This window comes from Cannabis sativa, chromosome 7, assembly GCF_029168945.1.
Source record: "Cannabis sativa cultivar Pink pepper isolate KNU-18-1 chromosome 7, ASM2916894v1, whole genome shotgun sequence".
NCBI lineage: Eukaryota > Viridiplantae > Streptophyta > Magnoliopsida > Rosales > Cannabaceae > Cannabis > Cannabis sativa.
In genome coordinates, this window is record NC_083607.1 from 19872044 (window position 1) to 19944132 (window position 72089).

The window sequence follows — 72089 nt, forward strand, 5'->3', positions numbered from 1 at the left end:
AAATAATGAAAATATCAGTTTAAAATGCCTACAAAAGTGGCCGGCCATGGCTTGATGGATTTGGGCCTTGCTTTTTGTAATTTTGCAATTTTAACACTTTTGTATCTGATTTTCTCAAAATTGCCAATTTTCTAATTCAACCATTTAAATGCCAATTCTAACTATTTAATAACTATAAATAATTATTAAATAATATTATCATTTATCATATTTATTAATTGAACCATACAAAGTGTCATAATTAACAAATATGCCCCTAATAACTCTTTCTTTACAATTTCGCCCTTACTTAGTGAAAATTTCACAAATAGACATAGTCTAATTTATGAATTATAATTGATTAATCAAAACCAATTACATGAGTCTTACAAACAATATTATCTCAACTAGTGCGGGGACCATGGGTCGATATAACCGAGCTTCCAATAAGTAGATCAAGAATTTAGCACTAAAATTCACTAACTTATTAATTCTTCGTTGAATCCACGCATAGAACTAAGAATTGCACTCTCAGTGTATAGAATGCTCTATATGTTCCACCATATAGACGCATCATTAGTTATCCATTGTTATAATCCTAATGTGATCAATGATCCTCTATATGAATGATATACACTGTAAAGGGATTAGATTACCGTAACACCCTACTATGTATTTTATCCTTAAAACACTTGACCCCGTATAAATGATATTTCAGCTTATGCGAAATGAGTACTCCACCATTTATGTTCGTTTGGTCTAGCTCGAAGGAGATCATCCTTTGCTTACTATTCCCCAGATAGAAGCTATAGATTCCATGTTTATGCTAGCGCTCCCGCTCAATTGCACTACCGTGTTTCCAAAATGTACTTACCACCCTGACCTAAAAGTAGGCTTAACTAACAAATCAAAGAACACGAATAGCCTTTCAAGATTGAGCCTAATCATAACAGGATTAAGAACATTTGATCTAGGATCAACTAGGCGATATTGACTTGAATAGATTTTACGGTAAGTTTAATTAAATCTCAGTCAAAGTTCAATATCGGTCCCTTCCGATGCATACTCCGTGCATCCAACCTAAGCTTTACTTTAACCAATGTTCTAGAAAGAACATAGCATTTCTCCAAATGCAAGTAAACTCTTGTTGTAGATTATCATATCAGTAAAACCCTGTGTCTGATAAATCTAGGAAACTTTATTCACATAGTCATGTTTACTTTCCAATGTGATGACAACACAGTAAATAGGATCAAGTATGTGAAAAGGGTTTAAGATGAATTTATAAATCAAATAGACAAGCAATTGATAAAGTGAACCAAAACATACACAAATGAATGAAAAATACTTCTGTTTCTTTATTGATGTTGAATAAAATAGATTACATTGAAATGGAGTTTTATTTAGGGCATAAAATCTAACAAACTCCCACTTGCACTAATATAAAACTAATTAGTACATATCAATTAATCGTAAATTCTGACGGTGCTTTTCAAAGGCTGTCACGGCCAGGACTTTGGTAAATGGATCAGCTAGGTTGTCCTCTGTGTCAACTTTCTCAACTAGTACATCCCCTCTTGCCACGTATTCTCTGATAATGTGATACTTCCTTTCAATGTGTTTGCTTCTCTTGTGGCTTTGAGGTTCTTTACTGTTTGGTATTGCTCCATTGTTATCACAAAGTAAGACCAGAGGCTTCTCCATTCCAGGAACGACACCTATACTGGTGAAGAACTTTCTGTTGGGTTTTATGCCCTAAATAAAACTCTTTACAATCTGATTAGTTATCAATATAAGAAATTTGAAGTGATTGATGTTTGCATGAATTTTACATGCTAATGGTTTAATATGTTTAATATGTTTATTACATTCATACACACAAAATCAGTTAAATCCAGATCATATGTTTATTCACAATTACAGTATCGTCAACACAGTGGAATGTGATTGTGATCATATGAATCAAAAGTTTTGGTCCCTGTTTCATCAGTGTTATTGGATTTACACTAATGTGATAATCAGCGATGATGTGTACTTACACTTGGAGTAAGTGTTATGTTCTTTCCAGGACATTAGTAAAGTATACTAGTTTCGAATGTATGGAGTATACATTGGACTGGACCGATATTGCAACTAAGTTAAGATATTAAAAACTTACCGTTATACATATCTTTCCAAGTCAATATCAGTAGTTGATCTTAAGATTAAAAGAATCTAAATCCTGATATGCTTGGGCTCAACTCAGGAGTGCTATTCATGTTCTTTGATTTATTAGTTAAGCCTACTTTTGGGTCAGGGTGATACGTATATTTTGGGAACATGATAGTATGATTGAGTGGGAATGCTGAACATAAATATGGAATCTATAGCTTCTACTGGTGTATAGAAGTCAAGTGATGATTCCCTTCGAGCTTAGCAAATAGAAGTAAATGGATGAGCTCTTGTTTAACTGACTAATTATTAGATCACTAAACACCATTTACAGGTAGCTAAGTGTTTTAAGGGGCAAAATACATTGAGGGGTGAGAACGGTAAAGAAATCCCATCTCGATGTAAATCATCTATATAGAGGATCTTTAAATCACAATAAGATTATAACAATGGTTAAATGAGATAGTATATTGGTATCGTGAAACATACAATATGCTCTATATAAGTCTGAGAGTGCAATTCTAAGTTCTAAGAGTGGATTCAACGAAGAATTAATAAGTAGGAATTTACTTGGTAAATTTGGTTCACTTATTGGAAGCTCAGCATATAGATCCATGGTCCCCATTCTAGTTGAGAACATTCTGCTTGTAAGACTCATTAATTGATTCGTGATTGATCAATTATAATTCTAAAGTTAGACTATGTCTAATTTTATGAATTTTCACTAAGCAGGGGTGAAATTGTAAGGAAAAGAGTTTTCTAGGTTTATTTATTTATTAATGGACTTTTTATGTCTAATTAATAATTAAATTAAATGACAATATTATTTAATAATCTATTTTAGTTATTAAATAATTAGTTTTGGCATTTAAAAGGTTAGAATTGGAAAATTGGCATTTTTGAGAAAATAGAGATAAAATTTGATAAAATTTGATAAAATTGCAAAATTAAGTGAGGCCCATTAACACCATATGGCCGGCCACTTAAAAGGCTTTTTCAAATTAATATTTTCATTATTTTAATGCCAAATAAATCCTAACCTAAACCTAGTAGTTGCCTATAAATAGAAAGTGATGGCTCACTCTCAACACATGCTTTTCATTAGCTTTCCGACAAAATTTTCTCTCTTCAGAAAAACTGAGCCTTCCCTCACTTTCTAACCTTGGCCGAAATACCTCTCTCTCTTTTCCCTTCATCTTTTCCGTGACCCTAGTGAAAGAGTAAGTGCCCACACACAGTAAGCAGTAACTCAATCATAGATTGGAAGACTGTGAAGGATCAAAGCTTGAAGAAGAAGGAGATTCGGGCTCAGATCTTGATTATACTCTGCTACAGAAAGGAATCAAGGGTTAGAGATCTGAGTGGAAGGAGACATTTATTCCGCTGCATCAATGTAAGGTTTTCTTAACTTTATATGTGTTTATTTTATCGTTTTAGAAAGTTCATATTTAGGATGTTTAAACAACATACTTGTGAGTAGATCTAAGATCCTGGTAAAATAATTCCCAACAACTGGCCTCAGAGCCATGGTATTGATTTACTTACATGAAATTTGGACTTTAAGACGATTGTTTGTATGTTCTTTGGATGGTATCATGCTGTATTGAGTGTTATTTGATGATTGATTGATGTTTGTGACATTTTCGTGAAAAATAATTGTGATTTCGTTTCTGGAAAAAATTAAGCAAGTTAGCCTTTTACAGAACTTAATTTGGATTTTATTTGAATTAGTTATGATTTTTTGAAGATTTGGAAAAATCGGGGTTGTGCTGATATTTTCCTGCGATCGCAAATCTGTCCGTACAGTTTCGAATTTTTTCGTTTTTCTTCGATTTTTCATGCTTTTTCATGTAATTAACTTCCAATTTTTTGTATGGTTTTGTATATATACTATTACTATTCCTAATTCAATTCTAATTATCATTTTGAATTAATTTAATTTTTTTTTAATTTAATTCAAGATATTAGTGTAATTTGAATTTGAATAGAATTAGTATTTATCTTTTTGCTTAAAAATCTATCTTATTTTAAAATTTGATTATATTTTTTTTAAATTTAAGGTCAGATTTTATAAGATATTTATAATATCTTTTAAGATATTTTAAAATATCTTATCTTTTAAGATATTTTTTTTAATAATATCTTATCTTTTAAGACTTTTTTTAAAATCAAATCTTTTTAGATATTTTGACCTTATTTAAATTTAAATAAGATATTTATAATCATGTAATTTTAAATAGATATAAGATATTTTACTAACTTTTAAATTTTCTTATTTTATTTATTCAAATTAAATTTAAAATCTGAAAAGATATTTCTTTTATCTTTTCTATTTTTTATTTAATTTTTTATTTTTAAAATAACATTTAATATTTAAAAGTAGTTAGTAAATTTTTGAAATGATATTTAGGTTGGTTGAAACCTAATTTTTCAAAATAGTAGGTTTAATTTTAAATATTTTTTTTTTAATAAATTCGAAATTTAAATTTATTTATTTTTATTTTATTTTCGAAATTAATTAATTTTTTTTTAAAATTTTATTTTTTTTCGAAATTAATTAATTTTTTTTATTATTATTTAATTATTTATTTTTCGAAATTATTTATTTAAAATTAAATAAATCCTACTTCCAACTATCCAGCTAACCTTGTTGCAGGAGTATGTGTTTTTAGCTTGTGTGTAAGTTTTAAAAACCTATTATTACTTGATTGCAAATAGCCATGGTTACTTTTTGCCAGATCTAATGATCTGATGGCTCCCTTGGTCAAGTTAATAATTTGTAACAGGTAAATTTTACAATCTTCTTTCATCTGTGTATGACCTAGCAACATGATAGGATCCATCCAAAGTGTGCCTGTGTGAGCCTATATGTTTATTTTATTATATAGATGCATATAGGTTGTTGCTAAATAAAATTTCACACCATGATAGATTTTATTTAGGTCCATTTAGTTATTGGACCTATTCAATTAATAACAGTTATTCATTTTAAGGTTAAATTCCTCTCTTTTGGGCCTTGTGTGAGAGTTGGGAGCCATAGAAGTGGGTACGACATACTGAACCCAGCACCCCCTCACATGAACTACCCCAATTGTGAAGGCCCATTTGCCTGATTTGAATAACTGTACTAGGTTAATTACATTAGTTTGACCTAATAAAATTGAATTAGCAACATAATTAACTCTTAAAATATATGAAATTTATTTTCATTTTAATATTTTAAAGTTAATTTTAAGAAAAACACTTTTAGTTTAGATATTTTTTCTAGACAAACTATTTGTATTTTTCTTGTATTTAATTAAATATAGAATTTTAACTAACTAAGATTCTTTCTGGAGCTTATTTAATTAAATATTCCTATTTAAGTTATAAATTAGTTGTATCAACTGATTTTTCTTATCTAACTTAAATTTGAATATTTTATTTAAATTTTAAATCAAGTTGAGGAATCTTAGGCATTAGTTATTAAAGATTCTTAAGATATTTTTTAAGTTAATATCTTTTCAAATATTAACTTAAAATGGTATATTTTAGATATTTTTTGGTTAATAGCTTTTCAAATATTAACTTTAAAAAGATATCTTCAAATTAAGTGGTTACAACTTAATTTGTGATATTTAATTAAATCTAGATTTGAAATTATTTAAGTTTTAGATTTTTTCTATATAACTTAAATTAGATATTTTTCAAATTTTGAAAAGATACTTAGTCAAATAAGATATTTTCTAGATAGTAATTTCTAGACTACTTATTATTTCTAATATTTATATAGGAAAATCATGCTTTGTGAAATTAATTATTTAAATAATTAATTTTGGTACAATTTTATTAAGTATATTTTTCCTAGTATTAAATAGAAATTAATAATTAAGCCTTCTCTACACTTAATTATTATTTCTTGAATTTAATACATTTAATTAACTTGAAGAATCTAAATATCGAAGTTGATTTTCATCATGATACATAAATATTTATTGATTTTTCATGACACTTAATTAAATAGAAAATTATTTTTAGGTTGAAATTTAATTTTTCAACTTAAATTTAAATAATTTTCAATATATATATTATTTCTTTATTTTATTAGTCAATTTCGAAATTTGCATTTAATTTATGCAATATTTTCGATTTTTTTTTTAAAAAAATAGATTGAGTTGTAAATTAATTATTTATTTTAATTAATTCTTGGACCAACTACAATCAATGATTTTTTAATTTAATTGATTAATTTAAAATAAATGAATTTAAAATATATATATTATTAGAAATTGAATTAACTAGTCAAAGAATATCTAGATAGGTGATATTTTTGCTTGAAGTATTTCTTTTCTATTTTTTATTATTTTTCGAAAATTGTATATTTTATATACTTTAAATTTTCGAACCCAATAAATATATTCTCAAAGGAAATTTTTAAGTTGCTAATTATTTATTTAATTCAACTTAAATTAATTTCCTTAATATTTATATTTAAGATTATTACTAAGATGGAAATAATTAATTTTATTTCAATCACCATCTAAGTATAATTTTATAAATATTATATTAAATTCTTATTTTGAATTTTAATTCTTAAATAGAATTTAATGAGATTTATTTATTAGAATAATAAAGAAAATACATTTTAAACAATGAGCTTTATTATTATTAAGATATTCGATCTCCATTGTGGGTTTTACACCGCGTTTGTTTTAGTGAGTAATCCTCCCTAATGGAGGAACGTTCATTAGCAATTTCGCACCGTTTAATCTCGCATGATAAGTGGTTTGTAAGTGTTTTATATGGTATAGATCACCCTAATGGTGGCGACCATATTTGACTTGCAAATTGCGAAACAATGGTAGAAGCTCATGAGATAGAATAGCCTTGACTCTCGCCTAAACGGGACAACGCTGGATTCTGATCTTGATCGAATAAAAGGTTGCTAGAATGTTTAACATTTTAGATGAGCTGACAACTCTATTCAATGGATGGTAGCTTTGACTCTCGCCTAAACGGGACACTGATATCAGTTTGTTGAAAACCTTGGAAATTATTTAGGATTGAATTTTTAAGTATTTTCTCATATCATTCCTACTTGCTATGTGCTTATAATTTCTGAATTGATTTTGTGTGTTAAACCATTATTTAATTTCTATTTGTTGATTTCTATTATTTTGTAGTATCCTGTTTTGTCAAAATGAATCCCATGTTATCACTGTTGACTGAAAATAAGCTGAATGGATCTAACTTTAATAAATGGAATGAGACATTAATATTGCTCTCATAGGAGAAAGTGCCTTGTTTGTTTTAACTGAGCCGTCACCTGAAGTGCCTGGGGATAATGCATCCAAAGCTGTGAAAGAAAAGTATGAGCGTTGGCAGAAAGCAAATGACAAAGCTCTATACTTTATGCTTTCTAGCATGGTTGACACCCTCAAAACTTGGTTTTCTAAAACTGAGAAGGTTGCTGAAGTTATGACGAAGTTAAATGAGCTATTCGGTAAGGCATCGCTTCAGTCACGCTTTGACGCGACTAAGAAGTACATTAACGCACGGATGGAACCTCATCAAAACGTGCGTGACCATGTTCTCCTCATGTCCAGTTATTTCCAAGAAGCCCAGGATCATGGTGCTGAAATGGACAGTGCTACTCAAGTTATTCTTATCTTGAATAGCCTGACTTCAGCATTTCTACCATACACATCAAATTATGTCATGAATAAGAAGGAAATTGACTTTCATGAATTAGTCAATGACCTTCAAACTTATGAAAATTTGATTGGAGGACCCAAGAAGAAAGGGAGTAAACCTCACAATCCTGGGAATGGTAATCGGACGATGAAACCTGAAGCAAATGTTGCCTCTGCTTCAAAGCCCAAATCGAAGAAGAAGTGGAAGAACACCAAGAAGCGAACAAAAGCCATGAAAAAGGCTGCTCCTTCTGGTGATGCTACACTTAAAGGAAAGTGTTTCTACTGCAATGAGAAAGGTCATTGGAAACCCCAGTGTCCTAAACTTCTTGCAAAGAAACAAGGTATTTCCATCTATAAACTTTAAGAGTTTTAGTGAATTATTATCCAATTGGATTGATAATTCTGGACTAAACTTTTTTTATTTGTTTTCTTCTTCTGATAGGCCAAGCTACTTGAACTCAATTGAGTTGGATCAGAAAGCAGGACCAAGGGTGAAATCGTCCAGATGAAGATGAAGCTCTTCAATTTTTGAATTAATTGTTTTAGTTCAAAGACAATTTGGATTTCAAATTTTAGTTAGGGATATTTGTCCCTGTTCCTCTCATATTGTTGCAATACATTTTTTTTTAATTAAGTTTATAATTTTGGAAATTCACTATTGTAATTTATGAGACTGAGCTTCATTTAATTTTATCTTCATCAATTATTACCACATTATATTTGTATGTTTGTATGTGTAAGTGTTTTTATTATTGATGCAAATTCTATAATATTTACAACTCTTCATCGAGTTATATTAAATAAACACTAGAAATTATTTCTATGTTTACCAATAATTGTTAATTCTCATACAATTATTAAGAATTTGTTTAATAAAAGGATCTTATGATCTGATAGGGGTGGAGAAAAGTTAAGAAAACTATGCAGTTCAACGATCTTTTATATCCAATGAACTCTGGATAGTATTCAACTCCACATAAACTCTATCACACTAAGAGAATCATGATCTTTACAACCTTTAGGGGTGGATCATAATCTCTATATACTTAGGGGTGGAGGTTATCCATAGTACCCTATATGTATATTCTTAGGGGTGGAGTCCATTCCACAATTCCCTATGTAACACATATCTTGTTTAAACATGGAAGTAATATAATGAGTCAGCTATTGTCAATATAAATTCTTGATCTTGATTGTATGTTCCATTTCGATTTTACTGTTGTAAGTAAAAGTTTGATACCTTTGAAAGTTCTTTGTTAAAGTTTCACACTACCTTAATTGAGTGGGAGAATTTTAAAGTTCTATACCCATCTTCATTAGGTTGATAATTGTGATAGGTACTTAAGAACACTACTGAAAAGCAAATCTAACCATTCACATGGATAGGTATAGCTTATCAGAATTATGAGAATAAGATAAAGAACTCTAGTTCAGTCCATTCGAATGACTTGAACCAAGAATTCTTAATCCTCATAAAATTTGATGGTATCTTAATTTTGATTACTTTATCTCTGGCATGTATTTTTCACTTCAAATACTAGTCTGCTATGTTGATGACTTAGTCTTAACTTAAAGTTTCAGACTAACACAAAAGTCACAACTAGGTAACTCTCTAAACAATCAGAGGTTAAAAGTATTATTTAACCAGACATCTGCTATTGAGTGGGAGCTATCTGAGATATAATCAAATAGGGAACATTAGAAGATATTCAAGAAGGATTTATGTAAGTGATCTATATGTCAGATATTAAGGAACTGTGTATCCGTTATCTTTGTATCTCACCATCTAATTTCGAAATTCTATAAGATGGTGCTTACTTTGGGGGTGGAGGAATTATTGAATAATAATTCAAGCTCTACCAGAGAAGAATTGTAACTTGGTCTATTCGAAAATACCAGAAAGTTATATCACTGAAGAAAAGTCTACACTGTATTATCTCAATTACATATTTTAAAATATGAGAGATATGTCCTCTGTTAATTCAGATGTACTTTTAAAACAGTAAAGATTTCAGTATCCCTTGATAAGTAAAGCATAAAGTAAAGGATGTTTCATAAGTGTATTTATGAACTAGTTTCCAGAAGTTTGGGTGGATTCAAATTTACTACACTTGATCTGAAGATCAAGACATCAGATTGACCTATTTGCGCAGTTTGTTTTATATTAGTGCAAGTGGGAGTTTGTTGGGTTTTATGCCTTAAATAAAACTCTTTACAATCTGATTAGTTATCAATATAAGAAATTTGAAGTGATTGATGTTTGCATGAATTTTACATGCTAATGGTTTAATATGTTTAATATGTTTATTACATTCATACACACAAAATCAGTTAAATCCAGATCATATGTTTATTCACAATTACAGTATCGTCAACACAGTGGAATGTGATTGTGATCATATGAATCAAAAGTTTTGGTCCCTATTTCATCAGTGTTATTGGATTTACACTAATGTGATAATCAGCGATGATGTGTACTTACACTTGGAGTAAGTGTTATGTTCTTTCCAGGACATTAGTAAAGTATACTAGTTTCGAATGTATGGAGTATACATTGGACTGGACCGATATTGCAACTAAGTTAAGATATTACAAACTTACCGTTATACATATCTTTCCAAGTCAATATCAGTAGCTGATCTTAAGATTAAAAGAATCTAAATCCTGATATGCTTGGGCTCAACTCAGGAGTGCTATTCATGTTCTTTGATTTATTAGTTAAGCCTACTTTTGGGTCAGGGTGATACGTATATTTTGGGAACATGATAGTATGATTGAGTGGGAGTGCTGAACATAAATATGGAATCTATAGCTTCTACTGGTGTATAGAAGTCAAGTGATGATTCCCTTCGAGCTTAGCAAATAGAAGTAAATGGATGAGCTCCACTAAACACCATTTACAGGTAGCTAAGTGTTTTAAGGGGCAAAATACATTGAGGGGTGAGAACGGTAAAGAAATCCCATCTCGATGTAAATCATCTATATAGAGGATCTTTAAATCACAATAAGATTATAACAATGGTTAAATGAGATAGTATATTGGTATCGTGAAACATACAATATGATCTATATAAGTCTGAGAGTGCAATTCTAAGTTCTAAGAGTGGATTCAACGAAGAATTAATAAGTAGGAATTTACTTGGTAAATTTGGTTCGCTTATTGGAAGCTCAGCATATAGATCCATGGTCCCCATTCTAGTTGAGAACATTCTGCTTGTAAGACTCATTAATTGATTCGTGATTGATCAATTATAATTCTAAAGTTAGACTATGTCTAATTTTATGAATTTTCACTAAGCAGGGGTGAAATTGTAAGGAAAAGAGTTTTCTAGGTTTATTTATTTATTAATGGACTTTTTATGTCTAATTAATAATTAAATTAAATGACAATATTATTTAATAATCTATTTTAGTTATTATATAATTAGTTTTGGCATTTAAAAGGTTAGAATTGGAAAATTGACATTTTTGAGAAAATAGAGATAAAATTTGATAAAATTGCAAAATTAAGTGAGGCCCATTAACACCATATGGCCGGCCACTTAAAAGGCTTTTTCAAATTAATATTTTCATTATTTTAATGCCAAATAAATCCTAACCTAAACCTAGTAGTTGCCTATAAATAGAAAGTGATGGCTCACTCTCAACACATGCTTTTCATTAGCTTTCTGACAGAATTTTCTCTCTTCAGAAAAACTGAGCCTTCCCTCACTTTCTAACCTTGGCCGAAATACCTCTCTCTCTTTTCCCTTCATCTTTTTCGTGACCCTAGTGAAAGAGTAAGTGCCCACACACAGCAAGCAGTAACTCAATCATAGATTGGAAGACTGTGAAGGATCAAAGCTTGAAGAAGAAGGAGATTCGGGCTCAGATCTTGATTATACTCTGCTAGAAAGGAATCAAGGGTTAGAGATCTGAGTGGAAGGAGACATTTATTCCGCTGCATCAATGTAAGGTTTTCTTAACTTTATATGTGTTTATTTTATCGTTTTAGAAAGTTCATATTTAGGATGTTTAAACAACATACTTGTGAGTAGATCTAAGATCCTGGTAAAATAATTCCCAACACTTTCTTAGCCAGACAAGTTCTTTAGCAGCTTCGGCTACAGCTATGTATTCAGCTTCCATAGTTGAGTCTGATATCGCGGTTTGTTTAGCACTTCTCCAAACCACTGCTCCACCCCCAAGAGTAAACACCATCCCAGATGTAGATTTCCTGTCTTCAAGACTTGTCTGGAAATCTGAATCATTGTAGCCTATGGGATTTAAAGCACCACCCTTGTAGACTAACACAAGATTCCTTGTACTCTTCAAGTATTTCAGAATATACTTAACTGCATTCCAATGTTCATGTCCTGGATTAGACTGATACCTGCTCACAATTCCAACTGCATAGCAGATGTCAGGTCTAGTGCATAGCATTGCATACATTAGACTTCCAACTGCAGAGGCATAGGGAATTTTCGCCATGTCCTCTATCTCTTGAGGATCAGTCGGAGACTGTTCCTTAGATAGACGAATACCATATCTAGAAGGCATGTTTTCCCCATTGGTGTTTTTCATGGAGAATCTCTCTAAGACTTTGTCTATGTAGGTTGTTTGAGAGAGAGAAAGAGATTTGTTCTTCTGGTTTCTAATAATCTGAATACCAAGAACATAGGCTGCTTCACCCAAATCTTTCATATCAAATTGAGTGTTAAGCCATGTTGGGTTTTATGCCCTAAATAAAACTCATTACAATCTGATTAGTTATCAATTTAGAAGTGAATTATGATTACATGTATGTTACATGTTTATGGTTTAATACATATACTTGATATATGCACAAAATCAGTTAAATCCAGAACATATAGTTATTCACAATTACAGTATCGTCAATGCAGTGGAATGTGATTGTGATTATATGATTCAAAAGATTTGGTCCCTAGTCATCAGTGTTTTGGATTTACACTGATGTGATAATCAACGATGAAGTAGACTTACACTTGGAGTAAATGTTATGTTCTTTCCAGAACATTGGCAAAGTATACTGGTTTCGAATGCATGGAGTATGCATTGGACTGGACTGATATTGAACTTGGTTAAAGATATTGTAAACTTACCATTGTATCTTTCCAAGTCAATGTCAGAAGTTGATCTTAGATTAAGAGAATCTAAATCCTGATATGTTTAGGCTCAATCTCAGCAGTGCTATTCTTGTTCTTAGATTTATTAGTTAAAGCCTACTTTTGAGTCAGGATAATACATATATTTTGGGAACATGATAGCATAACTGAATGGGAGTGCTAAACATAAATATGGAAATTTATAGCTTCTACTGGTGTATAGAAGTAAAGTGATGATTCCTTTTGAGCTTAGTTAAATAGAAGTAAATGGATGAGCTCTTGTTTCAGTGACTATATATTAGATAACTAAAACATCATTTACAGGTAACTAAGTGTTCAAATGGGCAAAATACATTTAGGGGTGTAAACGGTAAATTGGTCCCGTCTCGATGTAAATCATCTATATAGAGGATCTCTAAATCACATTAAGATTATAACAATGGTTAAATGAGATAGCATATTGATATCGTGAAACATATGATATGCTCTATATAAGTCTGAGAGTGCAATTCCAAGTTCTAAGAGTGGATTCAACGAGGAATTAATAAGTTAGGGATTTACTTGGTAAATCGGTTAAACTTATTGGAAGCTCAGAATATAGATCCATGGTCCCCATTCTAGTTGAGACTATACTGTTTGTAAGACTCTATAATTGATTTATGATTAATCAATTATAATTCTAAAAGTTAGACAATGTGTAATTTGTGAATTCTCACAGTTTAGGGATGAAATTGTAAATAAGAGGGTTTCTAGGTTTAATTATTAATTATGAGACTTTGCATGTCTGAATTAATAATTAATTTTAAATGGCAATATTATTTAATAATCTATTTTAGTTATTAAATAATTAGTTTTGGCATTTAAATGATTAGAATCTGAAAAATGGCATTTTTGGAGAAATAGAAATAAAATTGAGGAAACTGCAAAATCCATGTGAGGCCCATACACACCATGGCCGGCCACATCATTGCATTTTTCCCAATTATTATTTTCAATTTAATTTGTCATTTAATTGCTAATCAAAGCCTAGCCTAAATAGGAAAGTGGTGAATCACACTAAATAAGGCAGTTATTCAATTACACAGTAAAAGAGGAAACTGTATATTTGGAAAGTTGTGATCTTCCCTTTTCCTACTTATAGCCGCCCCCCTCTCTTCTCTTGGTGTGCTTGTGCTTGCTTGAGAAAACTTTGCTTTGCAAAGTGTGTCACACGAAATCAAGAGAGAAAAACAAGAGAGAAATTTCGAAATTCCTAGTGAGAGAGAAGTGCCCACACACATCATTCAGTATCTCATTATAGTTTGGAAGACTGTGAAGGATCACATCCAACTGAAGAACTTTCGGGCTCAGATCTTGATTATACTCTGCTACAGACAGGAATCAAGGGTTTGAGATCTGAGTGGAAGGAGACATTGATTCCGCTGCAATCACTGTAAGTTATTCTTAACTTTTATGTGTTTAGTTCATCGTTTTAGAAGTTCAATATTAGGTTTTTAAATTAACATACTTGTGAGTAGATCTAAGGTCCTGGATAAATATAATACCAACAACTGGCACCAGAGCCATGGTAATTGATTTGCTTGCAAGAAATTTGGACTTAAAACGATTTGCTTGTGATTTGGATGGTTTCATGATGTGTCATATTGATGTTTGATTGATGTTTGTGAATTCTGGGAAAAATAATTGATTGTCTGTATCTGGAATTATTTTTATTGGATATTTTGGAAAATTCTAAGCAATTTACTTTTTTACAGAACTCGATTTCGATTTAATTTGAATTAGTTATGAATTTTTAAAAATCGGGAAAAACCTAGGTGGTGAGCACCTTCCCTACGCTCGCGGAAATCATGCGCAGGGGTGCTTGCGCCCAGATTTCTGGGCTGTATCTCCCCTTCCACGCGCGCGGACAGCATGCTTTGCATGCTGTCCGTACCACCTGCTATTTTCTTCGTTTTCTTCGATTTTTCATGCTATTTCATGCAATTAAATTTCGATTTTTTGTGTAGTTTTGTATGTTGATTTTTGTTTTTCAAATTTCAAATCTAATCATCAGAAATAAATTAATTTTATTTTTTAAAATTAATTTTAGATATTAGTGCAATTTGATTTTGAAAATGGGAAAAATCAAGTTTTGCTTAATTTTTTTTTTATTTTTATTTCCTTTAAAATTTGATTATTTTATTTTTTTTAAGGTCAGATATTATTTTTTTTTTTGTAACTTGACCTTAATTAAAATAAGAGCAAAATAATCATGATAATTTTAAAAGAGGAAATAAGGTATTTTTTGTTAACTTTTAAATTTTGTTATTTTTCAATTAAATTAAATTGTAAAATAAGAAAAGGGTATGTATTTACCATTTTCTATTTTATTATTTGATTTATTAAATAACATGAAATTTAAAAGGAAAGTTAGCAATTTAATTTTGAAATGCATTTAGGTTACCCAAAACCTAATTTTTCAAAATGGTAGGTTTAATTTTTAATTTTATTTTTCGAAATATAGATTTAAAATTAAATAAATCCTACATCCAACTATCCAGATCTAACCTTGTTGCAGGAGTATGTGTTTTAGATTGTTTGTAATTTTTTCTAAAACCTATTATTACTTGATCTAAATTGCCAGGGTTAACTTGTTGACAGATCAAATGATCTGATTTTAACCCATGGTTCAATTGATGATAGATCAAGTAGATAATTTGTAACAGGTAATTTTTACAAACTTCTTTCATCTGTGTATGACCTAGTAACATGATAGGATCCATCCAAACCTGTGTGCCTGTGTGAGCCTATATGTTTAATTTCTATTATAGATACATATAGGTTGTTGTTGCTAAATAAAATGTCATAACCTGATAGATTTTATTTAGGCTCATTTAGTTAATGGGCCTATTCAATTAATAACAGTTGTTCATTTTAAGGTTAAATTCCTCTCTTTTGGACCTTGTGTGAGAGTTGGGAGCCTTAGAAGTGGGTGCGACATACTGGACCCAGCCCCCCCTCACATGAACAACCCCAATTGTGAAGGCCCATTTGCCTGATTTGGATAACTGTGCTAGGTTAATTATATTAGTTTGACCTAATAAAACTGAATAGCAACATAATTAATTTCTTCGAAATTAATTTAAGAAAAACATAGTTTAATGAATTTCATTTCTAGATAAACTATTTGTATTTTTCTTGTATTTAATTAAATAAAGAATTTTAACTAACTAGATTCTTTCTGAAACTTACTTTTATTATTTCATTAAATATTCTTATTTAAGTTATGAATTAGTAATTATTAATTTTTCATAATAACTTAAATTTGAATATATTTTGATAATAATATTAAGCTGAGGAATTCTAGGAATTAGTTATTGAAGATTCTTAAAAGATATTATTTTAAGTTGGTTTTAAACTTAAAAAAGGGGAATATCTTTAAATTAGGTAGTTAACACCTAATTTTGATATTTAATTAAATGATGTTTGGAAAATTTTAAGTTTGTAAATTATAGATTCTTTCTATAATAACTTAAATCAGATATTTTCCAGATCTTGAAAAGATACTTAGTGGAATTGAGATATTTTCTAGATAGTTATTTCCATACTAATTATTATTTCTAATATAGGAAAATATCATTGATTGTGAAATTAATTGGTTAATAATTAATTTTGGTACAATTCAATTAAGGATATTTTTCCTTGTATTAAATTGGAAATTAATGATTAAGCCTTCTCTATACTTAATTATTTATTTCCTGAATTTAATACATTTAATTAAATTGAAAATTAAATGTCTAAGTTGATTTTCATAATGATACTTGGATATTGTTATTTTCATGATATTTAATTAAATAAGAAAATTATTTTAAGTTGGGTATTTCCATAACAACTTAAATTTGAATAATTTTCAAAATGTATTCTATTTATTTTATTAATCATTTTTCAAAATTACATTTAATTATGCAAGATGATTTTGAATTTATCTTGAAAGATAGATTGAAGTTGTAAATTAATTATTTTAATTAATTTTGAATCAACTTAAGTCAATGATCTTTTCATTTAATGATTAATTTAAAATAAAGGAACTGAAATATATTATTAGAAATTGGATTAATTAGTCAAGAAAATCTAGATGGATAATATTTTTGCTTGAAGTATTTATTCTAAGTAAAGTTTGATTTATTTTAAATGTATTTCGAAAATTGTATATTTTGGAAATACAATATATATATATTTGTAGAAAATTTTAATTTGAGTTGCAAATTAATTTAAATTAATACAACTTAAATTAAGTAATTTTCTTAATATTTGTTGGAAAATTAACACTAAGATGGAAATAATTCATTTTATTTTCTTAACCATCTAAGTTTAATTTTACAAATATTAAATTAAATTTTATTTAGATTCTATTCTAAATTTAAAATTTAATAAATATATATAGATTTAAAATAAATAAATAATGGAAGAAAATACAATTTAAATAATGAGCTTTATTATTTTGAGATATTCGATCTCCATTGTTGGTTTTAGATAACTATTATTTTAGTGAGTAATCCTCCCTAATGTGTTAGCCCAAGATATGTTTCCAAGAGGGGGGGTGAATTGGAAATTTATACTAATCAAAACTTTTAACACAAAATTAAGCAATTAGTCACTTAATCAAATAAAAGCAAGTATTATGGCGAGCAATATATTATGACAAATAATCAAACTTGTAAAATAAAGAGTTTAAGGATTAGAAGATGCAAACTCTCGATTTTTACAAGGTTCGGTAGAACTATGCCACCTACGTCCTTGGTCTTCAAAGCTATGGACCTAGCTTTGAGTTCCAATATCGAGCCAAGTTAACGGGCTTGACTAACCCTTACAACCGGGGAATTTTTCACCAAGGTTTTTCCCAAACCTCTCACAATAGTTTTCTTCCAAGGACTATCAACCTCGCCGGATTGTTGAAGTGCCAATCTCACTTTTCTCGGGTTGTTTACAAAATCGGTGTCAACCTCACCTACAACCGAGTTGTTTTTCTACCGGTGCCAACCTCACCTCTCAATACAATGAATATGTAATTTTGAAATACAAAGCAAACTCTCTCTAATAAGATGGAAAACAAAGTAAAATCCTAGAGAGAATTGCAAGCACACTAGAGAAGATAAGAACAAGTTTGGCTCAAGTGTGTGTGGTTGGTGTGTTTATGAAAAGATGATAATTCTTTAGTTTAGAACACTTAGAATGATGTTATATGATGAATAGAAGCTCAACCAACCTAATTTTTTGAGTGAAAATCGAGTTTATATAGTGTTTGAGTGAAAAATAGCTGTTTATAGCCGTTGGGCACGAAAAACGAGACTCCCTCTGGGAAAATCGGTTCACCGGTTTACAATAGGGTAACCGGTTCATGGAGAACCGGTTTACCTCTTTGAAACCGGTTAACCTAAATCCAGGCAGTGGGAAAAGTTCGATTTTTCGCACTAAAACGTGCATAACTTTTTACTCGTTTATCCGATTTCAAAAATTCCAGTTGCGTTCTCTTAGTTAAATGATATGTGATCTTAAAAATCAATTTAGAAAATTTAGATATCATTTTTTGTGAAATAACTTGTCGCACAAGTTAGTGAGCCAAACTTTTGAACTTATAAATCCTAGTGTACTATGCAAATCACTTTAACAAGACTAAAGCAAATTTATACCATTTGATTATTTGTAGTCTTGATGTAGATGAGCTTCCTAGCTTGATTTGCATGTTTTGATCCCATGTTGAATTTCCCGAGAGTTGACTTTTGACTTTGACTTTGACTTTGACTTTGACTTTCGGGTTGACTTTTGACTTTGAGCTTTTTGAAGACCTTTTTTGAATAGGGTCTTGACTTGTTGATCCCTTGATGAATCTTTTGCTCTTATGAAGTATGAAGTAGTTTATATACTTGTTGAATCTACTTCTTTGATTATGTTTGACTTTACCGAGCAAATATAGATACTCTATGAACTTGCTTGCAAAATAATCAAGAAAAGATTAGTAACAAATAATAATCAAATATTTGTTTATCATCAAAATAAATGAGTGAATGACTTTTGGTCAACATTCTCCCCCTTTTTGATGATATCAAAATATTTGATTATTTTAACGGAAAGAAAAAGTAAATTGAAACATGTTGAGTTTAGCTCCCCTTTAATGTATGCATATGTTGTTTATACCGTTTTACCTTTGCATATTTAATGTTACCCTTTCTTAACATGACAAAGCTCCCCCTTAATCATATACTCAATAAAGTTGTTAATACTTGAAAACATAATATGATTAATGCCAAAATAATCAATTCCAATATTTCTCCCCCTTTTGATTTCATCAAAAAGGGTGGCAGAGGAAGCAAGGTCAAGCTAAATATATTTCTCCCCCTTAATCATACAAGATATGACTTGTATCAATGAAGCACAATGGGTAAAGAGAAATTTCAAAATGCATAAAAAGATGAAAGTTCATATAGTCAAAACAAGTTTAAACATTCAATCTACCAAAAAAAAATAGGTCAAAAATCTTGAAAGTAAGAGATGCAGGTAAATAATGGCATGGTTATGATTTCAAACCTTTTCTCATACCTCAAGTATGATAAAACAAATGTGTTCATGCACTTAAATTAATTAGATGACAAGAGTTGAGACTTTTTGGTAAGTTTTTCAAAAATTTAAGCAAAAACAACATATGTACCAAAAATTAGTTTTATGCATCCTTTTTGAAAAATTCTTTTTGTATCAGATTAAACATGATTAATATGAAGTGTACAAGCTGGAAAAATAGAAAAAGCTTCAAAAACGAGAGATTTTGACAAGTTTTACTCGTTTTGGTCATATAAGGTCATTTTAAGCAACTTACTTACTAAAAATTGATTTTATGCAAAATTTTCATGCAAAATCTTTTTTGACAGCTGATATATGATAAAACAAACATGCTCAAACAAGAAAATCAGAAAAAAATCAAAAATCCTAACTTTTCGGTAAGCTTTTCGATTTGCTTAAAAACTAGAAATCTACCAAAAATGAGTTCTATGCAACCAAATTGAAAAATTCTTTTTCCAGTAGGTCAAAAATATCAAATGTGAGGTGTACAAACTTACGGAATTGAAAAATAATGAAAATTGAGCACGTTTGGAGAAAAACACTCTTTTAGGTCTTAAAAAGTCAAAATTATGCAAGATAGTACCAAAATCAAGATTTGAGCATTATTTTTGAAAAATTCTTTTTGAGACAGTTTATATATGAGTATTTAGAGATGTACAAGCTTTCAAAACAACAATTTTCTCAACAATATAAAATTTTGGCTAATTTCACCCATTATGGCGTTAAAAAGTTGAAAATAAGCAAATGACATACCAAAATTTTGTTTAAAGTATATTTCAATCAAGAAAAACCTTTAGGCATGCTAAATACACTCATTTGGACATGTTCAAACATATAAACACATATACTAGCCAAATATGTAAAAATTCACATATTCACTAGTTCAAAGGTATGTCCAAAGTTCACCAAAAATTTGCATAATGACCTATAATGTGAATTTTTCACCATGTATAGTTCAAGAATGTCAAAACTCAACTAATCAAAACTTTTATTCATAGAAATAGTATGTGACATACCAATTAAGCATGTATGCATAAGAGAGTGAACAAGAAGGATCAAAAGCAAGTCAATTAGCCAAACACTTCAAATTTCATTTTATTTTTATCTAGGCATCTTAATCTCATCAAAATAAGTAGAATGAATAAGAATGATATTACCGATTCCCAAATTTGTTAATTTAGGTTGTGTTCAAGAATTGACACACTCTTTTTCTATGCTTTTTGAGACTTGTTGGTAATGTAGGAAATTGGCATTCTTCTTTAAGCATCAACACCCAAGAGCCAACTTTGGTTCCTCTTTATTGATACCTACAAAACAAACTTATATCTTTCTTTTTGGTACCCACATGACTTTGGGTCCTTTGATGTTAGTCTTTAAAACCTTTGGTATCCAAATAGCCTTACCAAAATAGGCATTCTTTTTCACATGACAATAGGATTTAGTATGACCATCTTGGTTACAATAAGTGCAAGTTAAGTTCAAATTACTAGATGATTTGACAAAGAAATTCCTAAGAAATTTTTGTTTCACACTAGTGTTATATCCTATACCACTTTTTGAAAAAGCACATTTTTGACTCCCAAGCATCATTTCAAAATTCTCTTTTCCTTTTGTAAAATTGTAAACCACCTTGTTTAAATCATCAATTTTAGCTTTCAAGTTTACAACATCTTTTTCAAATAAGGAACACTTTTTGCATTGGGTTTCAATCAAAAACTCATTTTCTTTGACTTTCAAAGCCTCAACTTCTTCAAGCAATAAATTTATTTTCTTTCTTTGAGTTGAGTTCTTAGCAAGCAATTTTTCAAAATCAACAAGCAAATCATTGAAGGATTTTGATAATTCATCATAAGACATATCAAGTGCATCATCATCACTTTCACTTTCAAAATCACTTGTATGGTTAGGATTACTTACCTTATCATCAATGGCCATAAAGCAAGTGTTGGTTATCTCATGTTGTTCATCTTCAGAACTTTCTTTCTCGCTTTCACTCCAAGTAGCCACCATTGCCCTTCTTCTATTCCTCTTTCTCAAGGGACAATTTGTTTTCATATGACCGGGCTTTTTGCATTCATAGCAAGTAATTTGATCATCTTTTCTTGAGCTCTCCCTTGAGTTACTCCCGTTGTAAAATCTATTTGCATTCTTCTTGAACTTCAAAAACTTCTTAAAGTTCTTTGTGAGTAGGGTTATATCCTCCATATCACTATCACCATGCTCACTAGCTTCACTATCATCATGTGAAGTAGATTTGAATGCAATGGTGTTCTTCTTCTTTTTATCGACTTCCTCTTCTTCTTGAGCATTCATGAAAATCTCATGATTCATGAGAGAACCAATGAGCTCTTCCAATGGTAGAGTTGAGAGGTCCTTGGCTTCTTGGATGGCAACTACTTTGCCTTGGTAGACTTTGGTGAGACTTCTCAAAATCTTGGTGACCATATCTTTTTGTGTAAGTACCTTGCCAAGAGAGTTCAAACCATTAGTAATAGTTGTGAAACGAGTATACATGTTAGCAATGGTATCATGTTGTAACATCTTGAAATTTTCATATTGAGTAACTAAAAGTTGAATTTTTGTTTCTTTCATGGCACTAGTTCCTTGATGAGTTACTTCTAACATTTTCCACATATCATGAGCCGAGGAGGCTTGCTCAATATTTTTAAATATATCTCTATCTAATCCACATATTAAAGCATACTTAGCCTTAGCATTCTTAGACATCATCTTTTTATCATTTTCATCATATGCTTCATATTTCTTTATAGTTTCTACACCATCTACAACATGCATAGGAATGTAAGGACCATAACATACAATATGCCACAAATCATAATCAATGGATTGAAGATAAGTTTCCATTCTAATTTTCCAATAAGGAAAGTCTACCCCATCAAAGAATGGTGCTCTACTTGTGCTTAAACCTTCTAGCATGTTATTGTATGAATTGCTTGGAAACGACATACTCTTAGATTGTGAAATCTACCCAAAAACAAGAGCCCTTGCTCTGATACCAATTGTTAGCCCAAGATATGTTTCCAAGAGGGGGGGTGAATTGGAAATTTATACTAATCAAAACTTTTAACACAAAATTAAGCAATTAGTCACTTAATCAAATAAAAGCAAGTATTATGGCGAGCAATATATTATGACAAATAATCAAACTTGTAAAATAAAGAGTTTAAGGATTAGAAGATGCAAACTCTCGATTTTTACAAGGTTCGGTAGAACTATGCCACCTACGTCCTTGGTCTTCAAAGCTATGGACCTAGCTTTGAGTTCCAATATCGAGCCAAGTTAACGGGCTTGACTAACCCTTACAACCGGGGAATTTTTCACCAAGGTTTTTCCCAAACCTCTCACAATAGTTTTCTTCCAAGGACTATCAACCTCGCCGGATTGTTGAAGTGCCAATCTCACTTTTCTCGGGTTGTTTACAAAATCGGTGTCAACCTCACCTACAACCGAGTTGTTTTTCTACCGGTGCCAACCTCACCTCTCAATACAATGAATATGTAATTTTGAAATACAAAGCAAACTCTCTCTAATAAGATGGAAAACAAAGTAAAATCCTAGAGAGAATTGCAAGCACACTAGAGAAGATAAGAACAAGTTTGGCTCAAGTGTGTGTGGTTGGTGTGTTTATGAAAAGATGATAATTCTTTAGTTTAGAACACTTAGAATGATGTTATATGATGAATAGAAGCTCAACCAACCTAATTTTTTGAGTGAAAATCGAGTTTATATAGTGTTTGAGTGAAAAATAGCTGTTTATAGCCGTTGGGCACGAAAAACGAGACTCCCTCTGGGAAAATCGGTTCACCGGTTTACAATAGGGTAACCGGTTCATGGAGAACCGGTTTACCTCTTTGAAACCGGTTAACCTAAATCCAGGCAGTGGGAAAAGTTCGATTTTTCGCACTAAAACGTGCATAACTTTTTACTCGTTTATCCGATTTCAAAAATTCCAGTTGCGTTCTCTTAGTTAAATGATATGTGATCTTAAAAATCAATTTAGAAAATTTAGATATCATTTTTTGTGAAATAACTTGTCGCACAAGTTAGTGAGCCAAACTTTTGAACTTATAAATCCTAGTGTACTATGCAAATCACTTTAACAAGACTAAAGCAAATTTATACCATTTGATTATTTGTAGTCTTGATGTAGATGAGCTTCCTAGCTTGATTTGCATGTTTTGATCCCATGTTGAATTTCCCGAGAGTTGACTTTTGACTTTGACTTTGACTTTGACTTTGACTTTCGGGTTGACTTTTGACTTTGAGCTTTTTGAAGACCTTTTTTGAATAGGGTCTTGACTTGTTGATCCCTTGATGAATCTTTTGCTCTTATGAAGTATGAAGTAGTTTATATACTTGTTGAATCTACTTCTTTGATTATGTTTGACTTTACCGAGCAAATATAGATACTCTATGAACTTGCTTGCAAAATAATCAAGAAAAGATTAGTAACAAATAATAATCAAATATTTGTTTATCATCAAAATAAATGAGTGAATGACTTTTGGTCAACATAATGGAGGAACGTTCATTAGCAAGTTAGCGCCGTTTAATCTCGAAAGATAAGTATGTTTGTAAGTGTTTTATATTGGTATTAACCACCCTAATGGTGGGTACTGTATAAGACTTACAAACATATGAAACAATGGTAGAAGCTCATGAAATAAGAATGACCTTGACTCTCGCCTAAACGGGACAACGTCGGATTCTCTTTTCGATCGAATAAAAGGTTGCTAGAATGTTTGCTATTCTAGATGAGCTGACAACTCTATTCAATGAATGATAGCTTTGACTCTCGCCTAAACGGGACACTGATATCAGTTTGTTGAAAACCTTGGAAATTATTTAGGATTGAATATTTTTTTTTTGTATTTTCTCTAGTCATTCCTACTTGCTGTATGCTGATAATTTTTAAATAAGATTTTGTGATAAACCATAATTGATATCTATGTGTTATCTTGTAGTATCCTGAATTGCAATGTCAAATCCCATGTTGTCACTCTTAACTGGAAAATAAGCTAAATGGGTCTAACTTCCCAAAGTGGAGAGAGAACATTCATATTGCTCTCATAGGTGAAAGTGCCTCGTTTGTGTTGACTGAGCCGTCCCCTGAGCAGCCAAGTGACAATGCAACCAAAACTGTGAAAGAGAAGTTCGAGCGTTGGCATAATGCTAACAATAAAGCTCGTTACTTCATGCTTTCCAGCATGGTTGACACCTTGAAAACAAGGTTTGCAAACACTGTCACGGCTGCAGAAATCATGACGCAGTTAACTGAGCTATTCGGTATGGCATCTATCCAGTCTTGTTTTGACGCGACTAAGAAATTCATCAACGCACGGATGGAACCCCATCAGAATGTGCGTGATCACCTTCTCCAGATGGCTAGTTATTTCCAGGAAGCCCAGAATCATGGTGCTGAAATGGATCAGACTACTCAAGTGAGTCTCATCTTGAATAGCCTGACTCCAGATTTTCTGCCCTACACATCAAATTATGTCATGAATAAGAAGGAACAAGACTTTCATACTTTAGTCAATGACCTTCAGACATATGAAAATTTGATTGGAGGTCCCAAGAAAAGAGGGAATAAACCTCAATATTCTGGAAATGGTAATAAGACAAGTAGTCTTGAGGCACTTGTTGCTTCTACTTCCAAATCCAATCATAAGAAGAAGTGGAAAAATGCCAAGAAGCGAGCTCAAGCTGCGAATGCAGCTAGGAACAAAAATGCTGGAGCTTCTGGCAATACACCAAAAGGAAAATGTTTCTACTGCAATGAGAAAGGCCATTGGAAATCCCAATGTCCTAAGTATCTCGCAAAGAAACAAGGTATTTTCTTTATAAACTGATGTGGTTTTAGTGAATTATTATCCTTTTGGATTATTAATTCTGGACTACTAACCTTGTTTATTATTCTTCTTATAGCTAAAGCTTCTTAAACTCGGGTGCTGTCTTAGCGAGTTGGATTAGAAAGCTGGATGGTGGATGAAGATTGTCTACAATAAAGAAGAAGCTCTTTCAATTGAATTAATTGTTTAGTTTTTCAAACAATTTGGATTTCAAGTTATGGGATCTTAATTCCCTGTTTGGTTCTCATAAATATTGCAAACAATTTTTTTTGGTTTATAATAAAAATATCTTTTTCAATTATATTGCAATTTATGAGTTGAGCTTCAGTTCTTTATTTTATCTATTACCAATTATTATATTTATTTTGTTTTAATGTGTATGTGTTTTTATTATTGATGCAAATTCAAAAGGTATTTAAACTCTTTAAAGAGTTATTACTACATAAACACTAGAAGTTATTTCTATGTTTATGAATAATTGTTAGTTCCAAAAACAATTATTTAAGAATTTGTTTAATAAAAAGATCTTTTGATATGATAGGGGTGGAGAAAAGTTAAGAATAATATGCAGTTCAAACGATTTTTTATATCTAATGAACTCTGGATTATATTCAACTCCACAGACTCTCTATCACACTTAGAGATTTACAACCTTTAGGGGTAGACCATAATCTCTATAAACTTAGGGGTGGACTTTATTCTACAGTACCCTTTGTGACACATATTTTTAAACATGGAAATAATATAATAAATTAGCTATTATCAGATTAAATCCTTGATCTTGATTATATGTTCCAGTTTAGATTTACTGTTGTAATAGTTATTGATACCATTAAAGTTCTTTGATAATGTTTCACATTACCTTGGTTGAGTGGGAGAATATTAAAATTCTTTACCCATCTTCTTTTGGTTGATAATTGTGATAGGAACTTAAGAACACCTCTGATAAAAACAAGTCTAACCATTCACATGGATAGAAACAACTTATCAGAATTATGAGAGTAAGATAGAAGAATTCTTGCATAGTCTATTCGAAAGACTGATTCAAGATGTCTATTCCTCATAATATTTTATGGTATCTTTATTTGATTGCTTAAATCTCTAGCAAGTATTTTACACTTCAAATACTAGATTGCTATGTTGCTGACCTAATCTTAAAGAAACTTACAGTTTTAGCTTAAGATAATAAGTCACAATGAGATGTTCCCAGAAACAATAGTAAAAGGTTAAAAGTTTCTAACCAGACATCTGCTATTGAGTGGGAGCCATCTGAGATGTAATCAAATGAGGAACATTAGGGGACAATCAAGAAAGATTTACAAAAGTGACGTATATGTTATTAAGGAACTATGCATTAGTGATCCTGATATGCACACCGACTCATTGTGAGATGGTGGTTACTCTGGGGGTGGAGGAATCATTATGGAAGAGTGTTAAAACCCATCTATAATAATTCAAGCTTCATCAGAGAAGATATAACTTTGTAAATTCAAAATTACTAGAAAGTTATTTTACTGAAGAAAATTCTACACTGATTTATCTCAATTCCAAATTTTAAAACTTGAGAGATATGTCTTCTGGTCGTTCAGATGTACTTAATGGGCAGTAAGGATTTCAGTATCCCTTGATGAGTAAAGCATAAGTTAGGGAGGTTTCATGAGTCTTATGAACCTGGTTCCAGATATATGGGTGGATTCAAATATACTACACTTGATCAGAGGATCAAGACAAAAGATTGATTGTAATGCACAACTTGTTTTATGTTAGTTCAAGTGGGAGTTTGTTGGGTTTTATGCCCTAAATAAAACTCATTACAATCTGATTAGTTATCAATTTAGAAGTGAATTATGATTACATGTATGTTACATGTTTATGGTTTAATACATATACTTGATATATGCACAAAATCAGTTAAATCCAGAACATATAGTTATTCACAATTACAGTATCGTCAATGCAGTGGAATGTGATTGTGATTATATGATTCAAAAGATTTGGTCCCTGTTCATCAGTGTTTTGGATTTACACGATGTGATAATCAGCGATGAAGTATACTTACACTTGGAGTAAGTGTTATGTTCTTTCCAGAACATTGGCAAAGTATACTGGTTTCGAATGCATGGAGTATGCATTGGACTGGACCGATATTGAACTTGGTTAAAGATATTGTAAACTTACCGTTGTATCTTTCCAAGTCAATGTCAGAAGTTGATCTTAGATTAAGAGAATCTAAATCCTGATATGTTTAGGCTCAATCTCAGCAGTGCTATTCTTGTTCTTTGATTTATTAGTTAAAGCCTACTTTTGAGTCAGGATAATACATATATTTTGGGAACATGATAGCATAACTGAATGGGAGTGCTAAACATAAATATGGAAATCTATAGCTTCTACTGGTGTATAGAAGTAAAGTGATGATTCCTTTTGAGCTTAGTTAAATAGAAGTAAATGGATGAGCTCTTGTTTCAGTGACTATATATTAGATCACTAAACATCATTTACAGGTAACTAAGTGTTCAAATGGGCAAAATACATTGAGGGGTGTAAACGGTAAATTGGTCCCGTCTCGATGTAAATCATCTATATAGAGGATCTCTAAATCACATTAAGATTATAACAATGGTTAAATGAGATAGCATATTGATATCGTGAAACATATGATATGCTCTATATAAGTCTGAGAGTGCAATTCCAAGTTCTAAGAGTGGATTCAACGAGGAATTAATAAGTTAGGGATTTACTTGGTAAATCGGTTAAACTTATTGGAAGCTCAGAATATAGATCCATGGTCCCCATTCTAGTTGAGACTATACTGTTTGTAAGACTCTATAATTGATTTATGATTAATCAATTATAATTCTAAAAGTTAGACTATATGTAATTTGTGAATTCTCACAGTTTAGGGATGAAATTGTAAATAAGAGGGTTTCTAGGTTTAATTATTAATTATGAGACTTTGCATGTCTGAATTAATAATTAATTTTAAATGGCAATATTATTTAATAATCTATTTTAGTTATTAAATAATTAGTTTTGGCATTTAAATGATTAGAATTTGAAAAATGGCATTTTTGGAGAAATAGAAATAAAATTGAGGAAACTGCAAAATCCATGTGAGGCCCATACACACCATGGCCGACCACATCATTGCATTTTTCCCAATTATTATTTTCAATTTAATTTGTCATTTAATTGCTATTCAAAGCCTATCCTAAATAGGAAAGTGGTGAATCACACTAAATAAGGCAGTTATTCAATTACACAGTAAAAGAGGAAACTGTATATTTGGAAAGTTGTGATCTTCCCTTTTCCTATTTATAGCCGCCCCCCTCTCTTCTCTTGGTGTGCTTGTGCTTGCTTGAGAAAACTTTGCTTTGCAAAGTGTGTCACACGAAATCAAGAGAGAAAAACAAGAGAGAAATTTCGAAATTCCTAGTGAGAGAGAAGTGCCCACACACATCATTCAGTATCTCATTATAGTTTGGAAGACTGTGAAGGATCACATCCAACTGAAGAACTTTCGGGCTCAAATCTTGATTATACTCTACTACAGACAGGAATCAAGGGTTAGAGATCTGAGTGGAAGGAGACATTAATTCCGCTGCAATCACTGTCAGTTATTCTTAACTTTTATGTGTTTAGTTCATCGTTTTAGAAGTTCAATATTAGGTTGTTAAATCAACATACTTGTGAGTAGATCTAAGGTCCTGGATAAATATAATACCAACAAGCCATTCCTTGATGTGAGTCATTTTCTTGACATTGTTTCCGATAATCAAAATGTCATCAACATAAAGGACCAGGAATACTACTATTTGGTCTTCCTTGAGTTGGTAAACACAAGGTTCATCTTCATTCTGAAGAAAGCCGTAGGTCTTGAGGATTTCATCAAACCTTTTGTTCCATGAGCGAGAAGCTTGCTTAAGTCCATAGATAAACCTGTTTAATTTGCAAACTTTCTTTTCCTGCCTAGGAAGAACATAACCTTCTGGTTGCTCCATATGGATGGTTTCTTCAAGTACCCCATTAAGGAAGGCAGTCTTGACATCCATTTGCCAGATTTCATAATCAAAAGCAACAGCTATGGAGAGAAGAATTCGGATGGATGTGAGCATGGCAACAGGACTAAAAGTTTCCTCATAGTCCACACCTTCTCTTTGGGTATAACCCTTGGCTACAAGTCTAGCTTTAAAAGTTTCGACTTTGCCTCCAGCTCCTCTTTTCTTCTTGTAAACCACTTGCATCCTATCGGATGATAGTCGTCAGGTGCGTCTACATATTCCCAGACTTTGTTCTTTTTCATGGAATCCATTTCTGAATCCATGCCGGCTAACCATCGTTTCCGTTGCGGACTAGCCATTGCCTGTTTATAGGTTAATGGATCGTCTTCAATACCGTCACCTACGACCATATTGATTTCACCCTCCCACTACGACGAGGTGCGGTGATATTCTGAACAGAAACTTTAGTAGTAGATTTCTCAGTTTGTTCAACTGAGGGAGTGGGATTGTCTTCTTCACGATGTTAAATGCTAAAATACTACATATTTTATAGTGTAAAAATACAAAATAAAATTAATTCTTTATAATATTTTCATGAAATTAATACAATATATTTTTATATTGAAAATAATTTATTAAAGATTAATTTTATCTTTGTTTTATAAATAATAATTAGTATTTATGGCATAATAGAGAAAAAGAAATAAAAAGTTAAAAAATGCATTGTTTTTATTTAAAGAAATACAAATTAATTAAATTTTAAATAAATATTTTCATTAAAATTATTGTGATATATTTTATGTTGAAAATATTTTGTTTGGATTAATTTTGTTTGTGTTTGATTGAGAAAATAGCATTTGTGAAAGAGTGGAAAAGAAATAAAAAGATGATAAAAATGAGGCCCAAAACTATAAAAAATAGCATTTTTGAAAGTCAAAAAGCCCAAGAAATCAGCCCAAAAACGGGCCCAAATTCCTCACCAGCAGACAGCCCCGCCACGTGGCGGTCTGCCATTCGTGCGCAGAAGCCCAGCAGGAGCTTGACCCCAGCCGCCTCTCCTTCTCCCCACGCGCGCGTGGCGTCCACCTTCGCACCTGGTCCGTAGGTTCTCCTCACGCGCCTACAACGAGAGTGGGCCTCGTCCCACCTTGGTCACCAAGCTTCAAAAAGGAAGCTTTCTGCATGCGCGAAGTGTCACTCCATGACACAATTTGTTATTTTTCAGCCAACATAAGCTCGACACGTGGCACCGACTCATCAAAGGCAGCCAATCCGACAGTGCCACGTGTCACTCCGGTTTTAATTATTGGTATTTACATTTTTACCCACATGCAATTTGTAATAAGTTTAATTGCACATTAGTCCTTTTACCCTTCTATAAATAGAAGCTTAGGATTTTAGAATTCAGTTACAGTTTCAGAGTTTCAGACAAAAAAATCCAGAGAAAACGCTCAGTTAGTTTACCGCTTTTCTTAGTTAATTTTCTTATGGGTTTCTAAGTTCCCTTATTATTAAGGTGGACGATGAAACCTAGTGTATTTAATTAAGTATTTATTTTTATTTTGATTCTCAGTACAATATATGCTTATGATTTTCGCTTCTTAAAATAATTTTCTTTTATCTTGAATATCACGTATTTTTGATAGTTAGAAATTATTAATGCTTGGTTCTACATTTTATTAAAAATAATATTCTTCGATTTTTTGTATTTACATTAAATTGTTTCACATTTAATGCTTAGAAGTTATAATTTTAAAGCGAAGGAAAATCTATTTTTTATTAGAAAATAATTGGTTTGATTACTGGTTAAATTATGAGAATCAATATAAACATAAATATTTTTATATACACTTAAGTGGATTCTGAACCCTTAATAATATCCCAAATATTACTGAAAATATCTGTTACTGTCATTTTTATTGTTTAAATATTTTATTTTATTTTGTTACCAAAAACCTCACCATTTTCGGAACTAGGTTAGAGTTTTATTAGCTTAGATTAAATAAGTATTTTCTTCGATTTCACGCAATTCCCATGGGTTCGACCTCGTTCTTCACAATCTCAATACTACAATAAAGATTCGTGGGCTTGCGAGTTGATAAATGTAAAACGTACCATTTTGGTATACAACAAGTTTTTCGCGCCGTTGCCGGGGAACTGCAAGAAGAAAAACTACTTTAATTCAGGTTGGTATAATTCTTTTACTAGTTATTATATTATATATTACGTTTCTTAATAACGAAGTAAAAGATATATATAAAGTTATTATCATTATTATTATTATTATTATTATTATTATTATTATTATTATTATTATTATTATTATCAGTTTACGTAAAAACGTAAACTAATATATATATAAAATTTATTATATATTATTATATATTATTTATTATTATATACATTACTTAACTATTAAGAAAAGTATATTATTATTATAATTATATATAATAAAATATATATATTATAAATTATAATTAATATTAATATTTATATTTCAGTCAAATATATACATATTATTTATTTCCCGTTAATTTTAAATTCGGTCTTTATTTCTGCACACATATTAATATTAGTATTTATATTTCTGTCAAATATATACATATTATTTATTTCCCGCTATATTTAAATTCAGTATTTATTTACGCAATTATATGGTAGGCACCGCCTCCTAATTTTTTCATGTTATTTTAATTTTTGTGATACTTGGTGTATGATTCGCTGGGAACGAAATTCTAAAAATCGTTTGGTAAAAAGAAAATTATTGTGGGTTGAAATTAAAAGTGAAAATTCTGACATCATGGAACCAAATCAAGTAAATGTGGAAGAAAAAACTCTTATTGATCATTTTTCTCCTATTTATGCTAATCCACCATCATGCATTATTTTTCCTGAAACAAATGCTACACATTTTGAATTGAAACCTTCCATAATTCAACTTTTGCCATCTTTTTATGGGTTAGGTAAAGAGGATCCATACATGCATGTGAAAGATTTTTTAGAAACTTGCTCTACATTTAGATTTCAAAATTTTTCTGATGAATCTGTTAGGCTTAGATTTTTCCATTCTCATTAAAAGATAAGTCTAAAGCCTGGTTAAATTCACTCCCAGCCCGATCTATTTCTACTTGGGATGAATTAGTTAATAAATTTTTGTCCAAATTTTTTCCAATGTCTAAAACGGATAATATTAGGAGAGAAATCTCCGAATTTTATCAGAAAGATCACGAAGAATTTTATGAATGTTGGGAAAGATTTAAAGATTTATTGCTAAAATGCGCACACCATGGTTTTGAGAAATGGAGATTGGTAAAATACTTTTATGATGGATTATCTCCTTCAAACCGACAAATGGTACAATCAATGCACACTGGAAAATTTTTGCAATTTAGAGGGGATGAGGCTTTGGAGTCTCTTGAGAATCTTTCTGTAAATTCTCAACAGTGGAATTGCCAAGATCCTAGATCGAAAGCTTCCAACACACCTAAGAGAGGTGGAATTTACGATGTCAAAGATGACGTAGATATCAAAACATCATTAGCAAATCTAACTAGGAGAGTTGAAGCTATGTCATTAAGTCAATCCAAGAATACTCCTATCCATAGGAATGAATTTTGTTCTCTATGTTATAGTACAAGTCATACTACCCAGTCTTGTCCATCATTGCCTATCTACCAAGAGGCATTTTTTGAAGATGTGAATGCTCTTCAAACTTATGGGAATTCATTTGATAGCCCATTTGCTCAGTCCGACAATCCAAATTGGAGAAATCATCCAAATTTTTCTTGGAGACAGAACCAGCCTCCAATGAACCAAGGGCACCAATACAACTCACCCAATCAGAGTCATGCCCAACATAATATGCCATATCCTCAACAACAAAGAACTTTAAGCTTTAACTCTCCTGGAAGCAGATTTTCCCAAGTTTCAAGCAACTGCAGTGAAGAACATACATGGTTAGTAGACCCAGAATCAACAATCCAGATGGATTTGTCGTTCTCTAAAACACATGATTCAAAGACAAAAGCATTATCTTCGTTTGAATTGTTTAGAAGCCTGGGGCATCGTTCTTCATGATGTCCCTTTTCATTACAATTCGAACATAGAAGATCATGTCTGATAATTGTACTTGAAGAGGCAGCTTTGCTAGATCCTTCATACCTAGTCCTTTTCCTTCGATTATGGATTGCAAACCCAGGGGGACCCATTGCAATCAAATTCCGTTCATGGGCTCGTAATTCAGCTTCGAGCTTGTCCATGTCAGAGGAGTTAGAATTGTTGATCATGTAAGAGATAACAAATTCATTATACTCCGGAGGAAGACTATTAAGGATGAGTTGGACTCATTGTTCTCTTGATAAATCAATTCCTAGTAGATTTGCCTTTTGGAACTTCAGATTCATCATCAACAGGTGCGAGTTGATGCAACTACCAGGATGCATTTTCACACTATAGAGTTCTTTTGCTAAGATATTAACTAGGAGAGGATCGGGGTGAGGGTTATTCATAATGACACTACAACACATCAATAAAACAGAAGTAAGGTTTTGGCTCATAAATTCATACACAATTCAGAAAATAACAAGTAATGACATATGTTATAGAAATACAAAATCTAAATAGTTTATTTTCCAAGGTATTTCAACAAACTGATACAGTGTCCCGTTTAGGCGAGAGTCAAAGCATCGTCCATTGAATAGAGTTGTCAGCTCATCTAAAATGATAACCATTCTAGCAACCTTTTATTCGATCAAGATTGGAATTCAGCGTTGTCCCGTTTAGGCGAGAGTCAAGGCAATTCTATTTATGAGCTTCCACCATTGTTTCATAATTTGCAAGTCAAGTATGGTCGCCACCATTAGGGTGATCTATACCATACAAAACACTTACAATCTACTTATCATTCGAGATTAAACGGTGCGAAATTGCTAATGAACGTTCCTCCATTAGGGAGGATTACTCACTAAAACAAACGCGGTGTAAAACCCACAATGGAGATCGAATGTTTCTTGATTAAAAGCCCATTATTTAAAAATATTATATGTATTTTGTATAATCATTTTAATTCGATATTATAATAATGAAAAATTACAAACTAAAGTTGGTTTAAATAAAAAATCAACTTTAATTAATTTTCAATTATTATTTAATTTGAAAAATAAATTCAAATAAATATCGAACAAGTTCCATAATATAATAATGAAAAATTACAAATCAAAGTTGGTTTAAATAAAAAATCAACTTTAATTAATTTTCAATTATTACTTAAATTCGAAAAATAAATTCGAATAATAAATGGAACAAATTTGAAAATATCTTGTTTAAGTTGTTTTAGAAAAATCTAAAAAATCAACTTAAATATCTTTCAAATCAGATTTAATTAAATTTAAAATTAAGTTATAACCACTTAATTTGAAGATATTCCATTTTAAGTTAATATTCGAAAAGATATTAACCTAAAAAATATCTATAATATTCCATTTTAAGTTAATATTCGAAAAGATATTAACTTAAAAAATATCTAAAGAATCTTAATAACCAATGCTTAAAATTTCTCAACTTAATTTTGAAATTTTAAATCCAAAAGATATTGAGATTTAAGTTGGTTAGTTGTAGATAACTAAATATCAACTTAAATAGGAATATTTAATGAAAAATTTAAATTAAGCTTCAGAAAGAATCTAGATGGTTATAATTCTACATTTAATTAAATACAAGAAAATACATATAGTTTAGCTTAGAATATAAAATTCTTTAAACTATGGTTTTCTTAAATTAATTTCAAAATAAATGAAATTAATTATGTTGCTAATCAATTTTATTAGGTTAAACTAGTGTAATTAACCTAGTACAGTTGTTTAAATCAGGCAAATGGGCCTTCACAATTGGGGTGGTTCATGTGAGGGGGTGCTGGGTTCAGTATGTCGTACCCACTTCTATGGCTCCCAACTCTCACACAAGGCCCAAAAGAGAGGAATTTAACCTTAAAATGAACAACTGTTATTAATTGAATAAACCCAAAACTAAATGGGCTTAAATAAAATCTATCAAGAAGTATGACATTTTATTTAGCAACTGTTAGGCTATTTTTAGCCTATGTTTTGGATCTAATTTATGTGCGTTTTTAGCTGTGTTGGGACGGAATTACGCTTGTTTTCTATGTTTTCAGGTTCTTTGGAATAAAAGAGGTCTCGGGTGCAGAAATTCGTTAAAAGATGTGCTGAGCCGAAGAAAACACAATTTCTGAGTAATTGTGCACATCTGGCCGCGGCTAAACACAACCTGGCCGCGGCTAGATTTCGAAAATCTAGGAGGCTTCAGTCGCCGCGGCGATGAAGAGTCTCGCCGCGGCCATTTAAAAGATACAGAGAGACCCCTTATTTTCAATTATCTCGTCGCGGCGAGAGGAAGCTTAGCCGCGGCGAGATCCCGTACGGACCAGGGGCATTTTCGTCCATCGAACCCTAAATTTTAGTTATAAATAGAAAACTGCGATTGGAAGTCTGGGGAAGCGATTTGGAACCCTAAAACACAGCAGAGAGCGGCAGGAAGAGCACAAAGATTGAAGTGAAGATCCAGAATTCATCCACCAACAGTTCTTTTCTTTATTCCTCTTTAATTTATTTATGCTGAATATTGCTATAGGAATGGTTATGGATTTGTTTCTGAACTAAATTTCCCATTTAGGGAGGATGATGATTGTTGTTTAATGTTTTGCCTAGTTAATGTTTAATTACCATTCCTCAATTCTTGTGTGTGAAATTATCTTAGTTTGTTCTTAATTTCATGTTTAAGATTGATCACCTTGTGCATGCTCTATGATCTCAATTCGAAATCTGAAAAGTGAGAATTGAGAATGCTAAAATTAAGATAATCAATGTTCTATGTGAAACGAAAGTATTTGCATGACTTATGTGACGAGTAGATTATTACTTAATGCTGATTTCATGTTAGTTTAATTAAGGAATTAATTAGATAACATGTGGTTTAGAATCTAGAAGATCTGAAAGGAGCTAGGTTATTTCATAATCTGTCATTCACTCCAAGAATAGGATAGTAATTAATCATTAACGATTTGGGTAAACAACAGCAGGATTCTCCTCCCTATTATCTCATCTTGCTCAACTTTCAATTGTGTTATTATGTTTTCTGAATTTCTTTCATATTTTACTGTTTTTTTAAATCATAATTGCTTTCGATTTGCCGAATAGAATCATAAGTATAATTTAGTGGTACTTAATCCAATTCCCTGTGGGATCGACCTCACCTGTGTGAGATTTACTACTTGATTGCGTATACTTGCGTAGCGTTTATAATTATTGCAACAAGTTTTTGGCGTCGTTGCCGGGGAATTGTTAAAGATTAATATTACATAAAATTATACTAACTTCTACTTTGGTATATTTTCTCTTGCTGATTTTTTCTAACCTTTTTCTTGCAATAATTTCTTGATCTATTTCAGGAATCCTAAGTGCATGCGCCGTCAAGGACAAACAGTCATATTACCAGTTGATCCTGAAATCGAAAAAACTTGCAGGAGGAATCGAAAGAACAAGAGGCAAGAAAGAGTTTCAAAGAATCGCCGAAACATCAGAAATCATGGCTGCCAATGTGAACAATAATGCTGGAAACAATGGGGGTAATAACAGTAATAATGGAGGTGCCGTGGAAGATCAAGCTAATGGCCGTAGCTTGAGAGATTACATTCTCCCTACTCTGACGGGAGTGCAGTCATGTATCAGGCCACCGGCAGTGGATGCAAACAATTTCGAGATTAAGCCTGCCATCCTTCAAATGGTGCAGCCTTCGCCCGCCTTGGTGGTCTCCCTTCTGAAGATCCTAATCTGCATCTCTCTAACTTCATGGAACTTTGTGAAACTTTTAAGGTTAATGGAGTTAGCGATGATGCCATTCGACTAAGATTGTTTCCATTCTCGCTCAGAGAACGAGCCAAGAGTTGGTTGAATTCCTTGCCACCTAATTCTATTGCTACATGGAATGATCTGGCAACAAAATTCTTGTCAAAGTTCTTTCCTCCAGCCAAGTCTGCAAAGCTGAGAGGAGAAATCAATAATTTCTGCCAACAAGATAATGAATCTCTCCATGAGGCTTGGGAGAGGCTTAAAGATCTGATCAGGAGGTGTCCTCATCATGGTATAGAGAAGTGGATGCTGGTTCACAACTTTTACAACGGGCTGGTTGGTAATACTAGAACTTTAATAGATGCAGCAGCGGGCGGAGCTTTTATGAGAAAGAGTGCTAATGGGGCGTATGATTTATTGGAAGAGATGGCTCTAAACAATCAGCAGTGGCCAACTGAAAGGAGTCAATCTAAGAAGGTAGCTGGTGTGTTAGAAGTTGATGCCATCACAAAGTTAACAGCTCAGGTTGAGGCATTGACTAAAATAATTGCAGGGCAAGCTAAACAAGCCCAAATTGTTTGTGAGTTATGTGGAGGAAGTCATCACTTTTCGGAGTGTCAAGCAGATGTGGATGATTTGCCAATGGATGAAGCTAAAGCCATTGGGAATTTTTTACAGAACAACAACAACAACAATTATGGGTTCAACCAGGGTAACAACCGAAGAAATAGTGGGTTCTATCAACAAAGAAATCAGAACCAACAGTTTAATCAGCAACAAGCCTCTGGTGGAAGTTCTAGTTTGCAGACAGATTTACTGCTCCAATTTATGACCGAAACTAGATCTTCAATTAAAGACCTGCAGACTCAGATGGGCCAACTAGCAACTCAGGTAGCAACCCGCCCTCAAGGAAATTTGCCTAGCACAACTGAAGTCAATCCCAAAGAAAATTGCAAGGCAATTACCCTGAGGAGCGGTAAGAAGTATGATGGGCCCGAGTTACCACAACCAATTGAGGTAGACGAAGAAATAAATGCTCAACCAGTGCAAACACCAACACCAACAGCAGAGAAGGCTACCGATGACCCCGCACCACCACCACAAGCCTCCACCGATTAGTATTGATCATCATGTAAAAATACCCTATCCTCGCAGGCTCGTAAAGTCAAGCTTAGACAAGCAGTTCACCAAGTTTCTAGAAGTCTTCAAAAGACTTCACATTAACATTCCTTTTGCTGAAGCTCTAGAGCAGATGCCAAGTTATGTGAAGTTTATGAAGGAAATTTTGTCAAAGAAGAGGAAGATGGAAGACTATGAGACAGTGGCTCTAACTTAAGAGTGTAGCGCTATTCTACAGAAGAAACTCCCTCCAAAACTCAGAGATCCAGGGAGCTTCACTATTCCTTGTACTATTGGTAAAATTGAAGGAATAAATGCACTATGTGATTTGGGAGCCAGTATAAACTTAATGCCTTTGTCAGTGTTTAAAAGATTGCGGTAGGTGAAGCAAAGCCAACTACCGTAACTCTTCAATTGGCGTATCGATCGCTAGCTCACCCTAGAGGAGTCATTGAGGATGTGTTAGTAAAGGTGGACAAGTTCATCTTTCCACTCGATTTCATTGTTCGGATATGGAAGACGATAGTAATGTTCCTATCATCCTGGGGAGACCTTTCTTGGCAACAGGGAAAGCACTAATTGATGTTCAGAAAGGAGAGTTAAAGCTAAGGGTACAAGGAGATGAAGTTGTATTTAATGTGCTCAAAGCAATGACCTATCCTACGGCTAGTGACAACTATTTTGCAATTGATGTGGTGGACCAGTTGGTGGAGACAAAGACGCATGCTGAAGACCCTCTTAATCTGACTTTGGTACAAGAAGAGGTGGTGGAACAAGACGGTAAGGAAGCTTATGAGTATGCTTTGTGGCTCGATTCTTATGGACCGCTGAATAGAAAATATTATGAAGAGTTAGGAGTCATACCAACAAAGCCTACCCCATCTACTGAAAAGCCTCCTCAACTAGAGTTAAAAGTCCTACCAGAGCATCTCAGGTATGAATATTTGGGAGAAAATAAGACACTTCCTGTTATTGTGGCTTCTTCCCTATCTTCTGTAGAGACAGACAAGCTATTACGGGTTCTAAGGAAGCATACAAAAGCCATTGGATGGACTTTAGCAGATATTAAAGGGATCAGCCCTTCAACTGTAATGCATAGAATCTTAATGGAGGAAGGAGTGAAGCCAACCATTGATGCACAACGTAGATTAAATCCACCAATGAAGGAGGTTGTCAGAAAAGAAGTCTTGAAGTGGTTAGATGCCGGGGTAGCGTATCTTATTTCAGACAGTAAATGGGTGAGTCCAGTCCAAGTTGTTCCAAAGAAAGGAGGGATGACGGTGGTAAAGAATGAGAAGAATGAACTCATCCCAACCAGAACTGTCACGGGATGGAGAATCTGCATTGACTACCGAAAACTCAACAAGGCAACAAGAAAAGATCACTTTCCACTCCCATTCATTGATCAGATGTTAGACAAGTTGGCAGGTCAAGAGTACTATTGTTTCCTTGATGGGTACTCAGGGTATCACCAAATAGCTATAGCACGGGAGGATCAAGAGAAAACAACATTCACATGTCCATATGGTACTTTTGCTTTTCGACGAATGCCATTTGGGCTGTGTAATGCTCCAGCAACATTTCAGAGGTGTATGATGGCCATATTTTCAGATTTAATAGAAAAGTGCATCGAGGTGTTCATGGATGATTTTTCAGTGTTTGGCTCATCGTTTGACCAATGTTTGAGCAACTTGGAATTGGTTCTAACAAGATGTGAAGACTCTAATTTGGTGTTGAACTGGGAAAAGTGCCATTTCATGGTTACAGAAGGAATAGTGCTGGGACATAAAATCTCAAAAGAAGGTATTGAGGTTGACAGAGCCAAAGTATCTACAATTGAGAACTTGCCTCCTCCAGTTTCAGTTAAGGGAATTCGAAGCTTCTTGGGTCATGCCGGGTTTTATAGAAGATTTATCAAAGATTTTTCCAAGGTGGCCAAACCGCTATCCAATCTTCTTGCTAGTGGAGTACCTTTTGAATTTGGGAAAGATTGTCTTGAAGCATTCCAGATTCTCAAGGAGAAGTTAATCTCAGCACCGATCGTGACTACACCAAATTGGGAATTACCTTTTGAAATCATGTGCGATGCAAGTGATTATGCTATTGGAGCAGTTTTGGGACAACGGGTTGACAAGGTATTCAGAACCATTTACTATGCAAGCAAAACCTTGAATGATGCCCAACTAAACTACGCTACTACAGAAAAAGAGATGCTGGCTATAGTGTTTGCATGTGACAAATTTCGACCCTACTTGATTGGCAATAAAGTGATAGTGTATACAGATCATTCAGCAATCAAATACTTGATGACTAAGAAGGGTGCCAAACCACGACTGATTCGATGGGTTCTTCTCTTGCAAGAATTTGATCTAGACATAAAAGACAAGAAGGGTACTGAAAACTTGGTGGCAGATCACTTGTCAAGACTAGAGCTGGAAGAAAGTCAGAATACGAAAGAGGTACAAATAAATGAACAATTTCCCGATGAACAACTCTTTAGTGTGAGGGAAAGTCTTATGGTACCATGGTATGCTGATTATGTTAACTACTTAGCTGCTAATATCACTCCTCCTGAGCTATCTCGCCAACAATTAAAGAAATTCTTTTCCGAGGTGAAACATTACTACTGGGAAGAGCCAATCCTCTACAAGCACTGTGCAGATCAGATAATAAGAAGGTGTGTGCCTGAAGAGGAGATGTACTCTATTCTTAATCACTGTCATGCTCTACCATGTGGGGGACACTTCAGTGGAACTAGAACAGCTGCCAAAGTGTTGCAAAGCGGGTTCTTTTGGCCAACGCTTTTCAAAGATGCTAGTACTTTTGTGAAGGCATGTGATCGTTGTCAGCGTACAGGAAACATCTCAAGGAGAAACGAAATGCCTTTGACAGGAATCTTGGAAGTAGAGTTGTTTGATGTATGGGGGATAGACTTTATGGGTCCTTTTCCTTCATCGTTTAGCAATCTATACATTTTACTAGCTGTGGATTACGTATCAAAATGGGTAGAAGCTGCAGCAACACCAGCTAATGATGGAAAAACAGTTCTTCGGTTCCTTCAGAAGAATATATTCACACGGTTTGGTACCCCCCGAGCGATCATAAGCGATGAAGGGAGTCATTTCTGCAACAAACAGTTCGAAGCACTCCTTTCAAAGTATGGTGTTCGTCATCGAACTGCCCTCCCCTATCATCCGCAAAGTAATGGCCAAGCTGAGATTTCTAACCGAGAAATAAAGATGATTCTGGAGAAAACGGTGCAGAGATCAAGGAAAGATTGGTCAAGAAAGTTGGATGACGCATTGTGGGCCTACAGAACAGCGTTCAAAACGCCAATCGGGATGTCACCATATCGGTTGGTGTTTGGAAAGGCGTGTCATTTACCGGTGGAGTTAGAACATAAAGCTTATTGGGCAATGAGAACTTTAAACATGGACTTAAAAGCTGCTGGGCAGAAAAGACTTCTACAGTTGGATGAGTTGGAAGAATTTCGAAACGAAGCTTATGAGAACGCCAAGATTTACAAGGAAAGAACTAAGAGATGGCATGACCGAAATCTAGTCAGAAAGGAGTTTCAACCTGGTCAACAAGTTCTACTCTTCAACTCAAGACTAAAGTTGTTTCCTGGTAAATTAAAATCAAGGTGGTCAGGGCCATTTACGGTGATCAAAGTGTTTCCCTATGGAGCAGTGGAACTAAAAGGTGAAAGTCCTAATACTTTCAAAGAGAATGGACAGCGATTAAAGCTCTACTTGGGAGGTCAATTTGATCAAACCAAGTCCGCCATGATTCTGGCGCCACTTTGAAGATCTCGATCAACGTCTAGCTAAGCGACGATAAAGTTAGCGCTAATTGGGAGGCAACCCAAGTGTTCTTTTGATTTAGTGGAACTCTTTTTAAGTTTACTGTGCTATTTTTTTCTTTTTGTTCATTCTTTTTCGTTAGTGAAAAAAAAAAAATATATTTTTGTCAGTGGCCGCGGCCATGGGATGTATGGCCGCAGCCAGATTGGCCTTACAGAGAGAGGCTGTTTTTGGCGATTTCTAGCCGCGGCGAGGGGACATACCGCCGCGGCCAGATTGGCCTTACAGAAAGGGCCTTATTTTCACGAATTCTCGCCGCGGCGAGGCTACAGGTCGCCGCGGCGAGAATGGCCAGTTTCCCTTTTTAAATCCCAAATCCCTAACATTTCAAATCAAACACCACATTCAAACCCTCTCTTCTCCACGCCGAAAACACTCCTTCTCACCATTTTTTCTTCATCTAATCCCATTCAAAACTCCTTTTCACCAAATCTAACCATAAACTTTCATCAACAATCATCCTAAACCCTTATTTCTCTCATTAAACACTAATTCCCACTCAAAATCAACCCCAAATCCCTCAAACCTCACCCAAAATATTAAAAATCCTTATTCATCCTTTTCTTTCTCAAAAGCTTCAAATGTCAACAATGGAGGATGATTAAAGGAAGAATTGTCATTGAGGTATTGATTCTAAGACTTCCAATCCAATTTTTATTGAAGAATTTGTGAATTTGTTGGATAGTTTTGGATTATTTGTTGGATATTTGGGATTTTTGCTATATACATTGTTGAAATTGATTGTGTAAATAGAATTGGGTTATATTGAAAGGGAATTAAGTCCCGGGAAGTCGATTTTTAAGGGGAAGTGCTGCCGAAATTTTGAAAAAATCTTGGGAGTTAGATTAGAATTTTTGGTGAGATGGGTCCAAAGAGGTCAAGAGTCAATGAGGAAGGGGGAGCTTCATCATCCAACCCACCTAGAGGACGCTCTAATCTTGATAGAGTTAGGTTTACCAACATGGATGCTCAAGAGCGGTTTTTGAAATTAAAAGATAGGGCATTCATTGAGGATAGAGGGATAGACATTGTGAACCTAAGCCAAACTGTCAACATTCCCCCTGCTTTTGCATCTATTAGGGATCAAATCCTACATAGGCAGTGGACTAAGTTCGTAGATGTCACTGAGCGTGGTAACCAAACTCTAGCTTTGGAATTTTTAGCCAACTGGCCTGAAAGAGAAGATGGCAAAGTCAGAGTTAGGGGGGTTAGAGTGCCTGCTACCACAGCCGATATTCATGCCCTTTATGACCTCCCAACTTTCACTGTGGAGGAACAACCCTTGAAACGACAATTTCGAGAGAGAAGTTTAAATTATGTGGATATTGCTGAGACTCTAGGGTATCCTGGCCTTAGGTTCCATGAGCTTAATGGAGAACCATACCAATTGTACCGATGTGAACTTAACCCAGTGGCCAAGGCTTGGCTTTACTTTGTTAGTGCAAGGATGCTCCCCAACAAGCATTTTTCTGATGCTCAAATAGACAGAATTAAATGGGTTTATGGCATTATGAAAGGGTATAATTTGAATGTGGGGGATATTGTTCGAGTGACCTTTGACATAATGGTTGAGGGATCTTCCGGTGGAGGACTTGGGTTGGCTGGAATTATCACTGATCTGTGTGAGAAACATGGGGTACCGCAGTACTCATATGATACAAAGGCACTGCCACAGCGCCCTATTAACTTGGCGACTGTTCTTCGCTTCAAACCTCCTCATCCTCATGGTCAACCGCCAGTTCAAAGAGGTCCTCCGGCAAGAGAAGAAGAGGAACGTGAGGACATCGAACCACCACGTCTTGTCGGGCCTCTTGACCCTGCCATGCAATACACTCACGATCAGCTGAATTATCTAATTCAGCAGGACATGCATATGCAAAATTACATGGCCCAGAGGAGTATCTTCGATGAGCAGCAGGTGGCTCAGTTGAATACACTTGTCACGAGGATGAATATCGGTGTGGACGAACCGAACTATTTTGCCATGCCACCCCGTTTCAACCCTTATGACCAGCCACCGCCGCCAAACCCCTTCTAAGGGGCTCAGGTAAGTTTCTCTCACCCTGGTTTATTTTCACACATTGGGGACAATGTGCATTTTTAGTTTGGGGGGGGGGGGGAACTTAAATTTTTTCGCGCGTTTATTTGTTTTAGTTTAGTTTGTTTTAGTTTTTTTTTAGTCTTGTGTGATAGCTAAATTGAAAGATTGATTGAATTGTTGTTATTCACTTGTGCAATGGATTAAAACATAACTGTGTGCTTGACTTGCAACTGTTTGAATTAAGATGGATGTGTGCTAGGAAGTGATTCATGTAGATATAAAACATTTGCTATTCTCACATATCACCTCTGTTCTATTTGGTTTGTGGAATGATTGATTGTACATGGAATAGAATTTGTATGACATACTCTCTTGAAACGAAATCCTTGATTTTTTTTTGTTTGGAAAGTGATTTAGGCAAGTTTTCTTTGGAACGATTGAGCCTTTCAAGCCTACCTAGAAATTTTTACCATAGTATACCCAAAGTTGAGCCTTAGCCTGTTTTAAAAATTTTTCACCACTTAACTGAGCTGAATTCGTATCTTAAATTCTTTTCACCCTGAACGTAACTTATTATGCCATGAGCCTTGAAGCAAGTTTGGGGGGAGGATAAGTGCTGTAAGTGGAAAAATAAAGTGTAGGAATGAGAGATTGAGAAAAAAAGAGAATAATATTGTGGGTTGTGCCTATGAGAAAAAAAAGAAGAAAGAAGAAAAAATGTCTTCTTGAAGAAAAAAAAAGTTAAGAAAATTATGAGGTACACACATAAGAAAAACTGCAATCTCTTATTTCTGTTTTTGGGATATATGGGAAGAAAGCAAAAGAAATGGCTAGGCTTGCTTGGTTAAAAGTGCTTATGGTATAGTATAGCGTAAATGACTTCTCACCTACCCATGTACCTAAGCCATGCGATGTTAACCGAAAAAGACCTATTGATTCCAAATAGAAATTTGTCAACATTAGTGGAGAGAGGTATGTCATTCAAACTTATTGATCATGTGTTAGTGGGATGTTGGAAAGTTTAGAACAGTTGTGATATTGATGGCAATTGCGATGTTTTATGTTTGTATGAATTACTTACTTGTAAAATTGTACATTCAACTTAGTTCTTAGAGTTGGCAAGTTGAAATTCTGGTTATTGATGGATTGAAGTTGTGCAGGTGGTGGTAACAATTAAATTGTTGGAAAGTTTAGCTATCATTGTCAGTTTGTTTTTAGTTTAGTCTTAGTTTACTCGGGGACGAGTAAAGAGTCAGTTTAGGGGAGTTTGTTAGGCTATTTTTAGCCTATGTTTTGGATCTAATTTATGTCCGTTTTTAGCTGTGTTGGGACGAAATTACGCTTGTTTTCTATGTTTTCAGGTTCTTTGGAATAAAAGAGGTCTCGGGTGCAGAAATTCGTTAAAAGATGTGCTGAGCCGAAGAAAACACAATTTCTGAGTAATTGTACACATCTGGCCGCGGCTAAACACAACCTGGCCGCGGCTAGATTTCGAAAATCTAGGAGGCTTCAGTCGCCGCGGCGATGAAGAGTCTCGCCGCGACCATTTAAAAGATACAGAGAGACCCCTTATTTTCAATTATCTCGCCGCGGCGAGAGGAAGCTTAGCCGCGGAGAGATCCCGTACGGACCAGGGGCATTTTCGTCCATCGAACCCTAAATTTTAGTTATAAATAGAAAACTGCGATTGGAAGTCTGGGGAAGCGATTTGGAACCCTAAAACACAGCAGAGAGCGGCAGGAAGAGCACAAAGATTGAAGTGAAGATCCAGAATTCATCCACCAACAGTTCTTTTCTTTATTCCTCTTTAATTTATTTATGCTGAATATTGCTATAGGAATGGTTATGGATTTGTTTCTGAACTAAATTTCCCATTTAGGGAGGATGATGATTGTTGTTTAATGTTTTGCCTAGTTAATGTTTAATTACCATTCCTCAATTCTTGTGTGTGAAATTATCTTAGTTTGTTCTTAATTTCATGTTTAAGATTGATCACCTTGTGCATGCTCTATGATCTCAATTCGAAATCTGAAAAGTGAGAATTGAGAATGCTAAAATTAAGATAATCAATGTTCTATGTGAAACGAAAGTATTTGCATGACTTATGTGACGAGTAGATTATTACTTAATGCTGATTTCATGTTAGTTTAATTAAGGAATTAATTAGATAACATGTGGTTTAGAATCTAGAAGATCTGAAAGGAGCTAGGTTATTTCATAATCTGTCATTCACTCCAAGAATAGGATAGTAATTAATCATTAACGATTTGGGTAAACAACAGCAGGATTCTCCTCCCTATTATCTCATCTTGCTCAACTTTCAATTGTGTTATTAAGTTTTCTGAATTTCTTTCATATTTTACTATTTTTTTAAATCATAATTGCTTTCGATTTGCCGAATAGAATCATAAGTATAATTTAGTGGTACTTAATCCAATTCCCTGTGGGATCGACCTCACCTGTGTGAGATTTACTACTTGATTGCGTATACTTGCGTAGCGTTTATAATTATTGCAACAGCAACATTAACCTATATGCATCTATAATTAAATTAAACACATAGGCTCACACAGGCACACTTTGGATGGGTCCTATCATGTTGCTAGGTCATACACAGATGAAAGAAGAATGTAAATATACCTGTTACAAATTATTTACATGACCAAGAGAGCCATCAGATCATTAGATTTGGCAAAAAGTAACCATGGTTATTTGCAATCAAGTAATAATAGGTTTTGAAAACTTACAAACAAGCTAAAACACATACTCCTGTAACAAGGTTAGTTGGATAGTTGGATGTAGGATTTATTTAATTTTAAATTAAATAACTAATTTCGAAATAATTAATTAAATAAAAAAATTTCGAAAATTTAAATAAAAAATTGGAAAAATTCGAAATTTAAAAAATTTAAATTTAAAATTAAACCTACAATTTTGAAAAATTAGGTTTTAACCGACCTAAATATCATTTCAAAATTCGCTAACTACTTTTAAAATTTTAATGTTATTTTATAAATAAAAAAATTAAATAAAAAATTAAAAAAGATAAATGAATATCTTTTTTTAGATTTTAAATGTAATTTAAATAAATAAAATAACAAAATTTAAAAGTTAGCAAAATATCTTACTTCATTTAAAAATTACATGATTATAGTTATCTTATTTTAAATTTAAATAAGGTCAAATTATTTAAAAAAAAAATAATTTAAAAATATTTAAAATCTGACCTTAAATTTAAAAATAAGATAAGATATAATCAAATTTTACAAATAAGATAGATTATTAAGCAAAAAAGATAGATACTAACTATTTTTAAATTCAAATTACACTAATATCTTGAATTAAATTTAAAAAATATTAAATTAATTCATTATGATAATTAGAATTGAATTAGGAATAGTATGTGACGCCCCAATATTTTACCTTATTTTACAAAAATACTATTTTCATGCATAATTTGAAATGATGAAAAAAGAATAATTTAAATACAACAGTGGATTTTAAAAAAAATCAAAATGCAACAGAGAAGGATCCTTCATTTAATAAACAAGATACAGTAAGTAAATAATTTTAAATAATGCATTCCACTGTGTTAGATTTATCAACTGCTTAAATAATGCACCGTCGGCGTCCTAGATCGTTTGCCCGTCCGTAGCCACTCACAGTATACGTACCAGAACTGACCCTGCTCACTATACACACTTCTCTATCTAATACCTGTAGGGGGAAAGTAAGGGGGTGAGCTAAAAGCTCAGTAAGGAAATGCTTATCAAACAATACCATATAATATCACACATACCATTAATGTATTTATTAAGTTTTAGCAATATCATACATGTTCTTTTATAACTATAACCAAATAACTGTACATATGGAAACCTTTATCATATAGGTCTATACTATTTGTTCACACCGTACACATATACAGAGATCATAACTCCAGTATCATACTCATAACATAATCATATCAATACTATAAATAATAATGTCATTATCACAACATTGGCATATCATAGTCATTACTTACATAACCCGGGCCTAGCCTGACCCTACAATATCCTGGGCCTAATCTGCCCATATAATAACATGGGCCTATGCAGCCCTACCATTGTTATAGGATAGGGTATCTCTATATTCAACAGTAACATCACTGTATCATACCCACCATAACAATCTCTTACACGACTCAGTAAAATGCAGGGTAGGGTATCTCTACATTCAACGGCCTTATCCCGTATCATACCCCACCATGGTCCCCCACTTTACCTGAGACGTTAGCATACAACATGCAACATATAAATACATCATACAACATACAACCTGAAATATACAAATACAACATACAACATATACAAGTCATACCACCATAATCTATGTATCAATTCACAAACTCATATTGTGTCCATACCACACATTCTCAGTACCATATACATATTCATAATAACAAATCATAAATCATATTTCAATACATAAAGAGTTTAAATTTATGCAGATAAACACATACAAAACTATCTAATTTTCTTACCTCAAATCCTGCTGCTTAAGACTTGTTATTTCGTCACTACTACCTATAACAACACATGGGTCAAGGCCCTATCATTAAAATTCGCACTCGTACAGTACAGCAGAAAGAACACTATTTTTGACCAATAACTACATGAATTCAGTGAAAGTTTCCTTCATAAAAATTATAGGAAATTCAATTATCTTTCCAACGATATATAGATCAATAAAAATGGATTAAAACTCAGGGAGTTATGATAGTTTTACTGAAACTATTTCTGAGAAAGAATATGGAGTAACGAATCACAGGAGACATCGGAAATATAAAGTTTTGATACTGAAATATTCCAAATCAGAAAATACTCTCTTCATAAAAGTTTTATAAAATCGAATTTCCTTTCTAATGACACTAAAATCTTTAAAATTGGAGTTATAACGTAAGAGATATAGATATTATACCGAAATAGTTTTTTTAGAAATCCTGAAACAAATGGATTTCGAACTACAGCAATAAAACAATAATTTTGACTTATAATAATCAATAATTGGTGAATGGTTTCTTCATAAAACATTTAGAACATTGAATTATCTTTTCAACGGTATCAAGATCGCTAGAATCAGATCATTATTAAGAGAGATATTCGGATTTTACTGAGACAACTTGTATAGAAAATATGAAAAACGATTTACAATAAACAGCGTAGAAATACTAATTTTTGACATAGATAAATTTCGATTCAGTAAAACCTTTCTTCATAAGAATTATGGAAAATTTAATAAGCTTTCTATAGACACCAAGATTGTGAGAATCGGATGAGTATTTAAAGAGATATGATAGTTTTACTGAAACATGTTTCATTCTCAAAAATAAGAAAATGAGACCTACGAATATTCTCCTATTGTGATCAATAAATTAGTAAATGTAGAGTTTCTTACCTCAAATACATCAAGCTGCTTGGATCGATAGACATAAGATGATGGTGATCAAAGATGAGAGTGAAGAGAGGTATAGATTTGGCTAAGGATGTAGAGTTTCCTACAATTGCATGCTCGTAATGTTATAAAAGTTTTCCTTCTCTTATGAACATCCTTACATGCCATTAAGAGTAAAACTATTTATTCTCATCTGAACATCCTTACACGTCACTTGAGAACACATTATACAATACAAAAAAAAAAAAAATTAAATAAAATAACAAACAACAAAGAGTAGGTTAGAAGACCTTATGCAAACTTCTCTTTAATTGTTCCCACTCTTTCGTTAAATGTTATTATGCACATAAAACTTAATTTCCTCCATAAAGCTACAATTCCATTATTATAGTTTCGTGGTTATTACTTTAGCAATGATAAATAACAGTCCCATGACGCAGGAAAATAATCACTTGTGCCCTTTAAAATTCCTTTTATATAATTTTAATGATCCATTAAGCCACCAATCGGTATTGGATATAACTCATTTAGGAGTATGCTCGTTGCACTTGTCTTTATTTCCTGGATAGCATAGACTTTAATTCCTATTGTAGTCTCTTGATTCTTTTACCACTTCATTGTATCTTATATGCTAATCTCTCCTCTAGTTCCTGGTCCTCCAATACTCTGTCAATCAAGTCGACTTAATTATGAGATTAGCTAGTTTTACATAACTTTTGTCTACTTTTGTGATACTTTACGATAGTGGTCAAATCTGTAATCTTGATAAATTTATAGTTTTGTTAAATGATCACTTCTTCTATAATACTATCTATATGAGGTATCACATAACTTCATACTTGTCATACCATTGATTATTCCAGCCATATTTATGCCATGTATCTTGCACTTCTTTTTAGTTCGCCAAAACATATCTTAACTTCTTAATTGTACCTCTAAAACTTCCAAATCTCTGAAACATACATTCTTATACTGATTATTTACTTAAGACTATACCATATATGTATTTAAAAAAATGCACTAATAACCCCTTTCAAATAACTTCAACCCTACCATGGGTTATCGTAACCCAACTATTTACTTTCCGTTGACTTTTAACAATAAGTCAACCATACCTATCTCATAATGTATTGATCAACCAAGTTATTAGGGTAAGGATACTATATATATAATTGACAAACTATGCCGAACAGACCTTACTCTGTCCATCACTATTATACCTCCTATACCCCCACTTGCATTTGATTTACTACTAGAGACTCACTATTTATAATTCCTTCGTCAGGGATCTTTGATTCTTACTTTCCATACTACCTTTAAGCACAAGTTGTATATCCAAGCGCAACCAAATTATCAATACCTATCTCGTTCTTTTCTTCTTATTTCCCCACTTCTAGTTGGATGATCTTCAATTGTTTGTATAGACGTTTGTTAATGGAGTATTCTGACTTTGAAAGTCCATCTAAAAGTCCCCATGACTAGCCTTCCAGGTCGAGAAAATCTCCTAATACTTGTCAAAATTCTTAGATCTTAATGGCTTTATCTTTCTAAGAGATTTGTTGTCATTCTCTTCTTGAGCACTATAAGACCTAAAATGCCACCTCTTTAACCAAAAATTGGCACTCATTGAAAGTTTACCTCTCAATTATCTTTGCGGTGACACTCCAACATACTTATGCTATTTTCCATGAATCATAAGTAGATTGTAGTATCATTTGATTATGTTGTTCCTTGAATCCATGTATGTTGCCTGAGAATTTAATAATCCCAACACTTCTCTGAAACCAGTATCGTCCTTTCCATGCCATAAAATTTGCCAAGACATGTCACTGTAGTCTTAGTTGTGTCTCACTTGTCTCTCATCCCTAATTGAGGCTTTCCAAACCTCTCCTCCTTGAGTGATGCTTCACACAGTTGTTGTTGTATCGATGAATATTGGAATCTAGGGATGTCACCTTGAATGTAAATTTCTCCTTTTCCTCAAGTTTTGAATTTGCGATCTACTCTCGAACTTCTTATCTTAGATTCTGGCATTGTCCTCCTTGGACTAATTTCTATAACAGACTTATCTCTAAAGTCTTCACATACATACTTCTTACTATCTAACTTAGGAGTGTGTAACTTATAAAACATCCATCAAGATAGTACTTTTCCTTAAAGATATATTTTTTCATCTTCTTAATAATCGAGTTTGGTGAAATACCCTGTCCCAGTCTAGTATAGCATCAACTATCCTAAGCCATTACCTACTTCCTATAGGTTCGGCTTTCTTTCATAACTAGCTGTGGGGACTGTTTCTTTAACCATTTGTAGACAGGTACAATCCTATGCATCGGTATTTAGTTAGCTATTGGTACATTTAGTATAGCATCAACTATCCCACTATTAATATCTCAATATTATCAATTTTTTTATACTAATAATTAATTATATCAAAATTAATTACTTAAGTACTTTCGCTACTAATTTATTTAGATACATAATTTTACCATAATTATCTTTTAAGTTAATTTGCTTTGTTACTTTTTTTATCAAGAAAGATAATTTCTATTAATCAAACCGAGTCTATTAATGTTTCAAAACAAAACGAGTCAATTACATTTACAAGGGGATTTCCTTCAAAAGAGAAACTTGCAATTCAATTTTATTTATACTAGACAACTTCCTTTTTGTACAAGATTAAGTCCACTTTTGAAGCTCTCTTTAATACTATACTATATATACAATTCATACACTTTTTCTTATTTATACACAAATTTTAGTTTAGCCAAATGTTTTAAATTGCACCTCCTAACACATTTTTATGAACATAATATGAATTTTATGACACATTCTAATATATTTTTAATTTATTTTTAAAAATTATGTGTTTTTGTAAACATATTTTTTTTTTCAATAACAAAAAAAATTAAAATAACAAAACTCATTAACTTAAAGCTAAAAAAAAAGTTCATTCATGTATACATGAACAACACTTATATTTCTCACCTTCTGTTTTTTTTTTAAACAATTTTTTTATAAAGTAGATGTGTTTTCTTTAACCAACAAAAAAAAAAAATCACATGTGTACGTACACACTACCATACCATGTGTAACGCTCTAATCTATAGGGACACCAAGCGTGTGATTTTATAAACTAGTTTATAGTAATAATAGATTAATTAATTATTAAAATCTGTAATAATATTAAAAACTTCACTAAAATAAAACACTAGTAACAGACATTATAACGATACTAAAACCTTGTTCCGGAGATCCATGCTATAAAAGTTTTACCAAAAAGGACTATATACAATAACTAATCAAAATACACAACATATAACATTATGTTTATTTATTTATTTATTCTTAAATAAAAGTATGTTTATTTATTACCGGTACGAGTTAATATTGTCGTGTTTATTAATTTTTTTTTTAAAAAAAATAAAAATAGTTTATAGTTAAAATGTTGTCCATTCTCTCTTCCTAGAAAAGCATAATAAGTAAACAATTTTGAGAATTTTTAAACCTATCCAATTTAGTTTGTTATATTTTTTTGTTGGTTGATCGTGTTTTTTATTTTTATTTTTATTGATTATTTTTTTATTTTAAAAAATATTATTTATCAGATGATATTGTGAGCTGTTGTGGTTGTGTTTTTTTGGGGTGTACATCTCTTAAAATAATTTATTGGTACACTTATGTTTTTAACATAGCTACCATCTCACTCAATTATTATGAGATTATAGATATTAAAAATATTAAGTAAATTTTTAAAAAATTGTGAATAATTTATAATACTGAGAACATAGTTCAAACGGTTTATTTTACGAAGGTATAATAGCAAGTACACTTACAATAAATTGTTTGAATTGAATTTTTAACATCTAATATGCACGATGGCAGATTTTGAATTTTTCAATCCAATCTAATCCGCACAAGTACGGATGTCCGCACTTTGTAGATTGGATTAGATTAGATCGTGCATATTAGATTGTATATTTTATGAACACTCCTACTATGTACACTTCTTTTCTTTTAATTATAATTGGTTGAATTTGTTTTCCTATAGCATGAGGGAAAAACTACAAGTCATACTGTCAGTGGCGGAGCCCGCCACAAATATTAGGGCGACAAAATATTTATAAAAAATATTATTTTTATTATAAAAAAACATAAATTTTACAGAGATTAGAGTAGATTATGAGAATAAATATGAAAATATGTGAAGATAAAAATAAAAATAAAAAATACAAATTTATATGGGCAAAATTATAATATGTGATGGTAAAACTAAAATAAAAATTAAATTTATATGGGTAAAAACAAATATATACAAAAAAATAAATTTTAAAAAGTTGAGTGGGGTCATGTGGCCCCAAGAATTAATTTTGAGTTTATGAAAACTTTGTTTTATGTGATAAAAAAATTGATAATTATGACTAAAATTAAATTAAGGAAGTTAAATAGTTTTTAAAAAGTAATTTTATATAAAAAAAAAAAAAACTAATTCATTGTTTTTTTCCTGCGTAAAGTACTATTATCTTATATTTTTTCATTAAAAAAAATTAAAATTAAATATATGCAGTATATTAATGTTGAAACCAAAGCCTAAAATCCAACTGTTAATATATTTATAACTTTTACAGAAAATAAAACTTAATAATACAATAATATTTTTATATAGTATAATTAATATAATAATCTTCTACACATGCAAAAAGTAAAAGTTCTATACAGTCTATTTCTTTTAACTTTGATTGAATTAATTTATTTCCCAATATTACGAGGTAAAGACACTAAGCCTCGCAGAATATTTACCCTATATATATACTATGTTATTACTACCTACATTGCACACATCTTTAGTTATAATTTTATTTTTGTTATATATATTTTTAAAAAGTTTATAAATTAAACGAAACTAATTAATTTCTTAATTTTAATTTTTTAAAAAAAAATTAAAGTTTTAAAAACTTGAGGAAAATAAATATAAAGTTTAAGAATATTAAAATTGAACATACTCCTAATATTAAAAATAAAGATAAAAAATAATAATATTACAAATAATATATTAATAATTATATATATTTGAATTAATTTAAAATTAGTATAAATTTAATTAACATAAAATAAATAATATTAATATTTATATATATTTATAAAACTAACCTTACTAACACCATTAAGTTTAACAAAATATTCTTAAAAAATATTTTGTTAAATCAACAAAAATTGTTAGATAGTCACATTTTCTATATAATAATATATACATAAAGGAAATCACAAAAATAGTTAGGTGGAATTTTATATCTCGTCATTCTATTTTTTAAATTTTGTGATAGTTTTATATTTTTTTTCCTAATAGAAATTAAGTTACACTATTTTTTTAATAAACATACTTTTGTCTCACATTCTTTAGATAATATGTTGTTCTTTTAAAAACACTATAAATACATCATTTTTATTGTTATTTATTTATTTTTTTTGAACAAAGGGAAGAATTTATTCAAAAACAAGCCAACAAAACAAGCTGGAAAAACCAGCAACTCCGCAGCCGAAAGTTAACTGCCTGCAACAAACAACAGCAGCAGCTACCAATCCTTTACAATATTAATTAAAAAACTTGTCATTCTGTCCTCTTTGAAGGGGCCTAAGCATAAAATTCTCATCTTAACTAAGCTTCTAACAACTCTACTAATCTTACAAGGAGTGGCACAAGTTAGATTAAAAATACAATCATTCCTATTTAGCCAAATCTGATATAGGGAAGCAGCAATCACAGAGTTTATCACTCTATTTCGGAAGTTATTCTGAGTTGTCGAACATTTGTCGCTGAGATCTTTGACAGAAATCGGCCAGTGCACTTGCCCAATCCACTTATTCACTTTGGCAGCCACCTGTAAGGAGAAAGGACATTCAAAAAAGACATGATTATGGCTTTCCTCTGCTTGATGACAAACTGGACAGTTTACATTAGGAATTGGCACTATCCCGTTCAGCAGCTCTCGGGTTATAAGCTGGGAGTTCACAACTTGCCAATAGATAAATCTATGTTTTGGCAACACAAGTTTATCCCACACTGCACCCGCATACTTGACTTTGTTCTCTTTCAGCTGCATGTTGTAAAACTTTGAGGGATAGAATTTCTTTCCATTGACAGCAAGGTTCAGATCAGCTTCACTCGTTGAACCCCTAAGATTCATCAACTTCTTGAAGTACCAACTAGCATCCTGCTTTGTGTAGTAGCTCCAAATTAATTGACCTTTGAGATAGATCAAATTAACCCATTTCACCCACAAGTTGTCTTGTTTGCTTGATATAGCCCAAATTTTATTGTTATTTTTATTTGTCTCAAAATTAATATATTTTTTCTTTAAGTAATTGTTAAATGAGTCTTTACCTAAAGTTAATATTTTTAATTCTTCTTGAGAAATTGAATAAATCAGTCTTATTTTAAAAATGTACCCATGTTATAGTATATAGTAATAATTTTATTATATATATATATATATTTTTTATAAATTTCAATTAAACTCATATTAGTAATAGTTTTTTTTTTATTTAAGCGTTTATATATTACAATCATGTTTTATTTGAGACTCGAACTCGAAACCTCCAAGACACACAAACCCACCTATAGCCACTTGAGCTAGCTTCAAGTAGTTCATATTAGTCATAGTTTACATTACTAATTTATACGATTTGTCAATATTTTTAGATTATATTTATTTATATAATTTTTCAATCAGTACAAAAGAAAAAATAAAAAATAAAGTTTGAAAAATTACAAAAATTTGACGACACCGTGCGCGACTTAATTTACAAGTTACTAGTAAAAGAAATGATTCTATTTAAAACCATAAACAAGTAATTAAAAATATTCTGTATCAATAAAATAAGAAACTCTTTTTTTCTCATTTACTCTTATTAATAAAAAATAATAATAATTAATTAATTATGGTAAGTATATTATCTATATTAAAAAAAAAAAAATAGATAATCACTTTCTAGGAAAAAGATAAAATCAATGATGATGAGCTGTAAGATCCAATATGCACAAAAAAAAAATATTTTAAAATATTCTCTTATCATCCCCAAAATAAAAATTGATATTTTTAATAAAAAATGCACAACCACTTTATTATTATACTTCTCATTTTAATTATATATTTCACTAAATCAATAGATAAACATATTTGAACATTTGACTATAAGGTAAATTAATCTTATAAATTCATTACGACATGTCTTTTCATCATTATAAACTAAAGTACAAATTTAACATCCACATAATTTATTTAAATTAATCATTTTATTTAGATATTGAAATATTTTTACCTCTAACATATTTATATAATCTCTCATGAAAAATAAATAATGTTATGAGACCCTTATATTTGTCATCCTACACACACTTATATGTGAAGAAGAAGACATGCATTCCAACAACACAAAACAAAATGTAACTTTCATAAATAACACATATTTTTGAATTGTTTCTTTTTGTTAAAAAATATTTTGCATAAAAAAAAATTACATTATTAATCACAAGTCTAATTAATTAAACTTAAAAATTATTATTATTTTCTTTTTATTTTATTATAAAAATATCTACAGTGTCTATTAAACCTATAGACAGGGTCGACCCTAGGCATAAGCAAACTAGGCCTATGCCTATAGGGCCCACACCTTTCGGGAGCCCAACATAAAATATAAAAAAAATAAAATATTAGACTTTTATTTAAGTAAAATTAAGTGTACTATAAACAACAAATATTCATAGTTTAGTTGGTTAAGGTGTATGACATATTATACAATGTCATGGGTTTTGTTGACCGAGGTTTTCGGCAACCAATTTAATAATATGTAAGAAAGTTGTAGGAAGTTTAGTGCATGAGATTTTTACGTGGTTGGGGCATTAATGAGCCTTAGTCCACGAGTCTTTAGTATTTATGAGAGTATTTATTACAGAGAATGTTCTTGGTAGTTTTTTTCTCTTTGGTTCTTATTGTTATAGTGAGATTTCTCTCACCTAGAAACTCGAGACAAGACTCCTATTTAGAGGACACGTATATTCAGATTTCCAATGGAAGCTGAAATGTCCATGAGAGACTCCTCGAAGTTTGAACCTCGCCAGGATAAAGCCAGCGAGATACTGCGAGCACGACCAAAGTCGGATCGCGTAACTGTAACTCGCGTTATGCAGGATGAGAGGATGGATCCAACTCGCATATGTCGGGACATATGCGAGTATCCTCTCTATACTTCTGCGAAAGCATAGAGATCAACTCTCTATGGTGCGATTTGGTCCCAACGACCCAATAGCCGTGATAAACCGATATAGACTCGCATGTCTAGGTTCTATCAGCTCGATATGCGATGTCTACAAGAGGCGATTGCCTAAGGACTCAGACATTCCAAACGTAATGATAACCCTGTGAGCTCAACAACGGAACATGAACAGTCAACTCGCAGATGCGGAAGACGCATACGTTGATGGACTTAGTAACTGTCACTCATTTATTAATGTTAACGTTGTTTGGGTTTAATTATTGCAATTCAATATGTAAATAATGGATTAACAATGAATGTGATCCTGGTGTAACCGATTGGACACCTGCTTTGTATATAAAGGGGTGATCCACCATGAAATGGCACCTACGAATCCTTTGCTACAGTGGACTAAGCAGATCACAATCTGACTGAACCACTATAATTCTTTGTCTTACTGATATTTTCCAGTTTTGTTGATTGTTCTCACATTCCCAGTCGAGTACTCGCCGTTCTAGGTCGAATACTCGCACTTATCGTTTCTCTAAAAATTCTCTTTTGTATTAATCAAATAATATATTTTGGTGTTGCGAAATTCACTCGACAACATTTGGCCCCGTCTGTGGGAATCGACTAAAGATTTCATTCATTTCAAATTACACTAATCATCATGGCTGGAAATCACGCTAACGGAGCTAACGACGGGTCCATCAACATTGGAATGATGAGTGTACCACTGTCTGGAGCTGGAGTGCCACCTGTGGACATCATTAACGGCGGAATAGGGAGAAGCAATATCAGACCTCTCAACCTATTCCCAGAAACAACTGGCCCTCAAGTTGGGGACACATCCACGCCACCAGCAACCATGCATTTTCCCCCCGTCACTCCGGCGGTGGTATCCGAGGGAATGATCCAGCTCACCACTGATCAATATGCGGCGATTCAGGATCAGCTGCGGGCACTACAAGCCGAAGTGGATGGACAGAGCCGAGCTCGACGCCCTCCTCGAGTTCCCGCTATTCGCACCGATAACCCTCAGGTAACGACTTCTAGACGTCATACTAACCGTGTACGCAGGGAACGAAGAACTAACCCTGAAGGTCTGGACCTGAACCATCCAATGTCAAGGGATCAATCCGCGAGGTTTCCAAACCAGAGCGCACAAATCGATGAAGATCCTGAGCGCCGTAATCCTCGCAGCCGACCATCAAGAGACAACGACGCAGAATCAGCCTCTTCGTCGTCACATGGTTGCACTCCGAGCAGGTACACAAGGTCCGGCTCTGTACAGACACAACAGGGAGGATGTTATCAGGTACACCGAGGTGATCTGCGTGATCATCTCAACGCAGTTTTCAGGGCACGCTCTCGCGGCCCACATAATACTGAGACACTCCGTGATCCCCATACGGGCGATCAGGGTGCCAACACTGATAATAACCCGCCTACCGCGCCGATCGCGACCACTGGGATTAATGTCCCAGCGAATCTTGCCGCAGTAGTTGCGAGCCCCGCAGTTGCAGCGACTCCAACTCTTGCGACAGGAGGAATTGATCAAAGCATGCTCCTGCATGCTTTGAAGATGCTCGAGCAGCAACGTAAGCCTATATATAAGTTGCATGACATTTCCAGGCCACGATGACGTATAGGCCACCTTATACGACGTTGGCCAACATCAAACAAGAGCCTGGTGAGTCTTTACAAGACTATTTCAAACGTTTTAACGCAGAAGTAACAAAGGTCGAGAAGGCCCCCGAGTCTTCGCTTGTTTGCATGTTGATAACAGGTATCTTGCCGAGGACCGACTTTTGGAAGGAACTACAAGCTCGAAGGCCCGAGTCCTTAGTAGAGTTCTTCGCCATGGCCGAACCTCACAAAAGAATTGAGAATTCTCTAGCGGAGTTAGAGAAGGGGAAGGACAAGTGTCGGTCACCCATACCGCGGTCACGATCTCGCAGTCCGCGAGGGAAGAACTCCAGGGGCCGAAGCCCAAGAAGACGAAGCCCGCGAAGACAGCGAAGTCCGAAGCTAGCCAAGTCTCCTCCAAAGAAGGAGTCCTCGCCAAAAAGGAAGGGTGGACCTCGCTTCGTCAATTATACTGAACTCGCAGTCCCTCGAGACCATATCTACGCGATTGAAGAAAGAAACGGAGTCTTCAAGAAGCCGCCCCCCATCAGGGGAAATCGCGACCGAAGGGATCCTAAAAAATTCTGTAAGTACCACAAGGACATTGGTCACACTACTTTAGAATGTTGGGTCTTGCAGGATGAAATAGAGGAGCTGATCTGGAGAGGGAAATTCGACAAGTACAAAAAGAGTGAGGAAAGTCGTCCCCAAGCGGATGACAAAGGAGAAAACCAGAACGCGAGTGGCTCCAGAACACCTCGCAATATCCTGACTATAATTGGAGGACCTCACATCGCAGGCGACTCTCGCAAATCATAAGAACGATATGCCAGAGAAGCCAAGGAGAAGCCGCTTACCAATGTGAATAATCTTGGTGAGCGGCCCAAGAAGCTCTTAAAGAAAGAATGCGACGACATCACCTTTATGGAGAGTGATGCGAGATGGGTCCATCACCCACATTCTGATGCGCTGGTGATAGTCGCCAATATTGGTGGGGACAATGTCCATCACATACTGGTTGACAATGGGAGTTCAGTGAATCTGCTGAATTTCCAAGCCTTCAAACAAATGGGGTTGCAGGAGAAGGATTTGCGACCTATGACGTCGAGCATTTATGGCTTTTCGGGAGATGTCATAGCGATTAAAGGAATGATCAAACTCCCGATCACTTTGGGAACTGCCCCAGTGACTGCCAAGTCAATGGCAGAATTCGCAGTAATCGACCAGTATTCAGCGTATAACGCCGTAATTGGTCAACCAATCCTGAAGGAGATGAAGATCATAACTTCGATCTATCATCTGACAATGAACTTCCCTACTCCCACTGGAGTAGGTTCGGTGCGGGGAGTCCAATCCGACTCACGAGAATGTTATAACGCAGCCTTTAAACTCGCAGAAAAAAGGACGGTAAATGTTATCTACCTTTTGGAAGCACCATCTCCTCACCAGGAGATCCTCAGAATTGAGGAAGTGCCGCACATAGACGAACCAGTCTTGGATCCAAGAATCCTCGATCACACCGCCGCAGCCCAAGCTGTGGAAGACACAATCGAGGTACCTATAGATCCTGTAGATAATAACAAGGTTTCAAAAATTGGTTCTAAATTAAATTTACAGTTGCGAGAACAATTAACGACCTTTTTAAAGCAAAATCTTGATGTCTTTGCCTGGAAACATTCAGATATGGTCGGGATATCTCCGCAAGTCATGTGTCATCGCTTGAACATTGACCCCGAAGTGTGAGGTGTCCGACAAACGCGCCGCAAAATGGACCCCGCGAGGTACCAAGCGCTAAACGAAGAAGTCGACCGCCTCCTTGCCTGCGGCTTTATACGGGAGTCGTTTTACCCCAACTGGTTAGCAAACCCCGTACTTGTGCCAAAGCCTAATGGCTCATGGCGCACATGTGTTGACTTTACAGATCTAAACAAAGCTTGTCCCAAAGACAGCTTTCCTCTTCCTAGCATTGACCAGCTTGTCGATGCCACTGCAGGTCACGAACTCTTGAGTTTCATGGATGCATACTCGGGATATAATCAAATCCCGATTTATGAACTAGAACAGGAGCATACCTCGTTCATTACTGATCGAGGATTATACTGTTACAAAGTAATGCCTTTTGGTTTAATAAACGCAGGTGCGACTTATCAAAGGCTAGTGAATATGATGTTCGCAGATCTCATTGGAAAGACCATGGAGGTATATGTTGACGATATGCTCGTAAAATCACAACATGCAAAGGATCATATTGCCCACTTACAGGCCATGTTCGATATACTGCGACGATATAAGATGCGTTTAAATCCACTGAAATGCGTCTTTCGAGTTGGCTCTAGGAAATTCCTTTGTTTCATGGTTAACCAGCGAGGAATAGAAGCCAATCCTGCGAAGATCAGGGCATTGGTGGAAATGCCATCACCAACCAAGCCTAAGGAGGTTCAGAGCCTCACAGGTAAAGTCGCAGCTTTAAACCGCTTTATATCCAGATCCTCTGATAAGTGCAAGGAGTTTTTTCAGATTTTGAAAGGCAACAACAGGTTCCATTGGAATGAAAAATGCGAGCAGGCCTTTCAAGCTTTAAAAACGCACTTGGGGCAGCCTCCGATCTTGTCAAAGCCATTGTGCGGAGAGGTCTTGTCCATCTATTTGGCCGTCTCAGAATATGCGATTAGTTCGGTACTAATACGCGAGGACCAAGGATGCCAATACCCAGTATATTACGTCAGTAAGCGATTACTGGATGCCGAGACACGTTATCCCCAAATGGAGAAATTGGCTTTCGCCTTGATAGTATCCTCAAGAAAATTGCGACCCTATTTCCAGGCTCACAGCATTGAAGTTTTGACGAACTTCCCCTTAAGACAAGTTCTAGCGAAACCAGAAGCATCAGGGAGATTGTTAAAATGGGCGATGGAGTTGAGTCAGTTTGACATTAAGTATAAACCGAGAACTGCGATCAAGGGGCAAGCCTTGGCAGATTTTATACTTGAATTCCCCAGCACCGAGGTGGCAGTCGTAGAGGACAAAAGTGACATTGCTATAGCAAGTAGAGAGACATGGACACTGTACGTCGATGGAGCCTCAAATAGCGAAGGTTCTAGTAGTGGGATCTTGTTAATCAGTCCCCATAATTTCAAGGTACACGCTGCTTTACGTTTTGAGTTTTCTGCATCTAACAATGAAGCCGAGTATGAGGCTTTAATCGCAGGATTGAAACTTGCCCTCGAGATGAAAGTCGAGTATCTTCAAGCTTTCAGCGACTCCCAAATCGTGGTATGCCAGGTGAATGGAGAATACCTAGCAAGAGGCGGGAGATTGGTTAAATACTTAGCCATTGTTCGCGAAATAATGCAGAAGTTCAAAAATGTAGTCGTGTCTCGAGTACCGCGTGCTCAAAATGCCCACGCAGACGCATTGGCCCGTTTGGCCTCAACTAGAGAAGCCGAATTGCTCGATGTGATTCCGGTAGACGTATTGGCTCACCCAACCATAAATCAAGAAGTAATCATGGAGATAGATGTCGTTCAGGAGAGTACCTGGATGACTCCTATCCTCGCATATCTGGAAAAGGGGCTCTTACCCGATGATAAAGTAAAGGCAAGAAAATTGCGACAACGAGCCGCCCGTTATGTAATGTATGACCAAAGGTTGTATCGCAGAAGTTTTAGTCAACCGCTTCTCAAATGTATCAGTGGAGAGGATTGTGGTTACATACTTTGTGAAGTACACGAGGGGATTTGTGGCAATCATACCGGAGGTAACTCCCTTGCGTTAAAAATTATGCGGCAAGGGTATTACTGGCCAACATTGCGACAAGATGCCCTCGCGTTTGCAAAGAAGTGTGACAGGTGTCAGCGAATAGCCACTTACATCCACCAGCCTCCGAGTAACCTCCATTCTATCACAAGTCCATGGCCCTTTGCAATATGGGGAATTGATCTAATCGGCGAGTTACCCAAAGGAAAAGGCGGAGTCAAATATGCGGTAGTCGCAGTTGATTACTTCACGAAGCCAAAGCACTTGCAACCATCACATCAACGAAATTGCGCGAGTTTGTCTATACCTCCATCATTTGTCGTTTTGGCATTCCGCATAAACTCATTTCAGACAATGGAAAACAGTTTGACTGCAAAGAGATGCGACAGCTATGCGACGATTTGGGAATTAAAAAGGCTTTTTCCGCAGTTGCTTACCCGCAGAGTAATGGACAAACTGAAGCCATTAATAAAATTATCAAACACACCATAAAAGGAAAACTAGAAGATCGCAAAGGAGCTTGGCCAGACGAGTTACCGCAAGTCCTATGGTCTTATAATACGACTCCTCGATCTACAACTGGCGAAACACCCTTCTCACTTTCTTATAGGGGCGAGGCCATGTTGCCAGTTGATGTTGGGACAGGTTCCCTACGCAGAGATATTTTCAATATCTCGCAGAACAACGAGAATCAGCTATTCTGCCTTGATCTTTTGGAGGAAAAACGTGACCAAGCGCACTTAAAAAATGCGGCTTACTAGCAGCAAACTGCAAGATACTTTAACTCCAAAGTGAAAGTAAAAGCCCTGCGAGCAGGAGACTTGGTCCTTAGAAGAGTAATGCCAAATACCAAAAACCCGTCGCATGGGGTCTTTGGGGATAATTGGGAAGGACCATACCTCATCGCAGAAAAAATTGGTGATGCCACGTATCGACTCGCAACACTCGATGGAACTTCGATTCCACGAGCATGGAATGGAGAGAGTTTGAAATTTTATTATCAATAGTACTCGCATTATTCGACTATGTTCACTCTTGTACCTATACTTAGATATTTTTCATGCAAAGGGAAAAATCCTAAGTATAGGGGGGTATATATGCCCGAATGTACTATTGATTATATGAATGAAATTGATTTTTAAATTTTCAAAATTTTATCAGCCTTGTAAATATTTCTACTTATTACACCAAGCTGTAATTAAAGTCGCAAATATATATATATAGAAAACGCGAGTACCCATGTACTGCGAAAATGTTAAAAGATAATTATCCCCGTGAGGATATAAACTTGTCCAAAATAAAAGGAAATTTGTCTAAGTACAAAAGCGCGAGTACCCCTGTACCGCATATAAAAAAAAGATAAGTAAAATTAAACATAGAGGAAAATTAAACATCTGGAGCAGCAGGAGCAGTCTCATCCGCAACTTTGCTGATGACCTCGTTCTCGACTTCTTCAGCATCCGCGCCCTCGACCTCATCAGGAAGGTTCCCTCCACCACCTTGGGTCTGAGTAGGCGACATGGCACGAAAAGCCTCGGCCATCTCAGCGGCTTCTGCTCCGAGGAGAGAGAAGTCAAAGTCTGGAACTTTGGAAAGAGTGGTATAAATATAATCAGATACTGCCTGATCATACTGATTCTTCCCATTCTCTCTCTCAGTCTCCAAATCGCGGGTCATGTCCTCGATCGTCACCTGCGATTTCTTGACCTCAAGCTCCACCTGCTCCTTAGCCTTGCTGAGTTCTTCGAGCTCCTTCTCCTTCCTAGCCACTTCTTGCTTCAGCCTTTTTATGTTCTCCTGAAACTGGGCATTTTGCCTCTTCAGCGAGTCAGCTTCCTTCGAAGGAGTAGCAGCAGCTTTTATGAACAGAGTAATTGACTGCGCGGCCAACTCAGCAGAGCGCGTAACAAGCTCCTCATAAGGGATCTCGGCCAGGAACTTCTCTTGCATGGCTAGGAAGTCGCGAGCTCGAACAGGTGGATCGATTACGACTTTCTTCCCCTTGTCTTGTGCGGTCTTGGCCAGCTTCTTGGAAGAGTCTGTGGCAAGAGTAGCCATCGCATCGCTCTTCCTCTTTTGGGCGACAACGGGCGAGGTCGTCGATGCTCCACCTTTCAGCTTGATCTTCAGGACAGGTGCGGACTTCAAAAAAGTCATATCTGCGAAGATAAATGAAAGATAAGTATAAGTCAAACTCTTCCTATTAGTTTATAACAAGAGATAAATTACCTGAGATTGGTCGAGAAGTTTGCTTAGAGAGGCGTTTGTCTATTCGCTCTTGTTGCCTCTCGGATGGTTCTTTGTATACTGGCTCCCTTTGAAGACTTGCGTTCTCGGGAATCAGCTGGTGTTCTCGCAACTTCGCAGTTGTACACAGTAATCGCCAGTTGCGATCTTGTACCGGAAGGCTCTCGAGGATTTCAGCTGTCTCTCTGCTAGTCGCGTCAAGTGCCGGTCGAACTGGTCTATCTGCGAGAGCAACAAAGAGCGAGTAAGCAAAAGATCTCAAAAGTAATTCAGAAAATGTCTAAGTTAAAAAATACGCGACATACTAGGTCTGCGATTAAAGTCAGTTCTAATCCCAGGGACTTTAAAGACATAAAACCACTTCGATTTCCAATCCCCCATGTTCGACACCATTCCTTCTACTCCATTGATCTCAAAAGTCGCCCATTTGCTAAAACAGTAGAAGCCGTTATGAAGACCTACGCTTTTTATGTCGTAGAAATAGATGAACTCTTCTACTGAGGGGGCCCTATGAACCCTCACACGCGAAGGGTTCATTCAGCTGGGTATCGTCAACCGAATCTGTCCCACTCCCTTCTGCCTCCTCTTCGTCCTCACCTGACTCGCGAGCTGGGGTCGTCCATTCATCGTCCATCTCCTCGACCTCGATGTCAGGAGCATGCATCGAGTGGATAAGGTAGTCGCGGGCTGACACCGTGGACTCGCTGTCTCGAATGTCGATGGTCCCAGGTTCGGCGAGTTCCTGCACCATCCTTTCGATGTCCACAGAAGACATCGGGCCTAGCTCTATTGGAGCGGCCTCCTCTTCGGAAAGCGAGGTTGGGAGAAAGCTGTCCTCCTCCTGGTCAACTTCACCGTCGAATGCACGGCCTCCAGAGCCGAGCTGTTGGCTATCCGACAAGTCGCTCATCTGAAAGATAGAAGATCTTTTCAGCGTGATGGATGTGTGAAAAGCAAAAGTAAGTGATCTCACCCACATTAAAACTATAAGGTCGCACCTGATAGAATGGTCAGCATCCTTACGAATGCTGACCACCCCGTTCATATGCAAGTAGAGATACGAATAAGTCACGCGGCCAAGCGATATACCTCCAGAAACGGCTGGGAGAAACTCAGTTACTCAAGGGGCATGCGTTCTCGAGCACGACCCTGAAATTACTGAGTTACTCCCATCGTTCCGAGACTACCTATCAGCCAAAGAGTACGATCATTTGAGTATCATCGCATATTGCAAATGGCTGGGTGTACCTCAGTATCTCAAGGGGCATATAATCGCATATATGACCATTAGAATACTGAGATACACCCACCATTTGGAACAACAATTGATACCCTCGCAACTGAACTCACAGCGTATAAAATCCTAAAAGATCTAGCCAATAATCAGAAGTAAATAAGTTTTGTCAGTATGCGAGTATTCAAACTATTCATCCGAATACCCGCGAGTATTCAAAGTATGAAACAGCGCCTATTTAAATATTTCTTACACAGTATGCGGTTATTCCAATTTACAGGTCATTTTTCATAAGATTACCCAGTTTTTTTACCCAAAAAACGTAACCTCATACATATCCCTTACAAACATACATTCCTAAAGAGCCTCAAAATACCAAAACCCAGAAAAACATTCTTTCTCAAACACAGAAAACAAAAAATACAATGGAACTCGAAACTAACCTTTAGTTTTGGCAAGTTGTTCCTGCGATTGCTCTCGATCACTTCTGAGATTGAGGATATTTTAGAAAAGAACGGTAGAAATCTGGGCAAAAGATGAAAACAGTTTTGAAGTCTCTGTAAGGGAGGGAAGAAGGAAGTTAAGAAACAAGAGGGAAAAATGGAGGATTTGATTCGTATCAAAGGGTTTAAATACCCATATCCCTCATTAATTGGGATCACGACACGTGGCAGCTAGAATGCCTAAGGTCACCCAATCCAACGGCCAACGATGGCCACGCCTACACAAAAACTGAGGAGTTTTTGTGACGTGGCACCATAAATGCAATAAAAAGTAATAATTACAGCCATCATTTTTCGAAACCCTCGACGGGACAACCAAAAGGTCACCTCCTCGTGACAACCTTTCACCTGTCTCTCGAGTAATAGTTTCCCTCTGTGACCGCACCTGTCACATCGCGAAACTAGGGGCATGTGTTATAGTGAGATTTCTCTCACCTAGAAACTCGAGACAAGACTCCTATTTAGAGGACACGTATATTCAGATTTCCAATGGAAGCTGAAATGTCCATGAGAGACTCCTCGAAGTTTGAATCTCGCCAGGATAAAGCCAGCGAGATACTGCGAGCACGACCAAAGTCGGATCGCGTAACTGTAACTCGCGTTATGCAGGATGAGAGGATGGATCCAACTCGCATATGTCGGGACATATGCGAGTATCCTCTCTATACTTCTGCGAAAGCATAGAGATCAACTCTCTATGGTGCGATTGTTGGGTTTTATGCCCTAAATAAAACTCTTTACAATCTGATTAGTTATCAATAAAAGAAATTAGAAGTGATTGATGTTTGCATGAATTTTACATGCTAATGGTTTAATATGTTTAATATGTTTATGACATTCATACACACAAAATCAGTTAAATCAAGATCATATGTTTATTCACAATTACAGTATCGTCAACACAGTGGAATGTGATTGTGATCATATGAATCAAAAGTTTTGGTCCCTGTTTCATCAGTGTTATTGGATTTACACTGATGTGATAATCATCGATGATGTGTACTTACACTTGGAGTAAGTGTTATGTTCTTTCCAGGACATTAGTAAAGTATACTAGTTTCGAATGTATGGAGTATACATTGGACTGGACCGATATTGCAACTAAGTTAAGATATTACAAACTTACCGTTATACATATCTTTCCAAGTCAATATCAGTAGTTGATCTTAAGCTTAAAAAGAATCTAAATCCTGATATGCTTGGGCTCAACTCAGGAGTGCTATTCATGTTCTTTGATTTATTAGTTAAGCCTACTTTTGGGTCAGGGTGATACGTATATTTTGGGAACATGATAGCATGATTGAGTGGGAGTGCTGAACATAAATATGGAATCTATAGCTTCTACTGGTGTATAGAAGTCAAGTGATGATTCCCTTTGAGCTTAGCAAATAGAAGTAAATGGATGAGCTCTTGTTTAACTGACTAATTATTAGATCACTAAACACCATTTACAGGTAGCTAAGTGTTTTAAGGGGCAAAATACATTGAGGGGGGAGAACGGTAAAGAAATCCCATCTCGATGTAAATCATCTATATAGAGGATCTTTAAATCACAATAAGATTATAACAATGGTTAAATGAGATAGTATATTGGTATCGTGAAACATACAATATGCTCTATATAAGTCTGAGAGTGCAATTCTAAGTTCTAAGAGTGGATTCAACGAAGAATTAATAAGTAGGAATTTACTTGGTAAATTTGGTTCACTTATTGGAAGCTCAGCATATAGATCCATGGTCTCCATTCTAGTTGAGAACATTCTGCTTGTAAGACTCATTAATTGATTCGTGATTGATCAATTATAATTCTAAAGTTAGACTATGTCTAATTTTATGAATTTTCACTAAGCAGGGGTGAAATTGTAAGGAAAAGAGTTTTCTAGGTTTATTTATTTATTAATAGACTTTATATGTCTAATTAATAATTAAATTAAATGACAATATTATTTAATAATGTATTTTAGTTATTAAATAATTAGTTTTTGCATTTAAAAGGTTAGAATTGGAAAATTGGCATTTTTGAGAAAATAGAGATAAAATTTGATAAAATTGCAAAATTAAGTAAGGCCCAATAACACCATGTGGCCGGCCACTTAATGATGATTTTTCAAATTATTATTTTCATTATTTTAATGCCAAATAATTCTAAACCAAGACCTAGTAGTTGCCTATAAATAGAAAGTGATGGCTCATTCACAACACATGCTTTTCATTAGCTTTCTGACAGAAATTTCTCTCTTCAGAAAAACTGAGCCTTCCTCACTCTCTACCTTGGCCGAAATCTCTCTCTCTCTTTTCCCTTCATCTTTTTCGTGACCCTAGTGAAAGAGTAAGTGCCCACACACAGGAAGCAGTAACTCAATCATAGATTGGAAGACTGTGAAGGATCAAAGCTTGAAGAAGAAGGAGATTCGGGCTCAGATCTTGATTATACTCTGCTACAGAAAGGAATCAAGGGTTAGAGATCTGAGTGGAAGGAGACATTTATTCCGCTGCATCAATGTAAGGTTTTCTTAACTTTATATGTGTTTATTTTATCGTTTTAGAAAGTTCATATTTAGGATATTAATAAACATACTTGTGAGTAGATCTAAGATCCTGGTAAAATAATTCCCAACAGCGATTTGGTCCCAACGACCCAATAGCTGTGATAAACTGATATAGACTCGCATGTCTAGGTTCTATCAGCTCGATATGCGATGTCTACAAGAGGCGATTGCCTAAGGACTCAGACATTCCAAACGTAATGATAACCCTGCGAGCTCAACAACGGAACATGAACAGTCAACTCACAGATGCGGAAGACGCATACGTTGATGGACTTAGTAACTGTCACTCATTTATTAATGTTAATGTTGTTTGGGTTTAATTATTGCAATTCAATATGTAAATAATGGATTAACAATGAATGTGATCCTGGTGTAACCGATTGGACGCCTGCTTTGTATATAAAGGGGTGATCCACCATGAAATGGCACCTACGAATCCTTTGCTACAGTGGACTAAGCAGATCACAATCTGACTGAACCACTATAATTCTTTGTCTTACTGATATTTTCCAGTTTTGTTGATTGTTCTCACATTCCCAGTTGAGTACTCGCCGTTCTAGGTCGAATACTCGCACTTATCGTTTCTCTAAAAATTCTCTTTTGTATTAATCAAATAATATATTTGGTATTGCGAAATTCACTCGACAACACTTATGAAACCCAGTGTTAAGACCGCTTAGTTTAATTTGGAAATTAGCAGTTAATCACGTTTAATTATGAAATTATTTATAGCTATTTAAATAATTTATTGTACTGTTATTATTGAATTCAGAGATGCATTTTTATGTCATGCAGTAGTTTTCATAATTTTGCATTCCGGTGCCCGGTATTTTGGAACTCGGTGTTTGGCTCAGTAGAAATCACAACTTAGTATGTTAGTAGTTTGGGGCGTTTTTTCTTTAGACATTGGGAATGTCGGGAATGGCTGGGAATTTAGAATTTCCCAAAAATACCCCTTTAGTGTTATTTATGTGGTTTTAGGGTGGAGGGGCAAAATGGTCTTTTTGCCCCATTAGTATTTTGTCTTCTAGTATTTTTATTAGTGGAATTATATGTTTATTTGGTATTATTATTTGGCTGAAATAAGGTTGATATATGTTAAATAACTTTCATTTCATTTTACAAAAAATTACAAAGTTTAAAAAATAGAAAAATTGGAAAGCTTTTCTCTCAAATCTCTCTCTCTTTTTCGGCTTTCTTGGAGCATCAAAAGCCAGCCATTTTCCTTGGTGATTCAAGCTTTATTTTGCAAACTCTAGTGATCTCTTTTTGTGGTATGTGCTCCCTAACTTTCTTCCTTTGTTTTCTTGAATTTTTTATGAAAAAGATGAGTGATGCAGGAATGATTATTTGATATTGTTGCTGCTGTGAGTTTGCTGTTATTCTCTGAGATTTGAGCTTGTTAAATCAAGGTTATTTGAGTTGTTTTTGAAGCATGATTCTTAGGTTGAGCAAAGCTAAGGTTTTTCTATGCAAAATATATGATTTTTGAAAGAAATGTCTATGTTCTGTTGCTGTGATGTTGTTGATGTTTGTAGTTGTTTTCAGAGGCTTAATTATGCATGATTAAGTAGATTTATGTTGGTTTGATTGCATGTTAGCTAGGTTTACTCAAGTTTGAGTTTAGAACTCAAAGCTTGAGCTTTAATGGTGATTTTTTGATTATGTGCAATCTGGGTGGTTTTGAAGCTTTAGAAATGTTCTAAGGGATATATGGAGTAGGTCTGGAAGGTTTGAATTGATTTGGAGTTAATTTGAGCAAGATATGAATTTTTGATGTTGCTGCTTGCGAGGAACCGGAATTCCGGTTGTGCATCCAGAATTCCGAATGGGGTTCTGAAATTTCTCAGAACCGGAATTCTGGTTGGGCAACCGGTCTACCGGTTGGGGAAAATTCAGGAACCCTAGATTTCCTCGATTTTTATGTTTTTGGGGGTATTGCCATGCTTTTTATCGATAGAGAAACTTTTAGTTCCTAGTTTAAGTTCCCGGGAAGTGATTTAGCGTGTCGCTTATAGTGTTGTGATTTTTATGGTTTAGGAGCCTGTAATCCGCCGCGCAGATAGTTCCTGTCAGGTTTGACCGGCACACCTGAATGCGAAATCCAGGTAAGATTAGTATAACAGTATGCATATGTAGATTACATGTTTAGCGTGCATGTAGGAAGCCTATTAGATTACATTAGTTATGTATGTTGGCTTCGAACCATCCAACCCTGT

At 34.1% G+C, this 72089-nt stretch overlaps 1 protein-coding gene and 2 non-coding genes across 3 annotated transcripts; all 3 read right to left on the bottom strand.

The window, feature by feature from the left end:
• Window positions 1-20824: 20824 nt before the first annotated feature.
• LOC133039669 (uncharacterized) lies at window positions 20825-33246 on the bottom strand. The gene is made up of 3 exons (XM_061118577.1): window positions 33054-33246; window positions 22121-22287; window positions 20825-21967 (listed from the first exon to the last, which is right to left on the bottom strand). Exons 1-3 carry the CDS (start codon window positions 33244-33246, stop codon window positions 20825-20827), a joined length of 1503 nt encoding a protein of 500 aa, XP_060974560.1.
• Window positions 32565-32671, bottom strand: LOC115698411 (small nucleolar RNA R71). Its single transcript, XR_004008159.2, has one exon. It is a non-coding gene; the product is annotated as a small nucleolar RNA R71 (small nucleolar RNA).
• Window positions 33247-37429: 4183 nt separating the features above from the next.
• Window positions 37430-37536, bottom strand: LOC115698385 (small nucleolar RNA R71). The gene has a single exon (XR_004008136.2). It is a non-coding gene; the product is annotated as a small nucleolar RNA R71 (small nucleolar RNA).
• Window positions 37537-72089: the final 34553 nt, after the last annotated feature.

What these genes read in the sequence shown, in the direction of transcription:
- LOC133039669 (XM_061118577.1), bottom strand. Translation starts at nt 33,246, where the DNA reads ATGGCATATTATGTTGGGCATGACTCTGATTGGGTGAGTTGTATTGGT. An exon ending in TCTTCAAAAAATGCCTCTTG is followed by an intron (nt 22,288 to 33,053) that starts GTAGATAGGCAA and finishes TGCATGTTGTAG; the next exon opens with ATGGTGTAGAAACTATAAAG. An exon ending in ATATGTGGAAAATGTTAGAA is followed by an intron (nt 21,968 to 22,120) that starts GTAACTCATCAA and finishes TCTCTTGGCAAG; the next exon opens with GTACTTACACAAAAAGATAT.